Source organism: Rosa chinensis, chromosome 7 (genome assembly GCF_002994745.2).
Source record: "Rosa chinensis cultivar Old Blush chromosome 7, RchiOBHm-V2, whole genome shotgun sequence".
NCBI lineage: Eukaryota > Viridiplantae > Streptophyta > Magnoliopsida > Rosales > Rosaceae > Rosa > Rosa chinensis.
The window spans coordinates 68,204,138-68,269,902 of NC_037094.1; the positions used below are offsets into that span (position 1 = coordinate 68,204,138).

General features: G+C 41.0%; 2 protein-coding genes, 1 long non-coding RNA gene and 1 pseudogene across 5 annotated transcripts; 3 read left to right on the forward strand and 1 right to left on the reverse strand.

Moving 5' to 3' along the window:
- Nucleotides 1-22,048: 22,048 nt before the first annotated feature.
- On the forward strand, nucleotides 22,049-23,029 carry LOC112180720 ((+)-cis,trans-nepetalactol synthase NEPS1). The gene has a single exon (XM_024319280.2). The coding sequence runs from the start codon at nucleotides 22,064-22,066 to the stop codon at nucleotides 22,877-22,879; it is 816 nt and encodes a 271-aa protein (XP_024175048.1). The 5' UTR covers nucleotides 22,049-22,063; the 3' UTR covers nucleotides 22,880-23,029.
- Nucleotides 23,030-24,769: 1,740 nt separating this feature from the next.
- On the reverse strand, nucleotides 24,770-26,951 carry LOC112180771. Of its 3 annotated transcripts, XR_002928475.2 has the most exons (5): nucleotides 26,810-26,951; nucleotides 26,615-26,652; nucleotides 25,903-26,111; nucleotides 25,743-25,804; nucleotides 24,770-25,131 (listed from the first exon to the last, which is right to left on the reverse strand). It is a non-coding gene; the product is annotated as an uncharacterized LOC112180771 (long non-coding RNA). The 3 variants fall into 3 exon arrangements; XR_002928472.2 differs by having other exon boundaries at nucleotides 24,770-26,111; XR_005804080.1 differs by having other exon boundaries at nucleotides 24,770-26,405.
- Nucleotides 26,952-32,763: 5,812 nt separating this feature from the next.
- LOC112178462 ((+)-cis,trans-nepetalactol synthase NEPS1) lies at nucleotides 32,764-33,276 on the forward strand. Its single transcript, XM_024316604.1, has one exon. The coding sequence runs from the start codon at nucleotides 32,764-32,766 to the stop codon at nucleotides 33,274-33,276; it is 513 nt and encodes a 170-aa protein (XP_024172372.1).
- Nucleotides 33,277-41,717: 8,441 nt separating this feature from the next.
- On the forward strand, nucleotides 41,718-49,000 carry LOC112175141 (annotated as a pseudogene).
- The last annotated feature ends 16,765 nt before the right edge of the window (nucleotides 49,001-65,765 follow it).

Sequence of the window (65,765 nt, forward strand, 5' to 3'; positions counted from 1 at the left end):
TCCAGACTGATATCCCATTGGAAGAACCCAAGATTGGTCTGGATGTCAACATGGAGGGGACTGAACCAGATAATGTCTTGCAACATGGTTTATGTGCTCCCCGCGAGATATGCCTTGCCGGTCGCTGCCCAGTGTTGCGTGGAGGAGACAGAAGAAGAGGGTGCGCAACCATTGCAGGTCACGTCCGCAGCCGCAACTCCGGTAGAAGACGGAGCCTTACCAGAACCAGCGGGGGTTCCAGGCAAAAGGTTGCTCATGCATTTCTCTAAGCCAACACCAGCCATGGTCCAACACATGCGGCCGCTATACATTACGGCAGATATCGGTGGTGTCAAAGTCAGCAAAATCATGATTGACACTGGAGCGGCCGTTAATGTTGTCACTACTCGGACCATGCACTTGCTTGGAATCAAGCGGGAGAAAATCCAATCCACATCTCTGGCGCTCAAAAACTTTGCAGGAACTGTCACCAAACCCTAGGGCTATTGTTCTTGCGTATTAAAGTCGGCCCAGCAGAGGGAGTTTATGCTTTCTTTGTGACGGATTGTTATGCGGCCTACAGCGCCATTTTGGGCAGGGATTGGATCCATCGGAGTCGCTGCGTTCCGTCGACACTTCACCAAGAGTTGGTTATGTGGAACAGAGAGACAGACACGGCAGAAGTGGTCCCAGCAGATCCCCGTCCGTTTCCAGTCTCCGCAAATTACGTAGATGCCAGATACTATTTGGAACCTATCACTCCATTGCAGGTTAGTGGCATCGACGATAAGGGCCGCCCCACAGGGGTGACGGCCTCTGAACTAGCACAGTGGGGTCTCACGCTCGCAAAAGAAGGCTTGGAGCGGCCCAGCCATGCTGTGCCCAAACCATTAACTGATTAATGGATTACGACCTCACTGAGGAGGGAATGGAAGCCTTCCACTCGATACACGAACGGCTGTCATCATACATGGTGGAAAAAGAGGCTTACAATTGCATCGCGACCTTAGAGGTCGTCAATGAAGAACTTGCTGATCCGGAGGATGACGAGGACGTCCACATTCAGCTCGCTCCGGCAGCGCTGGACGATACACCTCCAAAGGTTAAAGACCCTACAGAGAAAGTCAACCTGGGTACGGTAAGCGAGCCTATGGAAGTATCCATCAGTGCTTACCTAAAGCCTAACGAGAAACAGAGGCTCATCGAATTGTTGCTAGAGTTCAAAGATTGCTTTGCGGAGAAGTATGAGGACATGCCCGGCCTGTCACCAGACTTGGTTGTCATCAATTACCAACTCTTGCTGAAAAGAGGCCCGTCAAGCAGGAGCCTCGACGAATGAACTCCGAGACCCAGATCTTGGTAAAGGAAGAGGTAGAGAAAATGCACAAGTCAGGCATCATACGGGTGGCCAAGTATAACCAGTGGCTATCTAATATAGTGCCTGTCCGGAAGAAAAATGGCAAGATAAGAGTCTGCGTTGATTATAGAGACTTGAATCTCGCCACACCTAAAGACGTTTACCCCATGCCGGTCGCGGATATGTTGGTGGACGCGGTGGCGGCCATGAGCTGTTATCCTTCATGGACGGCACTGCAGGATATCACCAGATTCCGGTCGCTGAAGAAGACAGACACAAGACTGCTTTCCGCTGCCCTGGCTTCGCGGGAGTGTTTGAATATGTAGTCATGCCTTTTGGCCTGAAGAACGCCGGCGCGACGTATCAAAGAGCCATGAACCTGATCTTCCACGACATACTGGGAAAGGTGTTAGAGGTATACATTGATGACGTAGTCGTCAAGTCTCAGAAGCGAGGGGGTCACATCGCAGATCTCAGGAAAGTGTTTGAGCGCATGCGCCAACATAAACTCAAAATGAACCCGGCCAAGTGTGTGTTTGGAGTTTTAGCCGGAGACTTTCTGGGGTTTATAGTCCACCAGCGAGGAATTGAGGTCCCCGAGGACAAGGCAAGCGCAGTTATTCATGCATCTCCCCCACGGACGAAGAAGGAATTACAGCGTCTTTTGGGTAAGATCAATTTTCTACGGCGTTTCATCTCTAATTCTGCAGGGAAAATCCAGCCTTTCTCACCTTTGCTGAGACTACAAGGACAGAATGACTTTGTGTGGGAATCCAAGCATCAGGAGGCTTTCGATAGTATCAAGGCCTATTTAGCAAACCCACCAGTCTTGGTTCCCCCTAGACCCGGAGTCCCGTTAAAACTGTATATCTCAGCAGCCGCCGCCTCCATTGGTAGCCTGCTCGCTCAGGACGATGAGGACGGCATCGAGCACGCTGTGTTTTATCTCAGCCGTGTATTGACAGATTGCGAGACAAGGTATACCCCCATGGAAAAGCTGTGCTTAACCCTATACTTTTCGGCGTGCAAGTTGCGACATTACATGTTATCCTTTACTACTTGCATCATCGCTCAGACCGATTTGGTCAAATATATGTTGTCCCGGCCTATCTTGAGAGGCCGCATTGGCAAATGGGTATTGGCACTTTCAGAGTTTTCGCTCCAGTATGTACCCCAGAAGGCGGTCAAAGGGCAAGCTATCGCAGATTTCTGGCACATCATCCCCAGCTAGAAATACCCGTACTGAAAGAGCTAGAAATTGCCTGCAACGCCACGACTCGACCAGATAAAGCATACATTCCTGAATACGAGGTCTGGTATCAGGCTACTATTTTTCTACAACCCTGGGTGTTATTCTTTGATGGCTCACGAACAGATGCTCTGGCCGGCGCAGGGATTGTTTTGGAGAATCCTGCCGGTGACCGTTTCTCTTATTCTTTCCAGCTCACGTTCCAATGTACTAATAATCAGGCTGAATATGAAGCTCTCATCATTGGACTCGAAGTCCTGTTGGAAATGGGCGTCCGGGACGTTCAGATTCGCGGAGATTCTCAGCTCGTGATCAATCAGCTTCTGGAAAAATATCGCTGTACGAGTTGGCTGCTCATCCCCTACTTGAGTCGCGCCATTGAGCTTCTGGACCAATTTACAGATGTTGGTATGGAACATATACCACGTGAACGTAACTTTGCTGCCAATGAGCTCGCTCAGCTGGCTACAGGCATTAGCTTGAAATACGGAGTGCGCGAGCGCATTCTGAAGGTTGAGCGCCGTACACTACCTTCGTGGCTTGCTCGCCCTGATCCTCCAGATGATCCTGTGGTTGCGGTACTCGAGCCCATTGATGTTGATTGGCGGATCCCACTGATTGAATACCTCAAACGACCAGACTCCAGCGCTGATAGGAAATTCGTTTCCTCGCATTGAATTACTTCCTTAGAGGTGAGGAACTACGCAGACGTGGCGAAGATGGTATAGATTTTCGATGCGTCTACGGTCGCGAAGCCAAAAGATTGATGCGCGAGGTGCACACGGGGATATGTGGATCCCATCAAGCCGGACCTAAGATGCGTTGGCTCCTCCGACGTCATGGTTATTATTGGCCCAGCATTTTGAAGGATTGTATTGCATTCGCCAAAGGCTGTGCGGATTGTCAAGCACACGGTCCTGTCCAGCATGTTCCTAACATCCCTATGCAACCTATCATTAAACCTTGGCCTGCGCGAGGCTGGGCGCTGGACTTGATTGGGATGATCCATCCTCATTCTTCCCTACAGCACAAGTTTATCATTGTCGCCACTGATTACTTCACGAAATGGGTTGAAGCAGAACCTCTAAAGGAGGCCTCCGGCACTACCATTCGCCAGTTTATTTTCTGTAATATTCTCTGCAGGTTTGGCATACCTGAAGTACTGGTGTCGGACAGGGGGGCAGCGTTCATGGGAGGCCCCGTTGAAGAGCTGGTGAATGACTTTGGCATTCAGTTCACACATAGTACTCCGTACTATGCTCAATCTAATGGTCAGGCGGAGGCGAGTAACAAGATAATCATCACCTTACTGAAGAAGATGTTGGTGGAGAATCCTCGACAGTGGCATGATACTTTGTACGAGACACTTTGGGCCTATCGCACTTCGAAGCGCAACCCTACCGCCACGACGCCGTACGCGCTTATGTTTGGACATGACGCTGTCTTACCATTGGAAATTAATGTGCATTCCTTACGAGTCCAAGAACAGCATCATTTGATTGGTGAGGACTATGTTCAAGCAATGTGGCAGGAGCACGAAGACTTAAGCGAGCAGCGCTTGGCCGCTTTGGACAATTTGGTGATGGACAAGCAGCGTATCGCCCGCGCCTATGACAAGAGGACGCGGGGTCGCAGTTTCAAAGAAGGTGACCTCGTTTGGAAGGCCATTTTACCCCTGGGTGAAAAGGTCACCGGTCGCGGTAAATGGACGCCGCGATGGAGGGACCCTTTGTTATCCACCGAATATTGGAGCGCGGTGCTTTTCACCTCACAGACATCGACGGCGCTATCCATCGCAACCCTATTAACGGTCGGTTTTTGAAAAAATATTATCCCAGTGTTTGGGAGTTTGATGATCCTCCCGACTCTGTTTTACTCCGACTGGGGGCAACCTTAATCTTCATCGGCTCGCAGCGTTATGGTTATTCGGCCTTTTCTCTGTGGCCTTTCTGTTTTGTTTCTGCTCCCCGCTGAACATTGGGGGGCAACATCTCAATATCTATTAGAGCCTACACAAGAGGCTTCATTTTAAGAACCTATACAAGAGGTTTTGTTTATGATTATAGTCCATGTTATCAGTTACTAGGTTGTTATTCATGATCTTGACAAAACGTGTTAAGAATAAATACAAAGGCCTATACAAGAGGCTTTCATTTTGGATTATTTTTGCTTTTGCGTTTGTACAGATTTTTGAGTAAATCGAGCATTTTTATTCATAAAGTGGCTTTGCGGCCAGAAGCATACAACAGAATAGAGCAATACAGGTTCACATGCGAGCTACAGACATGAAAGTTTAAAGTGTTCGCCGTGGCCGTGTGGAGAAGGATCTAGACGCTACCACCTCAGAGCATTCTCCCCCCTATGATCGGATCCTCCTCCCATCTAAGTCGCCGCTGCTGTCATCGATGCTGGAGGAAGAAGGAAAAAGAGGGCCTTCACTCCCCTACTGGGGCCTCTCCTCCAGGCAAGAGTTGGTCTCCAGAGCAGGCGTGACTCACAACCACATCTACCTCCTGGGGTAAATCAGAAAGTGCGTGCCCAGGCCCCAGAGATAGACCGCGGAGGCAGAAAGGAAAGCCTCAAAGTGGCCTTCCTCCCCTCCTCCGTTTGCTCCGCGCAGGCAATCTGAAAAGTTGGACTCCTCAGAATTTGGTTCTGCCGCGTTAGGAGCGCGGCGTGTTCTTCGGTTTAACTGAGACTGGCAAGTTCATCCAGATTTTCAGTAACCAAAGACATGCCGCTGGACCTGAGATTAGGCCATGAAGCCTAACCAGGTCTTGAGATTAAGCCATGAAGCCTAAGAATCTGTGGCTAAGGGTGAGATTACGGTGGGAAGATTTTAGAAAATGGAGGAAAAGCAACAGGGCTGGCGAGTTCATCTTTGGAAGAAACATGGTGGTTGGGTTATCGCTCTTCTCTGGCAGCTGGTATTTATAGGGTTGATCTCACACCGTGCGGTAGGCAGTTGAGACGATTTCAACGCCATCAATAAGAGAATCAATGCGGTTGAATGCGATTATCTCGGAAATGGAAGATATTGAAAACGCGTGGGAAGCAGGACGGTCTCCAAGAAAGCAACCGCCCGAATTAGGATTATCTTTTCAACGGTCTTGCTGTTCATTAATTGGCAAACCTTAAATGATATTTGGGCCGAACAAAGCAGGCTGAATATTGTATATATTAAACATGTCCTTATACAAAGTAAAATGGGCCTAAAACAGGAGGCCTAAAGTTTTCGACCCGCATGGGTCAAGCGAAGTAAGTGCTCATCCAGACGAAAGCTAGCGTCGGCAGCAGCGTGCTCTGCTTGTCGAACTGCTTCGCGCGCTTGAGCCAAGTTCTGAGACATTGCTTCTAGCGCCGTTAGGGGCTGTTCTATCTGAGGCTCCTCCTGCGCCAGTTGGGCCGTGACCGTCACTAGTTGGGCCTGGGCTTCGATTAGTTGGGTTTGGAGATCCTGAATGTGGGTCCGAAGGTGGTTCTGTGAGATTCTCAGATCCCTAACGCGAATCGCTTGATCGCTTAGAGAGTCGCGAGATACTTCTGCTTGTTGTGCAAGGCCGTGATAGTGAACCTGAACCTGCCTGGCCTGCGCGGCCGCGGTCGTCCTATCTTTGATCCTTGCAGGAAGATTTTACGAGAGCTCATATATTTCAAGGAATTCATCTTCAGCGATGGCGCATTCGCGGCGAAGTACCATCAGATACTCTTGAGCTCTGGCAGCTGCGCCCGGCAGTAAAATGTCAGGACCCAGGAGTCGCTGCAGATTGTCCCTCGCTTCATCCGCAACCCTCGGGGGAGCCACTTCGAGTACGCGAACAAGTCTTTCCAGCCTATTAGGAGGCTCAGGAGGAGGAACTTCAGCGATGATGTCTGCGTCAGCGGTAGCAGCAGCAGGGCCTACTTGAGGTTCGATGGTCGGGGCCGCAACTTGTTCTGGTACTGCATCCATATCAGCGACTATCTCTGGAATCTGGGGGGCAGGTTCTTGATTCGCCATGCCGTCATCAGCGGACTCAGCAGGGTCAGGGACAGCGACCTCCTCAACAAGGACGTCACTCTGCAATGAGGAAAGACGGTTAGGTGTACAAGAAGAGTAGGAACTAAGGCACCAATTTTCAATTAAGAATACCTCTGCCACAGGACCCTCGCATGAGACGTTTACTGGCGCGGATTCCTGAGCTTCCTCATCAGGATTGCGATCAGGTGATGCGAGTGCTGGTGGTTGTGTAGCGAGCAGTTCCTCAGTTGATGCGTCCGGAAGGGGCGCATTCTCTTCCGTTTCATCGGAACTATCTTCTATGATCTGTACAGGGATAGAGGCTGAGCCGCCATCAGTGCTGACGGGAGGTGGAAGATTTTCAGGTCCCACGGATGTTGGCGCTCACGAAGCGTTTGTCCCTTGAGCGGCGGCTGAAGAGCCTTCCCCGGCATGGTTGGATGGTCTGCGACGAACCTGTAAAGGAGAAGGGTGTGAAACATGGGCAGAGACAGGGATAATTTCTAACATAGGCTCTTTGTTTCTTACCAGCCGGTCGGCCATCGGTTCATCTTCTTCCCAGGTGCCAGTATGAGCATCTGAGCGACTACGCTTGCGGGCTATAGCAGCCACGACCTGGGAGAAGCAAGAGATTAGCATTCAAATCACAAAGTTGGTCCTGAAGACAAAGGGTGCTTACAATTTGTAGATCGTCGTCATCAGAAGAGGAAGAAGAGCCCTCAGCTGTAGCTTTAGCAAGTACTGCTTTTTGTTTTCCAGTCTGTCCAGCGGCCGGTGAAGCATAGTTTGTGCGGCGGCCAGGGCGCGGCGCACTCCTCTAATACAAATAAGAATGAGTAAATGAAACAAAGAAGGAGTCTGCAGAAATTAGAGTTGCAGTACTTACTTCTGGAGGTGGTTCACGAATTATGATGCCAGCCTGGGCCGGGCGAGGAACTCGCGTAGGCCTGACCACTTGGAGGGGTCGAGGCCGGTTGGCGTCTTCAGAAAAGCGAGCGAGCACTTCAATATCAGTGGGGTATGGGTTCCTGAGCTCGCCAAAGAGAGTAGCGAAGAGTTCGTCATCTGGTTGAGTCCAGCAGTTAACAAAGACTTCTCTCCACCAAATCTCATACCCTTCTTCGGTTCCGTCGACAGCCTCTAGGTTTTGGGCCCAATCGGGAAGGTCGACCAGCACGAGCATACTTTGTGCCGGTGGGGGCCCGGAAGGTGGACCGAATCTTCTCCAGGAAGTGTTGTAGTTCCAGGCATCATACGGAGGGATTGGTACCAATTGGACAAGGCCAAATTGGCGGGCGAAATGGTTAGGAGCGTAGAGCTCATAGCTGAGTTCCTCGGTAGCGAGCCGAATGTCTGAACAAGAGATGGCGCGGCGGAACGCCAGGCGAGAGCGGTCGGGATAACAAGGATCGCCAGGGAAGAATCCATATTGTAACACAGAAGGGAATCGTCTCCCCAGAATTAAATCACAGTATGGCATGTCGTCTAGCAAGTACAGATAAGAAAAGCACTCAGAGTAGGGGGAGATGAGTACTTGTCCTCGCAACAAAACCATCGACCTAACAGTTGATCGACCGGCGGAGATAGCAGGATATCTTCGCGGCGGAAGAATGGGAAGTAGGTCTGGATCCAGAAGTCCAAGATCCAGAAGGGTCCGGAAATGTTGGTCTCAAAGGGATGCATCGTCGCTTGGTACAGCATGCGATAAATGGAGCCCAAGACCGGTTGTCCGAGCCCGATGTTGCGGCCGTTGTAGAGGGCCGTTGCTAAATAGGTCCAGGTACCAGTGGGCTTGCAGGAGGAGGTGCAGAATACGAATTTACAGAGCCAATATTCAAGGAAAGCGATTCCTCCGGTCGCATTGTGTTCCCGGCTGTAATATGCCAGCCATCTTGGGTATGAACCACTATGAGCGCTGCGGCCTTGCTGGGCCATGGTCAAAGTGAAATCGGTCGAGTCAAATTGACCATGCACATACGGCTCGCCATCGATGGGAAGGCCAGTGATGGCAAGGATGTCCAACAGGGTAATGCTCATTTGACCAAATCTGAAGTCAAATGTGTTGGTAGAGGTATTCCAGAAACAGAGGAAAGCAGCGAGTGGCGAGCGATTACCACCGCGAGGAAGGTGGAAGCACAAATCAATAGCATGGGTGATACCCGCAGCATTCCAGCGACCTAGATCTCGCGCCCGCGCCTCGCGATACCAAGAGGTTTCCTGTGCACTAATGGAGGATGGCCAATTCCCTATCTTGGCTCGATGGTTTTGGACACCCCAACCGCTAAAGTCTCCGGGAGTCCTTCGGAGGACTAGAATGGGCCGTCGGACAGGAAGACCGTACATAGCGATGGCATCATTTGGGATAACACCTTGCGGTGCTGGGCCTAATCCGGTGTGGTGATTGGAAAAACGAAGGAGTAGGGGTCGGTGAATAGTGGTCTCTAGATGAATGCGAGCCCCGATACTGGTGCCCTAGGTCCGAGCAGCCGTTTCGTTCAATTCTTCTTCCTGATCGACGACAATTTTCTTAGGGGGAGCCATTTCTGGATCGTTTGCAAAGAAGATGGAGCAGAGATGAGTGCGGCTGTGAGTTTAAATAAAGAATTTTGTGAGGGAAACGATGCGACAGAAAGCGTTTCACAAATGAGGGGACGCGACCCTTATTAATGGCATCGTTTCAAGCGACCGACGCTTCTTTCTAAGTCCCCTTCAATCAGTTGCATTTTAGCAGGCCTGATTTCGGGGCCTGGGGGGCAATGTTTGAGCCCAAAAGTAACATTTTGGAAATCCTTTAGTGGGTCTGAGCCAGTGGGCCGATACTTGCGGCCCAAAATGGGATTACATGGGCTTGGGTCGTGATGCTGCTTATCCCGTGTCTCATAAGGAGATATCATCATTAATTGCATGAAGATTTGAGCGCTCAGAAGGGCGTGAAGATATATTTGCAATTAATACGTGCGTATCCTACTGCTCGCATCCAGCGATCACGTCTAGGATTCTAAGAGGCAATTAATCTTTGCCTATATTCTAGCGACGACAGAGGCGGATAACATTAATTATCGCTTACGATAGATATCAAAACTATTAAGAGTTTTGATTTGATTCAAGGCCAATAACTGTGGCCTAAAATATAGTATTTCATTCCTATTTAGACAATGAATCTGCAATAGCCTATATATAGAGACTAAAGACAATACAGAAAGGATCTCTCTCTCAAATCAATCAATCCCAGCGATTACAAAGCCTCCCCGGAGCAAACCCTCAACCTTGTTGAAACCCGGTGACCGCCCACCAGTCCTAGTCTCCTCGCGAGCCGACTGTCAGCCTCACCAGTTCAACCCGACGACCGTACTTCCAGTCCCAGTCTCCCCAGGAGCCGACTGCGAGCACAACCGCCACTGTTACTTCCAGCGAAGCAAGGGTAACGCCCTCGCACCCAGCGAAGCTAAAGTCACGCTTTAGCAAACCCGTGTTCCTCTCAAACTTCCTAGTGATTGCTCTGCTCGGCTTTCAAGTTGAGTATCGATTCAGTGAACGCAAAGAGACCACAACCAAAGCCCTTACCCGCGTAAGGCAAGAAGTCCTTCTCCGGAAGGCAAGAAAAGAACCCTGTGACGAGGTTGGTGCTCTCCTCGTCCACAGCGCTTGAAAAGAAGTCAGGTCACGGGACTACCCCAACGACTGCACCCCGCGGTGCTGGCACGCCTCCGCAACCACTCGCCCAAAAGAGACTGTTTGCACACCAGCTGGTTTTGGAGCCAAACAGGGTGAAATTGTTATCAATGGATAATGATCTGGGAAAGTCGAAACCTTGTGTATTATTTGTTTTAGAGAGCGAGGTTAACCAATTGAAGTTGGTTATAGGAAACAATATATTTTTCCTTGGTTGAAATTTATTAGTGGGTGTCCATAGTAGTTAAAATGAATTGCATGCTTACTGTTGGTATTGGTGGGTTGCAATTGGTTCATGTACTTTGAGATTGATTAAGCTTATCAGTGGACTAACGCACCAGATTGTGATTCTAGAATATGTTGGTTTCCAATTAAACTTGTTTACCATTCATGATGGGTATTGGATACAAGTTTCTAAGTATATACCCACACCCATAGTGAATTTGATTATGATTTCCCCACTGTGGTGGAATCGGTGAATAGTTGGGTAATATAGTTGCCAAGAAACTGGTCAAGGTGATATTGTTGGTGTCCATAGTAATTCAGGTATGATTACTATGCGCTATGAATTTTGTTTGGAATTTTCAATCAAAGAGTTGTGGAAAAATTATTGGGTGTACTTAGCAAAAAAAAAATTATGGATTATGACTTATGTGTAAAGTATCATCGTTCGGAAATAGTAGTCGGATTTGCTGGGATCTGTTGAGTGTTTTTTAATTTTGGATTTTCGTAACACTCAAAAATATTGTCGGATTTAGGGACTCCAGTTACCCAGATTACGAAACGTGGTGGTGTTGGCCGAAAGCAAATGGAGTCAAAGCTGCAATATTCCAGGTAGGGGATTTTGGACTTGCCTCAGTTAGTGGTTTTCTGTTTTATAATGTGTATGTATGAGTCGTTTTATTTTAAGTTGAAAGACACTTTAGTTCACCTAACTATGCTAGCAAATGAGTATGTTTTGATGGCTTGAGAGCAAAGGGTGGCACTGACTTCCTTGGGTTCGATCCCCTTAACCTCCGGAGAGTTAGTTACGGTGGTCGTTCGGGTATTTCGATTGTAATGACGGACTCAGTACGTGTGTGTAGCTAGGTAGCGGACGCTCTTGCTACACTTACCTGGTGATTTCTTGATATGAGGTAAGATCTTGTAGTTGGTCTATGAGACCGGCCATCAAGTTTGTCTTTCGGATCTTGGTGCACTAGTTTTATATTTTATAAAGAAAAGTTTTCTTATAAATGATTTTCACTACTCGCTGGCACCTATGTTTAAGTTAGTTTTCAAACCTAGCTGGGTAGAGTTTTAATGAGCAGTGAGGACGAAAACTCACCCCTACAATAATTTGTGGATGCAGGTACTGTGTGCGGAGACGGGACAGTTGGACGAACGCTGAGTGTGGCCTGGTCACTTGATTCCAAATTGTGTCATTGTTGGAATTTGTTCCGCGTGACAGGTTTTCCGATTTTCCCTAGTTTTGCATAACTCAGTTGAAGAGTTCTGAATTGTGCGTAAGTTGTATCTCTTCTGAAATCTTGGACTTTCGACTATGAACCGGACCAATATTCGACTATTCGTGTATTGCTATTTCCGATTTTGAATGTCTGGTGCTTGTTTTATTAGAACTTTCAACATTTCAAAAAGGATTTTCACCTCATTTGAAGTAAAAGCTTCCGCTATCTAAAATTTGGTAATTCAATTATCAAAATATCCAAATTTTATTTCTTTTGCCTTGTGGCTTTTAGGATCTAATTTAAGAATATCTTAGCTTGGGTTTTAAGAGTTCACGACACTGTAATGACTTCGATTTGATGAGGTACAAATCAAGGCGTTACATGTATTCTAACATGCACCAACTAGCAAAGAGTACTCTACTGGCTACTCTATTTGCTTTGACATAGCGGTGACATAACGGAAATATAACTTGATTACAACAAAGCATAATTACCGATATCACAGCTTTCCTACTATGTTGCCGCCGGAAGATAAATCCGACAACACTTAGTTTTATCCTGCGACTAGGAGGTTGCGCCCATTTAACAATGGATCGTCGGCTCTATAGGTCAGACAAGGCACTTAGAGTGCACACACAGGCATTGAGCCCAACTAACCCTACAAGATACATGTAGGGACTTATTACACGCCAAAGGCAAGACAAGATTAAAATACTAAAGTAAATAAAACTGATAACAAAAATAAAAATGCCGACAGCCCAGGTTGGGCCCAAAAGTAAGTAGAACAATTTGGTGTTACATATTCGATAAGTGCCCAATTAGCACTCAAATTTCTGCTGCACCTCCCTTTAATTTAAGAAGTGCTCTATTACCCTCTATCATGTCTAAAGAATGGATGTTGGAAAGAGCTTTGAGCCTTCAACCTGAGACTTTTGCCAAGTTGCTAATGATCATATATATGGGCACTCTGGAAGAAAAGAAATAATGCTCTGTGGTCTGGAACTCAACAACCAATGCATGACAATATTATAACTGAGTAGCTTCAGTGGCGGAGTCAGAAAATGATCTCAACTGGGGCACTTAAAAGTTATTAAAAAAAAAAAAAAACTTAAACTTAAAATATATCAAAATTGTAATAAAAATAATTATTATAATAAGGTTAGGGAAAGATCAATATCTATTTTTGTACTAAAAAAGATCAATAGTTTTTTTTCAATTACATATTTTATTAATAAAACTTATAGTTTTTTAGATTTTAGACAATTTTTCATAATGGAAATATAATTTATATTTGACCTTTGAAACTATATGAAAGAATACTATTAATGTTATGTTTTTTTTTTCCTGAGAAGAAATACTAGTATTAATGTTAGAAAAAAGAAAGAAATAAAAAAAAATAGCAGATTGCTGCTACCAACAGTCAAACCAGGGACCAGCCTAACATATGTATGTGCCTCAACCACTACGACAAGGCAGCACTCAGTCCTTATATTGAACCAGATTATATATATACAAAAAATCTCACTGGGGCACAATGGATCCGGTGCCCCAACGTGGCTCCACCCCTGAGTAGCTTCACATGGCTGGAAGAGTTTCAGAAAGCTCGACCGACACCAAATAGAACTTTGAAGCATAACCAGCAGAGATGGCAACCAGCAAACAATGGGAGCATTAAACTTAAAGTTGATGTAATGTTCTTACCCAATCAAAACAATGGTGGGATTGGAAGAATGTTGTGCAACTCAAATGGGCAGTTTGTTGCAGCATTCGCTAGACCTATGCAATGCACAGCTTCTCCTAAGCAATGCGAACTGTTGGCAATAAGGGAGGGCTTCGATCTGCTTTACTCGCTTCAAGTCAAAGATGTCACAATAGAAAGTGACTGTACAGAGGCTATTCAAGAGGTTCAAAGGCCTGGACATGAACTCCTAACTAATGGAGGTATCATTGATGACATACAACAAGCTTGGAAGAAGTAAGATGGCGTGTCACTGATCTATACTTCTAGAACTTGTAACTATGTGGCTCATTACCTAGCTAGTGTTGGATTTGAAGCAGAACAGGGTGTTTTCTGGTCAAGTCAAGCACCAAAGTGTATACTTGATGTGCTTGAAAATGCTTGTACATAGCTCACTTGAGCTCTTTCTCAATGAAAGTTATTTCTTTGAAAAAAAAAAGGTAACTAGCAAGGTGAATAATTTATGAGCTACAGTATCTGTTTCACAATAACAAAAAAAAAAAAAAATTACATTATTTAGAAAAGGCAAAATTACATAACTATCCCTATATCAAATTCGAGAGACCTAGTATTTTGAGTTATGATGGGCAGGGGCAGATTGAGAGAGGGGTCGAGTGTTGGTAGCTGCCTTACCTCGAAACTTAAGATAAGCTATGGAATTCTCTTTGGTCTTAGGGTTCTGCAGAACCCTTTTCTAAAGGAGAGGGCAAGACGGTTGGGGATGATACCCTGCACATGCTTTCTGTTTCTTCTCTCCAATAAAGATGCCGCCTGCTAGTTTAAAATCTTTAATTAGGTATTAGAATCATAACTAGATTTAAATACAATTAATTATAAATAACACTAATTATAAATAACACTAGAACTGTTCACACCGTATGGGTGTGGAGAAGTGGTGGTCACCCCTTTAGAAGTGGGTAGTTAGTTTATGAAAATAATAAATTTTCTTATTAATTATTTATTTAAGTTTTGACTTCTTTATCCATGACAATTAGAAAGATATATAAAGTTATTTAATATTTTAGGGTTATAAAGTAAAAGATTTCAGCTATGGTGAGCAAACCCTCTTCTCTTAAATGTATTATCAAAGATACAACATAGCACACATAACATCAGCATCACTATTCTATACTAGGTTTAGAGAATTGTGTATTTCTTTAAATATTTTTTGTTTAAAACATAAGTATATAAATTACAAACTATACTTCTCTCTTCGCCCCTTGATAATTTTTCTTTGGGTGAGGCTATTTCCACCATACCAAATGTTTTGTTCACCCTACAATTAAACTTTTACCCTGAAACTTCCAATTTCACCCTCAAATAATTTAGAAAAAAAAATATATATATATATATATATATCACTATTACAAATGTAAAACCGGAAAAAAAAAATAAGCACACGATCGTGGTGCAACCCCATACCTTCTAGTTTTTTTTTTTTTTTTTTTTTTTACTTTTTCATTTTTTTTCCTCTTCTCTATCTCTATCTTCTCCCTTCATCAACTACTGTGACGTAGAATCAAACACGAGTCACATGAAGTAGAACAAAATAATACTAACCAACAATTCTTTTCACTTGCTACTATAGCTTGAAAATTTCTTCTAACTAATTGTTTGGTAGACTAGCGATGAAGAAGCTGAGATGATAATTTTTTTTTTGGTACAGAAAGTGAGATGATAATTGGGATGTCTGTTGGATAAAATTGTTCTTAACTATAAATATTTTTTCTGTTAATAATTGTATTTGAGGACTATTTTGGAATTTTAAAGAAAAAATTTGATTGTAGGGTGAATTAGTAGGGTAGAAATGGACTCAGCTTCTCTGCTAGAATATGACTTGCTATAATGTGCTTGGATTTTACTCACAGCCGTCAAATATAGATTTAAGGGCAAGATGTTGCCACATCAAGAAGCATCAAGAAGTCACTTCAAGTTCATCCCTTGTAGTTTTTTTCCTAGCAAATTATAGTTCTAGCAGAGAAGCCAAATCCGGTGGAAATAGTCGCACCCTTTTTCTTTTTGTTTTTCATAATTTTGTTTTAGTAAGTGATATCTATTAGTTCTCCAATTTTCATGTATGTAATTGCTTCATATTTAAGAGTTTATAACTCCAATTAAAATATAAGAAAATTTTCTTTAAAAACAAATTGTAAGAAGTCTATTAATAATCTTGCCTTATTTGAGAAAAATTTCTAGATCTGCCACTAATTGATGGTTATTAGGTTATGGGCTACAATGCTTTACGTAGGGGAATTAAATTTGTTATAAAATAAAAGCAGTTTTTTTTTTTTGTTATTTTTTTTTTTTAAAGGAGGGTTGTTGATCTATTAAGAGTAGGAGTAGGTAACAACATTCATGACTCACCATCTGCGGACAACGTCAAATTGGAGCCATGTAAGGCTACCATAAATTAACCTAAATGCGATTACATTAGCGTCAATCATAGATAACCAAGAAGACAATGTTAGGGTTTAAGAACGTAGTTCGCCATAACTGATTCGAAAAATTTTAGGACCTCTTTACCCAGAAAGGATGTCCTCGGAGTCAATTAAGAAATAGCTAGAAAAAAAAGAGCTCAAAGCTTTATACAAAGCCCTACACCCAAAAGAAACATCTGCAACTCCAACAAGACCGAAAGATGAGCCTAAACCTAGAGGAGAGCAGTCCAAGCCCAAACCCAGCAAGCCTAGCCTAAAGATAAAAGCCTAAAACAAACTGCACCTCCTGCAGCGACCTCACTGCAGTTGGCGATCGCACCCCTGTTTTGCCGCCATAGCTGACATCATCCAAAGTGATGATTCCTCGCGACGTCGAGGATTGTACCTAGTTTGATGTATCAATCAACACCAGCACACAAGCCACTGCCACTGCCACTGCCACAAATGTTGCTGCCAACACTAAAGCCACCACCATATTGGAAAAATCAATCCGCACCCTTGAGAGGAACAGAGGGGAAAGGAATTTGTGTAGGAACTTTGTTGCTAAACACCGCTCATCCCTACTCTGAAAAAACCCTCATCAATTCCTCGCCACACTTAGTTTCACCCTGCCACTAGGAGGCAGTGACCATTTGACCAAGTAAGGAACTCGCCGTCTACCTAGAGCAGATACATTACTGCCACTAGGAGGTTGCGACCATTTGCTAATTCAAGGAACTCGCCGCCTACCTAGGGCAGAGCACACAAAAGGTGCTGTCCGGGACTAAGCCCACGTCGCCCTACCACAACTCGATAGAGACTTATTATAGGCATAAAGTCACATTCTACTAAAAGTAAGAAACAAACAACAATAAACACATTACCAGCCCAATCTGAGCCCAAAGTATGATTCTAGGTCCACAAACCATCTGCCATAGTGAGGAGAGACCAGCCCACTGGCCCAATCCTATCCTTTGTTCTCGCTGCTGCCATCGCAAACCACCATCGTCGTCTTCAAGCAACCACCGCCAGCGCACCCCCACCAAACCCGCCTCCCCAACCATCAACACCAACATGTTCCCATCACCAAACCAGATCGAAAATGCCATCACTTCGGCTATCACACTCTATCGTCGCCATCTTCGAGCAACCACAACCAACGAATGATCACCCACGTTGCCCCTTCCATCCAAAACCATCATCATATGTCCACCACCGGACCCGATCGATACTGTCACCAGTTTGATACTGAACCCAGATCGGACCGGCCACCCTCTCAAGACCACACCCCCCCCGGCGATCCAAACACGTCGGCCGTGGCAACTCCAGAGGGTAACAAGCCCAATGCATAGGTATCACTGCCGTCGCCACACGGAACCGCCATTGCGGCTGTCGAGCAAACACCTCCATCGAAAAAACACATGCATCGCCCACCCAGTCTGATCCGGAGTCCCCCCCGATGCGTTTCCACCTCCAAGACCAATCAGATCCGCAACTAGCCTCAAAATTGGCAACCAAGGTAGAACGATTCCAACCCACCAACCACCATCCTCCACCGCGAAACAGTCTCTCCGGGCTGCCAGTGAAAGGCTCCACACCATGAGTCAATCCATGAACCTAGAAACCAAATCCCGAACACCACACAAGGTCAACAATGCGGCGAACAGACAACAGTTCGTTCGATGACGACATCTAAGGGATGCACCGCCGGAGGGACAAAGGGGAGAAGTTGATTTCCTTAGGCGCGTTCTTGGGTTTAGTCTCTCTATTTGACAATCTTAAATTTTTTGTCTGGTTCCTCTTGGGTGAAAATCTTAGCTATGCCAGAAAAGAATGAAGAAGCCAAATCATTAAGAACCCTAACAAGAATTGGTGCCAGACACGAAAACCCAAGAGGCCGGCGATCCCAAATCTATGCTCAATTAGTTTTGCGACTAGGCAAAAAGTTGCATATACTCATGTTTGTTATTGAGATTGATAGTTCAATAGAAGTGCAAGTCCTATTAGTATAAATGAAAATGGGATAAAATCTGTTTAGTCCCTGTACTTTGCCTCTCTCATCGTTTCAGTCCCTGACATTCTAATTTAATTTAAAAACTCCCTAATTTCACAATTTCCCTCTAATAGATCCATTCTGCGTCAAATTAGGAGTTGACATTAGGTGAAATGTCAAATACACCCCTCTGTTATTTCTTTTTCCTCTTTTTCCTTTTTAATTTCTTTTTTTCCTTTTTTTTTCTTTTTCCTTTTTAATTTATTATTTTCTTTTCTTTTTTCCTTTTAATTTTTTTTTTTTTGCTTTTTTTTTCTTTCTTTTTTTCCTTTTTCCTTTTTAATGACCATCATATCCTGCTGCATCAGTAGCGCCACGTCGACGAACCAATCTAGATCGACCCGAAACCCTAATTATTGTTCTCCACGCCGGCGACCATTTTTCTTTTCCATCACTATTCTTCTTCTTCACTTCTGGTTTTGGTCAACTTGGCCATCAAAAACCAACATTTCAACCAAGCCCAAAATTCAAGTCACCATTTTGAGTAAGATCCAAAAACCTCAAAGTCTGAAAAAATGGTAGTTTTCAATGAAAAGTTTCCAAATTGAGGCCTGATGTGGAGAGAGAAAGTGGGATTTGAGTGGGAGAGAGAGAAGTAGGTTGTGAAAACAAGAGGGGAGTGGTTTAGCGGCGAATTTCTGAGTTGATTGGGATCTGCTTGTGTTTGAGAGATGACGTGGGCGACGATGGAGACGAGGGCGGATCCGCTAAGGGACAACAGAGGGAGATGACTTCAGAGAAGGTGAAGAAGTGATCGATCAGCTCCTAGCCTCTTGCCTTTGCTCGATGTCCATCTATACACCGCCAAGCTAGGTCTTTGCTGGGTTTGGTTTCAATTTGGGGAGAGAAACAGATGGGTTGTGGAGTTTGATCGGAATGGGATTGGTGGGTTGAGGAAGGAGAAAGTAGGCAGAACGAAAAGGAAAAAAAAAGGAAAAAAAAAATTTTAAAGGAAAAAAATTAAAAGGAACAAGAAAAAAAGAAGAAACAGCAAAAAATAAATTAAAAAGGAAAAAGAAAAAAAAGAAATTAAAAAGGAAAAAAAAAGAAAAAAAAGAAATTAAAAAGGAAAAAAAAAGAAAAAAAGAAATTAAAAAGGAAAAAGAAATAACAGATCTTGGACATTTCACCAAATGCCGACTCCTAATTTGACGCGGAATGAACCTATTGGAGAGAAATTGTGAAGTCAGGGAGTTTTTAGATTAAATTAGAATGTCAGGGACTGAAACGATGAGAGAGGCAAAGTATAGAGACTAAACAGATTTTATCCCAATGAAAATAATAAAAAGTGGGAGGGAGAGAACTAGATTACTTGCTTTGTTAGCTATGGTTTTGTAGCTTTGGTGGGTACATCGTCTTTTTTTTTTTCCTTGAAAGAATAAATTGTATTCATTAATGCTATGGCTAGAATTGTATAATAGGGTAGTTAGATTAAAGTCTGAGTGTAAGTGAACCACTCAGATTGAATATCGAAATCAAAACCATGACTAGTTAATCTATGTGCCTATATTAGTGGTTTTAGGAGCATGCTGTATCACAAAATGAGTGGAGGTCCGAAGTAGTATTTTGATGTCCTCAACCAAGCTATCCAAAGAAGAATATTAATTCCTCCTTCTTTGAAGTTGTTTGGCTCCAAAACCAGTTGGCATGCAAACTGTCTCTTTTGAGCGTGTGCGCAGGCGTGCCAGCACCGTAGGATGCAGTCGTCGGGGGAGTCCCTTGACCTGACTTCTTCTTCAAGCGTTGTGGACGAGGAGAGCACCAACCTCGCCACAAGGTTCTTCTCTAGCCTTCTGAGAAAGGACTTCTTGCCTTACGGATAAGGACTTTAGGTGTGATCTCTTCGCGTCACCGAATCGATACTCAACGTTGTAGGCTGAGCAGAGCAATCACTGGGAAGTTTGGGAGAAAGCACGGGTTTTGCTAAAGCGTGACTTTAGCTTCACTGGGTTGCGAGGGCGTTACCCTTACTTCGCTGGTTGAGAGAGTCTCGGTGGCAGTGGTACTGGCAGTCGGCTCTTGGAGAGACTAGGACTGGAAGCACGGTCGCCGGGTTGATCTGGTAATGCTGACAATCGGCTCTTGGAGAGACTAGGATTGGCGCGCGGTCACCGGGTTTCAACAAGGTTGAAGGTTTGCTCCGGAGAGGCTTTGTAATCGCTGGGATTGATTGATTTGAGAGAGGTCCCTTGTTGTGTCGTCTTTAGCCTCTATATATAGGCTGCTCGTAGATTCTCCTTCCAAATAGGAATAAAATACTATATTTTAGGCCAAAATTATTGGTCTTGAATCAAATCAAAACTCTTAATAGTTTTGATACCTATCGTATCGTAGGCAATAATTAATAATTATTCGCCTCTGTCGTAGCTAGAATGTCGGCAAAGGTTACTTACCTTTTTAGAGACCTGGACATAATCTTCCTCTTAGCAACGTAATTGCCTCAAGGACTGATTCTTGGATATTGCCTTCGCGAGCACTACGTAGCTCGTGGCATGCAATCATGTATCCTTTGTTTGTTGCAATTAAGGATAATTGCATCCTTTCATATACTGACTATTTGCATGGCTCACGTCTATTATATATAGTTAATGGCTGCTACCTTGATTCTTTGCATATGTCGCTGCGCCTTGTTCCACATAACCTTGCATGGGAAAGCATTGGCTGGTGGCCCACCTTAATTGCATATATATATATATATATATATATATATATATATATATATATATTCTGTTGATTGCCAACTAGAATGATTATGCCCCTCCTTAATTGCTCCACCACAAGACATTGCATAGGCAATTATATTATATATATCTCTCTTGATATTTGCGATTAAGGTGGTTGATCCCTTCCCAAACGTGTTCGTGTCCTCGCACAGTCTTGACAATCAAGCAAACAAATTACCATTAATTAATAATAAATCAATGAATATCCAGATTTGCTTCAGGATTGCTTGGCCTTCAAGTAGGCTTTATTTAGCCTCCAAACGATATATTCCGAACTTGTCGAAAATATATAACTTGGGCCACCGATATTGGCCCGGTTTTCTTTGAGTCCCCTTTATCGGGAAAAAAATGTTATTTTGGGTTCAAACAGAAGCAATTTCTTGCACTACAACAAGGAAGTCACTATGAATGATAGCCTTCGAAATTTGCATAGTCTGAAGTAGCTCCAATACCCCATCTTAATAGCTAGCAGCTCAATATGCCGGAGAGAATAAAAAAAAAATTCAAGCATAAAAGGCAGCAACACAATTCCCCCCTCTACTAGCTCCTCCATAGTTGAAAGAATTGGAAAAAGATCCGTCCACATATAGTTTCACAAAATCATCCTCAGGATGAGTCCAAAACCTCACTCGTTTGTTAACCACTTCTGTTATACCGCTAGCACCAACATTGGCCTGCAAATACTCTTCATACAAAGCCATAGCAACTGAAATTATTACATGAGCATGTATCTCTTTATTGTCCCATAATTTCTTATTTTTATTTTTCTAAATACTCTACTTACAAGAGCACCAACAATCGTGCAAAGTTACTTAAAGACAAGAATGAACCTATTTTTGTGAGTCATTCTTTGAATATAAAGGCACGAGTAATTGGAACATCTAGAAAAAAAGGGTGGTCCACCAGAACAGTCCTTGCCGTAGGCCGTTGGGAAGTCACATAATTAAAACATGCTCCAAAGTTTCATAAGCATTTCTTTGCCAAAAAAAAAAAGAAAGTTTCATAAGCATTTGTAAAAAGATGAGTTTTAATATTGTGCTTCTGGGACTGGTAGGTTAGTCGTCTTGCTCCAACAACTCCAACAATTTTTTTTTTGAGAAGTCCAAACCACTGCAACAATTAATAGTGGTAATAGTAAAAAAATGATTTTAAAATTGTTCAGCAAACAAAAATGAAAAATTGAATTTAAAACATGGAGTTGACTGTGGTAATAGTGAAAAAGTGACTTTTAAAGGAGACAGGGATCGTGTTCCCTCCTTTTCCATGCAAAATCATTGTCAAATTACAAAACAGTCCACTTTCTCTAACTGCAAGTCATCGAAGTCAAAAGGGTGGATGTGTAATTGTAATAATTCCAAACTTTATAAATTATAACACCACACTCTGCCAACCACAGTCACGTAGCTCTACTACTACTATAGCTCAACATGATGACACAGGCCATACCATTACCACTGCAGAAGCTCCACGGCAAGGTAGCCATCATCACCGGCGCCGCCAGCGGTATCGGAGCAGTCACGGCGCGTCACTTTGCAGACCACGGCGCTCTGGCCGTCGTGATTGCTGACATCCAAGACGCCAAGGGCCGAGAAGTGGCTGCATCCATCGGCTCCCACCGCTGCACCTACGTCCACTGCGACGTCACCGACGAGGATCAGGTCAAAACCCTGGTCGAGTTCACGGTCAAGCACTACGGCAGCCTCGACGTCATGTACAGCCACGTGGGGATAACCAGCGCATCGGCGCAGACGGTGCTGGAGCTCGACCTGTCCGGGTACGACAGGGTGATGGCAGTGAACGTGCGAGGGATGGCGGCTTGTGTGAAGCACGCGGCGCGTGCGATGGTGGAGAAGGGGGTGAAGGGGAGCATAGTGTGCGCGACTAGCATCTCGGCGACCTGCGGGGCGGTGAGCATGACGGACTACACGATGTCGAAGCACGCGGTGCTGGGGCTGGTGAGGTCGGCGAGCGTGCAGCTGGCGCCGCGTGGTGTGCGTGTGAACTGTGTGTCGGCGGGCTTGGTGGCGACGCCGATGGTGTGCGACGCATTGAAGATTAGTGCGGAAGAGCTGCGGGAGAAAATGGCAGCGATTTATTCGGGAAGGGATGAACCGCTGATGGAGAAAAACGTGGCGGATGCGGTGGTGTTTTTGGCTTGTGAGGACTCGGCGTTCGTCACCGGCCATAATTTGGTGGTTGATGGTGGACTCGGCACCAAGTCCATAGCAGTATTGGAACAATGATGATGCAGAACTCTGATTTGTCGCAACAGTAGCAAAGTACTAATGTTATAAGCTGATCTGAGCTCAATAAGTCAAATAGTGAATAAACATTGTTCTGGGTTCTTAATTTCCTATGATTCTCTCTCCAACTCCCTTTTTTTTTTTTTTTTGGTGAGCTGTTTCTTTTTCTCTTCCAACCCTAAATACTCTGTAGACCCTAATTCTAATACAATTTTTCATTCAGCACGTAAGCTATACTATTTTGTAGTAAAAATGACATATGGTCACTTGGTTGTCGTTTACTTAGTTAACCGTATTACACTTGTTTGGGAGACTCTCCTGGGGGCATTCTTCTTAGATTACTTTCAGCAGCAGCTGTTCCTCGATCGTCACTGAAGCGTGATGCATTTCCACTCAATGTCTTGATCAACTGAAATTCCATTACTCGTATACAACCACATTCAAAACAATTTCAATCATCAATTCAACCTACTCTAAAAGCATTTCCAAAAGCAATGCCTACTACACGAACCACTAAAATCACAAAATAGATAATAGATCCAGAACAAAAAACAATAGTAATTTCTTACAGTTACGTTGATTTTGCAAAGATATTAATCTTGTGCTGTTGAAATCATAAAATGATAAAGGAAGTAGAACAAAATTTGTTGTTTCATATTCAGTAAGTGTCCAATTGCCACTCAATTTCCTGCTGCACCTCCCTCTAATTTAAGTAGAGCTCTATTACCCTCTATCATGTTTAAAGAGTGGATGATGGAAAGAGCTTTGAGCCTTCAACCTAAGACTTTTGCCAAGCTGCTAATGATCATATGGGCACTACAGGAAAATAGGTCATTTACGGCGCGCAAAAAGGGTAAATGACATTTTACGGCACGCAAAAAACACCGTAAATGACATTTTACAGTGCGCGAAGAGCTCTTGTAGACAACGTCGTAAAATTGAACTCAAATTTTCACTTTTGCGGTGTGCAATTTATACACCATAAATGTACTAAAAGGACGCTGTGAATGTGCTCATAAGAACGCCGTAAATGTCTTTTGCACGCTGTAAATTTTCAATGCACACCGTAAATGTGCTCAGAAGCATGCCTTAAATTTTCATTTACGACGCGCATTGCACGTCGTAAATGTCTTTTGCAAAATAAAAAAAAATTAAAAAAATCAATTTATTTTCAGTTGTTCCAGGATCATCCCAACATTTTAGCCATTAGCCATATCATGTTCAGGCACTTATTGAAACAAAATAGAAGTACAACATACCCAATGTAAAAGAAACTCTTCATCAAAATTATCTCAATCAATCTTGTACAATATTCTAAATAGATAACGGTTACGCACCGTTGTCTGCAAAAATATATATTCGTTGTCTAGGTGAGTGTTGTCTTTTTATGTTTCACTCCACAACGATACTTAACTGATGTCTAACATAATAAAACACAACAGTTTTTAGTTAGAAATCGTTGTAGTTATACACAGCAAATACCGTTAGCACTAAATACACCGTTGTGTATTTAATTATTCAATAATGGTTTTTACTTAGAAATCGATGTGGTAATATAATTTATACATTACCTTTGGCCTTCAACAATTTTAAAACACAACGGTTCTTAACAAAAAAAATGTTGGCTTGAAGGATTCTATACATCAATTTTTAGTTAAAAAATATTTTCCAACTTCATTACACAACAGTTTCGAGTCAAAAACATTGGTTTTGAGGAGGTATTGCATCAGTTTCTAAATTGACAACATTATAGGTGACAAGGGAGATAGTAAATTTTACAATGATTTCTAGGATAAATTCATTATCTACTAGCCAGACAGACGACGATTTTTTTCAACCATAATCTAGTGCATCAATTTAGGAAATTGAAATAAAATTGCAATATATTAATAGAGAAATACTTTAAGTAATCACATTTACAATGCTTTCACAGTTGAAATTTATTGAGTGAATAACTTTGCAAATATTCTGCCATAAAAATTCTCATGCAGTTCTAGTAACAAAAAGAAATAAAAAAACTATTCCCAATCATATCAGACCTAAGCCACAAGAGTGCTGGTGGTGGTACATACATATTCCCAAACAGGGAGCGTTGAAGAGTCTCTCCTTGCAATTGGAAATTCTGAACCGACACAAAAAATAGAGTGAATCATGAATTGGCTTGTTTGACATGGATATGTCATGCCTTGCTTGATATTGCTAATTCACACACAACATCCATAGATCTGCCGTATGTAAGAAAATACAGTTACCTGCAATGAGAGTGATGCAACCGGGTTAACTTTTCTATACAACCTATCCCCACAGATTACGGACTACATGGCTAGCCTCTGAATGATCCACCGGTCTCTCGGTCTAGCGTAGGGAGTGGTAACAAATAATAGCATAAAGACGAGCTCTTATTACATATAGATTAGAGCCATCTGTTTGCCCTGCAATTCTGGAAATGTTGCTTCCAACCAAGAAATAGCCAGATTTGAATTACTAACAGCCGTTGAGTTAAGCGACTTTAGGCCAAAAGTCTGGGCATCATTATATATATCTACTATCGATTCCTAGTTATAGACACTGTTGCCAAAATAAAACACTCCAATATAAATATCAGTTAACATGTGATTCGGAACCTCATAAATTACAACAAAACATCAAAACATCTTACTCACACAGACAAAAGATATAGGTGTCTAGGTGAAGAGAAAATTAGCCAAATTGTTTTGATTGATCTGTTTATAAGACCATCTAATCTGTCAAATATATATATTCACACACACAGAGGCAGATTTAGAGGGACAAAATCCAAAAACTAAAAAATAAATAACTTAGGACTAGAATGCAAAAGGGCCTGACATGAGGAATAAATTACCTTTCAAATGAAACAATTGGACAAAGGATGTACATTGAACTATCGCTGAATAAAATGAAAACCTGAGCAGCATAAGCCATAAGCATTGAGTAAATGATAAAACATTTAAAAGGTGAAAGAAAAAATCCAAATTGACTAATAAAATGAAATGGAAACATACTAGAAGATGAACAGGCATCATAAATGGGCATCACTGACAAGTCAGTTGAACTGATGCATCTTAGTTTAGTAACAAAATAACTACCAGCTTGCAATTTGCAAATGGAGCTCTTCTGGTCCAAGTAGAGGATACTGTTGGCTGGCCTCTGGAACATCTATCTATGTTGGAGTCAGCTCCTCTCCAGCAAAGAAATACCGAGTGCAACAAACCTGGTGTGAGAATCAGAGGCATAATGCTTGTCTGCTTTAACAAATCATGTAGCTTTTCTGGTGAGAAACAGTTACCCCTGATATCTTTGTTGGGTGTGCAATAATATAAACTCAAAAGAAATCTAGCCTTCAACAACACCACCACCTAAAACCTGATGTAAAGATTGCAACTTTCACACCCAAAATGCTCAATTTCCAGCACCCAATTAAACAGAAAGCTGAAAGATACTGCTTTCCCACCCAATTAAAATTTGAAGGGTTCTATGAGGCATTTCATCGAACAGGTGGTGTGCACTAGAAAAAAAAAAAAAAAAAACCGTCAAGTACAGTTCTTTCTAGATTATGCATTTAAGCCAAGATCAATTCTAGTTTGCTAACAAAGATACCATTCCTCGACACACACATAGATATGACCCAATTTATATGTAATTTAATTCTAGAAACTGCAAATTTCCAAATGAATCAAAATTCAATTAATCAAGCCATATGAAAATGATTATTACCAGATATGACCCAAATCCAATGAGACTAAGCTGCAATACTGTAACCAGAAAACAAAAATTAGCAGATCAAAACTGAAAAAATAGACTGAAATTCTACCAACATGAAAAACCCTAATTCGAGATTTAGGGTACTAAACGAGGATAAGGGAAACTAAGAGAGGAGAGATGGATGAGAGGGATTAATGACAGAGATACCGCTGCTGGGAGGTAATGGTGTTCGGAGTTTCTTATGGGGAAGTCGCATTGCTGTGAGTCGAATATTGTTGAAGAACTGAAACCGAGAGCTTTTTTTTCCCTTAAGAGGCTAGTTATATGTGAGATCTATCTCAATTGTTCTGCTTTGTTCCCGCTGTGCAATTTTTTTGGCCAAATCGCATACAAATAAAAACTTTAAAAAAAAAAAGCGCCAAAAAAATTGGTAAATTTCGCGGTACTTCTTTTCGTTCAAAATTGGAATTCAGCGTAACCGCTTATACTTTTATCAATTATTTGCAAAGTCCAAAATAGGAGATCAAATTAAATTTATTCTATCCCCAACATTTTTAATTTTTAATATTTGTAGATCGATAACGGTTTTGACTATACCGTTGTATAAGTTAAATTTACAAATTTGTAACCAAAGGACCAACACTTTGTTAGTATCTATAGATAACGGTTTCAACCACACCGTTGTACAAGTTAAATGAGAAAATTTCTAACCAAGGGACCAACACTTTTTTAATATCTATAGATAACGGTTTCAACTATACTGTTGTAAAAAAAAAAACCACAACGTTTTTTATTGAACCGTTATCTAGGTAACGTTGTCTATTTTCGATTTTCGCAACCACAATAATCATATTACAACAAATGTAATAATGATATACTAAACCTCATTACATCATTTATTCCTTTGACTAATAAAATCGATAAGTTAGCGAATGATATCTATCACAATATTTCACATTCCACATGGTGTCACAATATATCACATTCCACATGGTGTCTCTGAAGTCTGAACTCAATGGTGCACAGGAACAAGTAGATGATTGCCATTGAAATAGTTTCATGGTTATTGGTCAAAGCATTAAGTTTTGTAGATAGTCAGCAGGTTCTCAATCATACTCCCCTACAATGCGGTAGATGATGGGGTTATAGGCCTCCATATATATGCTAGGCATGAGGTAATCATCATAATACAAGGCTGCCTCCTGTTTCTTGAATCTGATTGCACAGATTGCATGCACATAAGGGATCCACTAAGCTACCTCTTTCATGTGAAAGTTTGGAGTCTCAAATCCACAGCATGCTTGCTGCGTCCCTCACCAGTTTCGGTTATTTGAAAAATAAACTCCCCACTCTATGTGTTATGTATTGTGTAGCTCTCTGCCCTATCTTATCAATTATCTTCTTTGACCAACTAAGTCCTTCCACTTCTCACAAGCCACCCTTCTTTTTGCATTCCTAACCATCATGTCCATTCTAATCTTCTCCAACATAGCCAATATAGGCTCATCCCTAGCAGGTAGAATAGCTGAATTAAAAGACTCACACATATTGTTCAGCAAAATGACACACTTAGCTTCATTACTGAAACATGCCCTTAACCACTGTGCTGGATGCTTGTCTTGAAACCATAGCTAGACATCCTCATCCTGCTCCCTCAAGGCATCCATGTGTTTGTTATACCAAATTTGGAGCTTGTAGAGATTTCTAAACTTAGAGTTTGTTGAGAATATACAATCGACCATATACACATTATTGTTTTGATCTAATCCAATACCTCTTGGAATCGGATTTCTTGGGAGCGATTACGCTCAGAAATTTCTTTTCTTTTCGTGGTAGCCTTTTTTCTCTGAAACTAACCTTTATTTTTTTATTCTCTTTCAGGATGAGTAACTTGAACAAGCTCCATTGGGAACAGTTGGCACTAGATATCACAGGTGGGTTCGTGATGTCCGCCAGCATCTCAAGGCCCAAGGAATCTTGGATACTATTCTTGAGCCTAGCCAAGACGTGCTAACTTTTGAGCAAGCTCAAGCTTTGGAAGTAAATAGAGCAACCTTGGAGACAAATAAGGCGAAAGTCGTCATCCTAATGACTCTTCATATGGATGATTTGAGATGACTCTCTCTACCATCCCCTCACTTCTTTGATGATTGCTAAGAACTATTGAATCGATGTTACTGTAGGACGGATCACAAGGCTTCATGAGCTCATTGGAGCCATGAATGTTGCTAAAAAGCATGACAACATCCTTGTAAAGAACTATAATTCGAGACCTGACTATTTCGGAGTCCAATTATAGTCGCGCCCCAAAGAGAGGGCGCTAAGAGCAAAACCGTAATATTAAAGATACTTCTAGACATTCTGGTCCATATAATCACTCTACTTGGGAAGGTAACCACCAAAATAGGCGGACACAGAACCGAAGGAGGTCAATGTGGAAAGAGAGAAGGATGCGACGCCTCTGGCCATGTTGGTAGCGCCATCAACACTAAGAGCTATCCTAATGATGCTTTCACAGCGCCTTAATCAAGGGAGCCGTGAGCACAAAGATGAATGTTCTCGATGTAGAGCATCCGGTCATTGGGCACACATTTGTAGAGCTCGTGAGAATATTGTTAACACTTACAAAGCGTATTGTGAAGCAAGAGAAGCTCACTATATGGAACAAGAAGATCAAGAAGGTGATCTCAAACTAAGGGTTGTAGACTTCAAATAAGGCCAAGATCAAGAGACTTGTGATTTTGAATAGTTTTTTTTTTCCCAAGAGATGTAGTAGGCAATTGCCATATATTTTGTTCTAAATGACATTGATTTAGTTTTGGGCTAAATACTGTTTAGTACCCTGTGGTATAGGCCCAACATCGATTCAGTCCCTCGACTTTCAATTTCATCAAAAACACCCCCGCAATATCATCTTCTCATCCAATAGGTCCCTCCGCCTCAATTCCGTCAATTTCAGACGTTCAGTGCTGACATGACATTTCCAACTCAGCAAAACTAGGGCCCACACGGAAGTGAAATTCCCAAAATAACACTGGCCCTATTCTAACTCAAAACTGAACCCCCAATTCTTCACAATTTTTTATTAATTCAAATTATTAAATTACAGTCCTCGCTGTATGTCCCAACCTCTTGTCTCTTCCTCCTTTCTTCTTCTTCTTCTTCTTCTGCTTCACTCTCACTCCTCCACACTTTGAGCTCAGAGTTTGAGACAAGCAACCAACAACCGTGGGTTGCATTTCTTCCGATCTCTTCAACCACGACGACGACTTCTCCCAGCTCGGCAGCTCTGCCTTGATCCATAACATCATCTCCCTCACCTCCTCCACCTACGGCCTCCTCACCCTCAACCCCCCACCCCTACCCGAACCCACCACCCCACCTTCTTGATTCACATTGGGTTCCATCTTTCCCACCTCCCTCTTAGAGCCCAGATCGCTCTGGTCCGACCCGAAGTCACCAACTCTTGGGAGCTCATGGCCAGCTTCGACGCCAACATCTTCCGGTTCTCGCCACTCCCGCCGCCGAAGCCCTTCTCGATTTGAACCCCGAAAACCACATACCACATGTCTACATTCATCTGCTAGAGCACAAACCCACCTGACTCTTCACATCTAGATGCGTTTATGCAAATCTAAACCAGAATATAGTATATCTTGAAAGAGAAAAGTAAAAAGAATCTAACCCATTTCTGTAAAATAAATCCAAACCCCCATTCTTGTAATGTTGCCACAGTTCAAATTTGGTCCATAGTAGTAGTAAAAACAAACCCAATACAAAAACAGAATGCATGAAACCAAAATTTTCAACCCAAATCAAACCCAACCCCTATTCTAACTCAGATCACAACCCCAAAATTTTCCAGAGATTGGCATGACTTCAAGAACACCGAAACCAACCCTCCAAGAGCACTCATACCAGTCCTCCCCTTACCTCCTCATCCATCTCTAGAAGTGGAGAACAGAAGTGGGGTCTGATTACCAATCTGAGTCGGAGTCGTTTGGGAAATTGGGAGGGCGAGGTCGGCGTCGATGTTTAGGGATTTGAGGATCAGAGGCAGAGCAAATGAGGATGAATTGGGTGGCTTTGCAGACGAGGTCGCGCTGCGAACTGTCGGTGGGGAGCAGCGGAGGTGGGCTGAGCAGCCATCTCCGAGCCTGAGCAGAAACGAAGAAGAAGAAGAGAAGAAAAGAAGGGAGAGATGGTCGTGAGGGAGTGAGAATAAGATATTAAAGAGCCAGGGTTATTTTGGGAATTTCACTTCCGTGTGGGCCCCACTTTTGATGAGTTGGAAATGTCATGTCAGCACTTAACGTCTAAAATTGACGGAATTGAGTCGGAGGGACGTATTGGACAAGAAGATAATACTGCGGAGGTGTTTTTGATGAAATTGAAAGTCGAGGGACTGAATCGATGTTTGACCTATATCACAGGATACTAAATAGTATTTAGCCCTTTAGTTTTGAGATAAGTGGTACTTAAGTCAGTTTTGCTCCACCAACATCTCTCTACTCACCAGATCATATTTATTTTGGAGTTATCGAAAGAAGTTATACAACTACTTTTATTTTGCATTAGCTAGTATTCGAATTATATTTTCTTTTGGTCAAAGAAACAATGATACACACTGTTGGCTTATGAATAAAATTTCGAGTTCATTTCATTATAACTCCATTTTAATTATGAACGTATTCCTCTGTAACTACGATGGTTGGGCCATCATGCTTAGTTCAAGGACATGGAATGACCCAAATTCTTGCCAAATGGCACCTTGATTACTATCACAAAAACTTTATACGCTCCTAAAGCAAATCGAACCCTATTGAGCTATTCGAGCTAATGGATTCCATGCGGAAACATATGTAGAGAACAGAAAAGAGTTCTTTTGCAATACCTCTAAATGATTGCTAATAAAGGCACATCTTAGAGAAACTTATGTGTCTCTCTAGAGATTTTTATGCACCACTACACATTTGAGCAAAAGCCACATCACTTGCGCGTGCCTTTTGACCCCAATAGCAACTAATTACCCATGAATAAACGTGCCTATCTATAAAAGCAACGCTGCAGCCACTTATGTTTGAGTCAGTGCGCTGTAAGCCGGTTGCTATGGCAAAAAAAAAGTCACTTGTGTTTAGTTTGTGACTTGGTTTCACTTTCTGACTTGGTGGGCCCATGTAATTGAAATTGCCATCAACATATTCAATTAGCCACCAACATATTCAATTAATCTATTATAATATATGTAAAAGCCACCTTTGTTCATTGTGTGTGTCTTCGTCGATAAAAATTATTTAAAAAAAAATTATTTGTTGAAACAATCACAGAAAATAATAAAAATATCAAATTCTCAAATTTGATAAATAAAAATACTTCAGTAGTCTCTTAATATTAAAATATGGGTACATGCCTTGAACTAATAAGAATTTATCCTCCTATACTAATTGAAATACATCAGTACATCTATACTTGTCTACATTAAGCCCTAGTTGAACTAAATGGCTTATGACTATAACATCACGTTAAGGCTCCAAGAACTCCAACTCCTGTAAAATCTGTCTATAAACATAAGGCATGAAGATGATACATGAACAAAGCTGTTAGTCAAATATTAAATAACACTTACAATAAGAGATGTGAGCTTACCCAAATTCCAATTGCAAACATATGGGGGCTGGCACAAATTCAATACAAATCTTTCTACTTCTTAGTTAATTCTCTATATGGATCATTGACATGTTTTAGCATGAGAATATACCACAGTTCTATAACTTAACTGCAATCAATAAAGTTGTCTCAGAATGCTAGGTCATTCATAATTCATGACCAAAAGTAGCATCCAATAAACTTACTAAAACATGTAGGCAATATCATACAGTTGCAAGTTTACTCAGTCATCTGTTATCTTTTACATTCACATATATGATTATATTAGTAAGTTTCTGAGAAGCTTTTTGTACACTAATGTAGTTCATATTGTCCTACAAAATTACCCAGTGGAACTAATTAATGAAGAAAGAAGCTCTTATTACTAAAACTAATCATGTGAAGACCATAGCAAGAACAAGCATATAACATCGAAAAGTATAGTATAGTACAGTGATTCTACGTATTCCAACTTGCCCCTAGAGGTATATATTCATGCGTCCGCCACTGACATCATGTATAGCAACGCGGGGATAACCAGCTCGTCTGCGCAGACAGTGCTGGAGCTCGACCTGTCCGGGTACAACAGCGTGATGGCAGCGTGTGTGAAGCACCCAACACTTGCGATGGTGGGGAAGGAGGTGAAGGGAAGCATAGTGTGCACAGCGAGCTTCATGGAGGACTACAGGACGGAGAACATGACTGACTGCACGATGTCGAAGCACACGATGCTGGGGCTGGTGAGGTCAGCGAACATGCAGCTAGTGCGGCGTGGTGTGTGCGTGAACTGCGTGTCGCCGGGTATGGTGGCGACGCCGCTGATGTGCGACATATTAAAGATTAGTGAGGAAGAGCTGTGGGAGACGATGGCGGTGGTTTATTCGGGAAGGGATGAACAGCTGATGGAGAAGCACGTGGCGGATGCGGTGGTGTTTTTGGCTTGTGAGGACTCGGCGTTCGTCACCGATCATAATTTGGTTGTTAATGGTGGACTCGGCACCAAGTCCATAGCTATATTGAAACAATGATGATGATGCAGAACTCTGATTTATCGCAACAGTAGCAAAGTACTAATGTTATGAGCTGATCTGAGCTCAATGTCTTTTTTTTTTTTTTTTGTCTGACTCAATAAGTCAAATAGTGAATAAACATTGTTCTGGGTTCTTAATTTCTTATGCTGTTTGTTTTTCTTATTCTCTTCCAACCCTAAATACTCTGTAGAACCTAATTCTAATACAATTTTTTTATTTACTTGGTTTTCGTTTACTTAGTTACTCAATAGTATTACACTTGTTTGGGAGACTCTCCTAGGGCCATTCTTCTTTGATTACTTTCAGCAGCAACTGTTTCTCGATCGTCGCTGAAGCGTGATGCATTTCCACTCAATATCATGATCAACTGAAATTCCATTACTAGTTTACAACTACATTCAAAAGAAATTCCAATCATCAATTCGACTTACTCTAAAAGCCTTTCCAAAATAAATGCGTAATACACGAACACTAAAATCACAAAACAGATAACAGATCCAGAACAAAAAACAATAGTAATATCTTATGGTTATGTTGATTTTGTAAAGATATTGATCTTGAGCTGTTGAAATCATAAAATGATAAAGGAAGTAGAACAATTTGGTGTTACATATTCAGAAAGTGCCCAATTACCACTCAAATTTCTGTTGCACCTCCCTTTAATTTAAGAAGTGCTCTATTACCCTCTATCATGTCTAAAGAGTGGATGTTGGAAAGAGATTTGGGCCTTCAACCTCAGACAAGTTGCTAATGATCATATATATGGGCACTCTGGAAGAATAGAAATAATGCTCTATGGTCTGTAACTCAACAACCAATGCATGATAATATTATAACTGAGTAGCTTTAGTGGTGGAGCCTAAAAATGATTTCAACTGGGGCACTTAAAAGTAAAAAAATAAAAATAAAAATAAAACTTAAACTTAAGCTTAAAATATATCAAAATTGTAATAAAAATAATTATTATAATAAGGTTAGGGAAAGATCAATATCTATTTTTGTACTAAAAAAGATCAATAGTTTTTTTCAATTACATATTTTATTAATAAAACTTATAGTTTTTAAATTTTAGACAATTTTTCATAATGGAAATATAATTTATATTTGAACTTTGAAACTATATGAAAGAATACTATTAATGTTTTTTTTTTTCTGAGAAGAAATACAAGTATTAATGATCCTTTTCAAAAAAAAAAAAACTAGTATTAATGTTAGAAAAAGAAAGAAATAAAAAAAATATTAGCACATTGCTGAGAGGAAATAATAGTATTAATGTTAAAAAAAAAAAAAAAAATAGCAGATTAGTGCTACTAGCAATTGAACCATGGACCAGCCTAACATATGTATGTGCCTCAACCACTACGACAAGGTAGCACTCAGTCCTTATATTGAACCAGATTATATATATACAAAAAATCTCACTAGGGCACGGTGGGTCCCGTGCCCCAATGTGGCTCCGCCCTTAAGTAGCTTCACATGGCTAGAAGAGTTTCAGAAAGCTCGACCGGCACCAAATAGAACTTTGAAGCATAACCGGCAGAGATGGCAGCCAGCAGACAATGGGAGCATTAAACTTAATGTTGATGCAACGTTCTTACCTAATCAAAACAATGGTGGGATTGGAAGAATGCTACGCAACTCAAATGGGCAGTTTGTTGCAGCGTTCGCTAGACCTGTGCCATGCACAGCTTCTCCTAAGCAATGCGAACTGTTGGCAATAAGGGAGGGCTTCGATCTGCTTTACTCGCTTCAAGTCAAAGATGTCACAATAGAAAGTGACTATATAGAGGCTATTCAAGAGGTTCAGAAGCCTAGACATCAACTCCTAACTAATAATGGAGGTATCACTGATGACATACAACAAGCTTGGAAGAAGTTAGATGGGGTGTCACTTATCTATACTCCCAGAGCTTGTAACTATGTGGCTCATTGCCTAGCTAGTGTTGGATTGAAGCAGAACAGGGTGTTTTCTGGTCAAGTCAAGCACGTAAGTGTATACTTGATGTGTTTGAAAATGCTTGTAAATATCACTTGAGCTCTTTCTCAATGAAAGTTATTTCTTTGCAAAAAAAAAAAAATATATATATATATCTGTTTCATAATAACAAAAAAATATTTACATTAACAAGAAAAGGAAAAATTACATAACTATCCCTATATCGAATTCGAGAGACCTAGTATTATGAGTTATGATGGTCAGGGGGCAGATTGAGAGAGGGGTTGAGTGTAGGCAGCTGCCTAACCTCGAAACTTAAGATAAGCAATGGAAGTCTCTTTGGTCATAGGGTTATGCATAACTCTTTTCTAAAGGAGTGGGCAAGACGGCTAGGGATGATACCCTACACATCCTTTCTGTTTCTTCTCTCCAATAAAGACGCTGCCTGCTAGTTTAAAATCTTTAATTAGGTATTAGAATCATAACTAGATTTAAATACAATTAATTATAAATAACACTAGGAACTGTTCATACCCTATGGGTGTGAAGAAGTGGTGGTCACCCCTTTAGAAGTGGGTAGTTAGTTTCTGAAAATAATAAATTTTCTTATTAATTATTTATTTAAGTTTTGACTTCTTTATCCATGACAATTAGAAAGATATATAAAGTTATTTAATATTTTAGGGGTATAAAGTAAAAGATTTCAGCTATGGTGAGCAAACCTTCTTCTCTTAAATGTATTATCAAAGATACAACATAGTACACATAACATCAGCATCACTATTCTCTACTAGGTTTAGAGAATTGTGTATTTCTTTAAATATTTTTTGTTTAAAATATAAGTATATAAACTACAAACTATACTTCTCTCTTCCCCCCTTGATAATTTTTCTTTTTGTTTTTCATAATTTTGCTTTAGTAAGTGATATCTATTTGTTCTCCAATTTTCATGTATGTAATTGATTCATATTTAAGAGTTTATAACTCCAATTAAAATATAAGAAAATTTTCTTTAAAAATAAATTGTAAGAAGTCTCTTAATAATCTTGCCTTATTTGAGAAAAAATTCTAGATCTGCTACTAATTGATGGTTATTAGGTTATGGGCTACAATGCTTTACGTAGGGGAATTAAATTCATTATAAAATAAAAGCGGGATTTTTTTTTAAATTTTGTTAATTAAATTTTTTTTTTAAAAGAGGGTTGTCGATCTGTTAAGAGTAGAAGTAGGTAACAGCATTCATGATTCACCATCTACGGACTACGTCAAATTGGAGCCATGTAAGGCTTCCATAAATTAACCTAGATGTGATTACATTAGCGTCAATCATAGGTAACCAAGAAGACAATGTTAGGGTTTAAGAACGTAGTTCTCCATAACTGATTCGAAAAATCTTAGGACCACTTTACGCAGAGAGGATGTCCTCCGAGTCAATTAAGAAATAGCTAGAAAAAAAAAAAAGAAGCTCAAAGCTTTATACAAAGCCCTACACCCAAAAGAAACATATGCAACTCCAATAAGACCGAAAGACAAGCCTAAACCTAAAGGAGAGCAGTCCAAGCCCAAACCCAGCAAGCCTGAAGATAAAAGCCTAAAACAAACTGCACTTCCTACAGCAACCTTGCCGCAGTTGGTGATCACACCCCCGTTTTGCCGCCATAGCTGACATCATCCAAAGTGATGATTCCTCGCGACGCCGAGGATCGTACCTAGCTTGATTTATTAATCAACACCAGCACACAAGCTACTGCCACAAATGTTGCTGCCAACACCAAAGCCACCACCATATTGGAAAAATCAATCCGCACCCCCGAGAGGAACATATGCGAAAGGAATCTGTGTACGAACTTTGTTGCTAAACACCGCTCATCCTTGCTCTAAAAAAAACCCTCATCAATTCCTCGCCACACTTAGTTTCACCCTGGCACAGGCAGCGACCATTTGACCAAGTAAAGAACTCGCCGTCTACCTAGAGCAGATACGTTACTGCCACTAGGAGGTTGTGACTATTTGCTAATGCAAGAAACTCACCGCTTACCTAGAGCAGACCAGGCACATAAAAGGTGCATTCTGGGACTAAGCCCACGTCGCCCTACCATAACTCGGTAGGGACTTACTACCGGCATAAAGCCACATTCTACTAAAAGTAAGAAACAAACAATAGTAAACACATTACCAACCCAATCTGAGCCCAAAGTATGATTCTAGGTCCACAAGTCCACAAACCATGCGCCATAATGAGGAGAGACTAGCCCACTGGCCCAATCCAATACATTGTTCTCGCTGCTGTCATCGCAAACCACCATCGTTGTCTTCAAGCAACCACCGCCAGCGCACCCCTACCAAACCCCCCCCCCCCCCAACCATCAACACCAACATGTGCCCATCACCAAACCATATCGAAAACACCATAACTGCGGCCATCACACTCTGCCGTCGCCGTCTTCGAGCAGTTAAGAAGCCCAACACTTAAGTATCACAGCCGCCGCCACAGGTGGTACGCCTGAATTAAGCGCACAAAATTACCCTGCAAAAGAGAATTGTTAGTATAGGATAAGCAGGGATCGTTCAGTCCGGGGATTGAGGGTACTTTCACAAATTGCACTAATTGAACAAAACTATCAAAAACTAAAGAAAGAAAAGGGAAATAAAGTTGACACAAAAACTAAATGAAAGGGGGTTTAGGTTTTGAAAATGCAAGCAATAATAAAGGAAAGAAAATGTTGCAATTTTTAGGGATTCTAAATCAGATGTATGGACGTTGAGAACTTCGTAATCCACCTCTAGTTATGATCAGAGAAAGACAATTTAACCTAATCTTCAATTACAAAGGCATGTGAATGAAACCAATCAAGAACTTTAGGATCGCCGCTAAAGCCTTATTTTTCCCAAAATTACTTAGAACCGTGAACGCACTGCATCCTAAGCTTGCTTATATGCAATCAAGGTGTAGAACGCTACCCTATCAAATTAACTCATTAAGCACACATAAACACATTAAGCTCTTTGGAAAGATTGATTTTAGAGTACAAAACTAGTGAGGAACGCCATTCTAGCATGTATTCTATTTGTTTGATTTCACCTAACATGTAGGCTTTACTACTTTAGTGTTTTAAGACCGTGAACGCACTGCACCTTAAAACTAGCTCCAAATTACATGCTCATATTTTAGGTGATCAATCTAAGACATAAACATATAAAAGATTTTATAAAACAAAATCAAACAAAGCATTCACAAAACCTTGTAATCGAAAAAGAGATTCAAAAGCTAAAAATCCATCATATAACTAGGATTTCATACTAGTTCTCAACAAGAAAATTACTCACTCATAGTTTGGAAATCCAAAAACATATACATATTGAATTCGAAAAGTACAAAAGGAATAAACCGTAGAGGGTAGTAGATATCACGATCTCACTTTGATTATTCTTCAAGAAAGCTTGAGGCGTCTTCAAAGTAGGAGTACGACAAGATGATGGAAGATGAATTGATGGAAGATGGAGGCTACGGCTTCTCCTTGGAGTAGGGATCTCATGAGCTATGATGAGGGGAGAGTATGGAGGCGTGGTTTCTGATTTAGGGCAGTGGATGGTGTGTATATGTGATGGAAGAGATGTGTGAGAGAATGAGAAGAGAGGAAGTGATAACTAAGGAAAATGGAGAGGAAATGGTGAGACAAGGAGATGAAATGGATCAAGGAATGTGTGTGTTAGAATGAGAGGAGAAGGTGTTTATATAGGGAAGAAAAGAAGAGTGAAATGATGAGTGGAAGAAAAATAATGAAAGTGGAGTATGAAAGTGATTTGTAAAATATGGAAAAGATAGAGAAATGATGAAATGAAAGCAAAGCATGAAGGTGCAGAAACATGGAAGTGATGATGATCTATTAAAGAGATTGTAGTAGAAAAATAATCCAAGAAAAGCATTAGCTTTCTTCATGTGGGTAGGAAACATGAACATGTGAATATTGAGCTGGTTTTAGGTCAGTTTCTGCCCCTTTATTCCTTCAATTATTTCTCCAACAAGACTTCAGAATGAGCCTTCGACTTCTTCATATGAAATTATCCACCATGAGTGTAGATTACTGTGGCAAAATTTTAGAATTTATTTCCATGTGGTTGGGCCGGAAATGCTGCTGGACCTCTTACAGGTCCAGTTTTCCAGTTTTGCTTCTGCAGAAAATTGGACTGACTGTTTGAAGGCCTTCCACTCAAAACTAGCTCTGGCACTCTTCATAAGAAATGATCCTTGGGATTTCTAGATTGAATCTGGAAAGTTTCAACTCATTTGAAGTTCGGATGGTTAGTCTGCCACCCCTCATTTCTTGTCTAGCTCGCTTTCTCATTGGCTCAATTTCTCCAAGACACGCTTTGTCAGGCCAAAATGCTCATTTTTGGTCCAAACAGCTCATTTCATCATCATCTACTCCAATGTACCTAAAAAAATAGAAATTGAGTTAAAAATCGATTCGTTAAGGAATTAACTAAGCAAAATGTGAGGAATTAACTATTAAAATACCACATTAAAATGCTCCTATCAACAGGGAACCACCACCTCGACTGTCGAGCAAACACTGCCATCGAAAAAACATATGCATTGCCCATCTAGTCTGATGTGTAGTCCCCCCCACCAACCAGAACCCCCGACTTGTTTCCACCTCTAAGACCAATCAGATCCACGACTAGCCTCAAAATTGGTAACCATGGTAGAACGATTCGAACCCACCAACCACCATCCTTCAATGCGAAACAGTCTCTCCGGGCCGCTAGTGAAAATCTCCACACCATGAGTCAATCCATGAACCTAGAAACAAAATCCCGAATACAACACAAGGCCAACAATGCGGCGAACAGACAACTGCCTGTCTGACTATGACATCCAAGGGATGCACCACATGACAGACAAAGGGGAGAAGTTGATTTCCTTAGGCGCGTTCTTGGGTTTAGTCTCTATGTTTGACAATCTTAAATTTTTTTGTCTGGTTCCCCTTGGGTGAAAATCTTAACTATGCCTGAAAAGAATGAAGAAGCCAAATAATTAAGAACCCTAAGAAGAGCTGGTGCCAGACATGAAGACCCAAGAGGCCGGCGATCCCAAATCTATGCTCAATTAGTTTTGCGACTAGGCAAAAAGTTGCATATACTCATGTTTGTTGTTGAGATTGATAGTTCAATTAAGTGCAAGTTCTATTAGTATAAATAAAAATAATAAAAAGAGGGAGAGAGGGAACTAGATTACTAGCTTTGTTAGCTATAGTTTTGTAGCTTTAGTGTGTACATCGTCTTTTTTTTTCTTTTTCTTTTTTCCCCTTGAAAGAATAAAGATAAGTTTTAAATACACATCCCTAACTACTTAATACACACTCCCTACTCAATACACCACCCATTTAATTTTCCATTCTAATATTTTACTAAATACACAGCTCAAAGTATCTAAAATATTCTTAATCTTAAAAACCATGAAATATGATATTATTTGACTATATTAAGACTACTATTTAATACTATTAGTATATATTAGTATATTGTCGTTTTTTAAATGTCCATATTGATAACTTGTATTAGTTATTTGAAAATATATAAAGATTTATTGTTCCCTTCAAATAGATGCCTAGAAATAGGTTCTGTATCATTTGAGTTCTCATCCACCAAACACCCTATTGATCAAGTATAAAATTTTGAGTTGAACATTCAACAAAAAAGTATACCAGTATTTTCTCCACAGTGGTGGAACTACGAAGCTGTCATTCGAGGGGACAAACAAGTTGACTAATCATAATTTTATAACAAAAAAAAAACAAAAAATAAGTAAAGCGATCTGTTTTAAAAACACTTAATGCTTATGAAATTCTAAATTATATGGTTTCTCACCCCCATTTAATTACAATTTATTTAAGAAAAAAATAAATTAAATGGTTCCTAACTTTATTCTTGTATCAAATGGGGAGGCCATGTATAGAAATTTGATGTGTTTATCTATTCATTTATACACAATGATAGACCAATATAAGGAAAATATGACTATCTTTTTTTCTTATCCTAATATATAAATGTCTGTTTTGGTCATTTAAACTACCTGTAAAATCTAATTTGAAATATAAAATAATAGGGATGTGTATTAAGTAGTTAAGAGTGTGTATTTAAAATTTCTCAAGAATAAATTGTATTCATTAATGATATGGCTAGAATTGTATAATAGGGCATTTAGATTAAAGTCTGAGTGTAAGTGAATCACTCAGATTGAATATCGAAATCAAAACCATGACTAGCTAATCTATGTGCCTATATTGGTGGTTTTAGGAGCATGTGTATCACAAAATGAGTGGAGGTCCGAAGTAGTATTTTGATGTCCCCAACTATGCTATCCAAAGAAGAATATTAATTCCTCCTCCTTTGAAGTAATTTCTTGCACTACAACAAGGAAGTGACTATGAATGATAGCCTTCGAAATTTGAATTGTCTGAAGTAGCTCCAATCCCTTCTTAATAGCTAGCAGCTCAATATGCAGGAGAGAATAAAAAAAAATTCAAGCATAAAAGGCAGCAACACAATTCCCCCCTCGACTAGCTCCTCCATGGTTGAAAGAATTGGAAAAAGATCCGTCCACATATAGTTTCACAAAATCATCCTCAGGATGAGTCCAAAACCTCACTCGTTTGTTAACCAGTTCTGTTATACCGCTAGCACCAACATTGGCCTGCAAATACTCTTCATACAAAGCCATAGCAACTGAGATTATTACATGAGCATGTATCTCTTTATTGTCCCATAATTTCTTATTTTTATTTTTCTAAATACTCTACGTACAAGAGCACCAACAATCGTGTAAAGTTACTTAAAGACAAGAATGAACCTATTTTTGTCAGTCATTCTTTGAATATAAAGGCACGAGTAATTGGAACATCTAGAAAAAAAAGGTGGTCCACCAGAACAGTCCTTGCCATAGGCCGTTGGGAGTCACATAATTAAAACATGCTCCAAAGTTTCATAAGCATTTGTAAAAATATGAATTCTTTAGGGGAAATGATCATTTACCCAATTTCAGCTTAAAAATTACCCACTTGCTCTACTAACAGGTTTTTAATCCCATTTACCCAAAACACTCTAAGAGATTATTTCCCTAATACCCAATTAATTCTTTTTTTTAATTCTTTTTATTTATTTTTGGGACTTTTTTGCCCTCTCCTTTCTCACTTAGAGAGAAAAGTCATCCTCCACCTTGCAGTGCTCCGGTGACCAGTGGCCGGCTGCGGACTCCGGCGACCGGTGACCGGAGTCCGGCATCCAGCTACCGGAATCTGATAATCAGTCACCGGAATCCATAATCCGACTGCCAGACTGGTGACCAGATTCCGGCGTCTGATTTTATTGCCCCTAATAATACCCAGTAATCATATTATTGCCCCCTAATAAACATATTATTGCCTCCCAGTAACAAGTTTATTAGGGATCAATATTAATGAAAAATGAAAATGTTTATAATTTTGAAAGTTTTTATAGGTTTATCCAAATAAATAATCTTATTATTGTCCCGAAATAATCTAATTATTGCCCCCCAATAATCATATTATTATCCGCAATAATGATATCATTGACCCGCAATAGACATGTATAACTCCTCAATAAAACTTTTTTTAAAACTATTTTTCATTCTTCTTTCTTCTTTCCTTATAAGCCTTCTGCCAAATTTACCAAAAAAAAAAAAAAAAAACGACGCAGCTTCGACCTGGAGCTTCTGCCCCTCAAGAGCTCCAGGTTATACAAGGACCTCCTCCTTCGCTGCTGTCCAGTCCCGACGTCCAACTCCAGCTACGAGATCACCATCCCCAATCTCCTAGTCAATCGCTGTCCGGTGGAGATAATAGTGAACTCGAGATCTGGAGTCCATGATCAGAATCCCTTAGCTACAGTCCAAAACCTCAATCGACTCCAAGGATTCGAGGATGGCTTCGTTCATTGAAGCCTCGTCCCAGATCTGGGACTTGATTGTTCGGAGAGTGGATCGATGATGGAGTAGGCGGCGGCGATGGCCGAGAAACGCCCATTGGTAGCCGGCGGTGATAGAAGCTACGAGGCCTAAGGCTTGACGACGATGGGTCTGGGTGAGGGGAGAGAGAGAGAGAGAGAGAGAGAGAGAGAGAGAGAGAGAGAGAGAGAGAGAGAGAGAGAGAGAGAGAGAGAGAGAGAGAGAGAGAGAGAGAGAGAGAGAGAAAGAGGGTATTTTATTAATTGAAATAAGGTTAAAACTGTCAGTAAATATTAGATTGGGTAAATGAGACAAAAAACTCTTAGTAGAATAAGTGGGCAATTTTTAGGTTTAAATTAGGTAGGTGGTCACGGCCCCTTTTAATATTGTGCTTCTGGGACTGGTAGGTTAGTCGTCTTGCTCCAACTACTCCAACATTTTTTTTTTTTGTTAAGAAGTCCAAACCACTCCAACGATTAATAGTGGTAATAATAAAAAAATGATTTTAAAATTGTTCAGAAAACAAAATGAAAATTTGAATATAAACGTGGAGTTACCACAGTAATAGTAAAAAAGTTTTTTACTTTTTAAAGGAGACAGGGATCGTGTTCCCTCCTTTTCCATGCAAAATCATTGTCAAATTACAAAACAGTCCATTTTCTCTAACTGCAAGTCATCGAGGTCAAAAGGGTAGATGTGTAATTGTAATAATTCCAATCTTTATAAATTATAACACCACAACCTGCCAACCACAGTCACGTATAGGCCTGGGAATTGCATACCGAAAAACCGAAACCGAATCCGACCGATCCGGGCCGATACCGATCGAGTCGGTCTGCAACTTCAATTCCACACAATACCGACCCGACCAGAACCGAATAGCATGAAAACGGGTCGGCCTCGGTATGGGTCAAATACATACCGTTTTGACCTGACCGACCCGACCCGATTTTCTAATAGGACGCACGACTTGTCGTTGATTTCAGCCCTAAACTGCTAAACCTAAACGCGTTACTTCTGCCGTTCTCATTTCTCAAACTCACCCAAACCCAAAATCGAGCCTCTCTCCTCCATCGAAGACTCCCAGGCCCCAGCCTCTCAACCTCTCACTCCTCTCTGCTCTCCTCCATCGAAGACTCTCAGCCTCTCACTCTCACAGTCTCACTCCTCTTTGCTTACCTCCATCGAAGACTCTCAGCCTCTCGAAGAACCGAGACCGAAACAACAGCTCTACCTACTCGATCCAAGTCTCCTCCATCAAAGACTCGAAGACTCGAAGGCTCTCGCTCTTCTCTCACTCCTCTACTCCATTGAAGATCGGAAGCTGTCGCTCTTCACTCACTCCTCTCTGCCCTCCTCGAAGATTCGAAGGCTCTCACTCCTCTCTGCCCTCCATCGAGGAATCGATTCTTCAACTCATTTCTTCAACTCGATTCTTCAAGCCTCCCACTCTGAATCGATGGGAAAACTGGGAGTAAGTCTCTCACTTTCTCAGATTTTTCTGTTTTCATGATTGTGTAGCAGCATGATTGTGTAGCTTGATTTGAATTTGGGATTGTGTAGCAGCATGATTGTGTAGCTTGATTTGAATTTGGGATTCTGTTGATTTGAAATTGACAATGATAAGATGGTCTTAGTTATTGATTATGCCTCATTTGTGGTTGTCTGCGGGTCACAAGGTCACAAATGGTTTGTAGAAAAAGCCAAAGTCTTTGAGGCTCTGTACTTTCTATTTTCGTGTTCATAACTTCATAAGCTGCATTGCATTGCATTGCATTTGCATGTTTATATGTAATCGAGTAACCTGACTGTTGTGTAATTTACTTGTTTCAGTTTAAAAGCGGTAAGAAGAAAGCTCAAGGACAGAAAGAAGGAGATTCTAGTCTAGTTTTTTCTTCAACTGGTACCTCTCCCTCAATCCCTGACAGAGCTGAAGAAGATGTCACGGATGGAGGAGCTCTAGCTTCCTCATCTGACAAGGTTAGTAACAATCCTCGAGCTGATAGAAAACGTAGTTGGGTGTGGGAGCACTTTAAGGAATATAAGGATGCAAAAGTCACTAAAGTAAAGGGTCAAGCAGATATTGTAGAAGAATTTAGGAGGGCTAAGTGTATATATTTTCCTAAGGGTCCTCTAGGAGACTATGCTTGTGATCCCTACAAAAATGGGACTCAAGGGATGATTAGGCACATAAACAAATCATGTAAGTATTATCCCGGAAGGAGAGCGATAGATAAAAATCAGAAAGTGCTTGCTGGTGATAAAAGTAAGGGTAATTCTATGAAAATGGTAGCATTTAATCCTCTTGAAGTTATGAAAGCATGTGTTGAAATGGTTGTAGTTGATGAGCTTCCTTTTAGCTTCGTTGAAAGCAAGGGTTTAGGCATTTTTGTCATGTTGCAGTGCCAATGTTTAAGGTCCCTTGTAGGAAAACTTTGGTTAAAAATTTTCTTACATTGTATGATAAGACAAAGAAGAAGTTGAAAACTGATTTAGCACACTATAGGGTCTGCCTAACCACTGACACTTGGACAAGTGTTCAAAATTTCAACTACATGGTGCTAACTGCACACTTTATTGATGATAAGTGGGAAATGCATAAGAGGATAATCAATTTTTGCACTATTTGTAATCATAGTGGGAATTCCATAGGTCTTTTGATTGAGTCATGTTTGCTTTAGTGGGGGATTAGCAAGGTTTTAACCATCACAGTAGATAATGCAGCAACCAATAAGTGTGCTATTGAGTTTGTTAGGTCCAAACTTAACAAAAGAGAAAAACCAGAATCAATCTTAGAGGGTAAGTACATGCATGTAAGGTGTACTGCCCATATTTGTAATTTGATTGTTGGTAGTGGGTTGAAGAGACTAAATAGATCAGTGTTGGCCATTAGAAATGCGGTGAAGTTTGTTAGGTCTTCACCAGCAAGGTTAGATAGTTTTAAGGCATGTGTAGAACTGGAACAGATCCCTTGCAGAGGATTGGTTGTTATGGATGTTCCCACGAGGTGGAATTCAACATTCTTAATGTTGGAAGCTGCCTTGAAGTTCAAAGCAGCCTTTGCAAGGATGGAAGAGCAACCGGACAGCGGCTTTTCAGCCTATTTCAAAGAGCTTGACGAAGAGTATGATGAGGATGGGAATTTGGTTCCAAGTAAAAGCAAGAGGCCTAGAGTGGGGCCTCCATCCGAGGATGAATGGGATAAGGCGGAAGTGTTTGTGCAGTTTCTTAGGGTATTTTATGAAGTAACTCTAAGAGTTAGTGCAAGTAATAGGCCCACAATCCATACCACTTTTCATGATGTGTTGTCAATCGAATCGGAGATTAGCAAGCTCTTCATAGAACCTGAAATTGCACCAGGTTTGGACACCCAGAAGGTTTTGAGTGATATGGCAGAAAATATGAGGTCCAAATTCATCAAGTATTATGGTGGCTTTCGGGATTTGAATCCCTTGGTGTTTATGGGGCTGATCCTTGATCCTAGATTCAAGCTAAGGCATGTAACTCATCTTTTGACAAATGAAGGGTTTGAATTGGAAGATGTGCGGACTAAAACGACGGAGTTACGTGATGTGTTGATGTCCTTGTATGAAAAGTATGCACCAAAGGAGGCCCCTGCAAAGAAGAGAGGTCAAATAGAGGTTGAAAGCTCATCTTCACAAAGCACTGTAACAAGCACCGGCAGCAGAGGAAGACAATCTTACATCAATGATTGGAGGAAAGTAGTTTCTGAGCTTGATGTGGCTGTGGTTTCACATGAAGTAGACAAATACTTGTTGGACCCTCTTGAATTCACAAATGAGAAGGAAGGGTTCGAGTTCCCGATTCTGTTATGGTGGAAGATCAATGGAGCCAAGTACCCTATACTTCAAGCAATAGCCAAAGATGTGTTGGCTGTTCAAGTTTCGACAGTTGCATCGGAGTCCGCTTTTAGCACCGGAGGGAGAGTAATCGACAACTTTAGGAGTTCATTGACTCCTAAATCTGTCGAAGCATTGATTTGTCTACAAAGTTGGTTGAGGGGGAATGATATTAGCTGCATAGAAGATGAACCATGCATCAAAGATTATGAGTTCTATGAAAAGTGTGAGAAAGGTGCATATTTTTAACTTTGTGTGTTTGTTTTTTTAGTTTTCAGTTTTCGCTTTTTAGTTTTTACATTTCAGTTTCTGCATTTATTTTTTACATTCTTACTATAGTTTCTTGTGTTTTGTACTTTGGTATGTAGATCATGTAACCTCAGCCTCTTCAACCTCTTGTCCTCCTCCAAAAGCTAAGGGAAAGAATGGTATTGGAACTAATGATGAAGTTGTTCAACTCAGTGAAGATGACTCCGAGGATGAAATGGTGTCTGATGATTTATAAAACAGTTGATGCCTATTGCCTTGATGTGATCAGTTTCTGACTTTCTGGTTTATGCTGCAAGGATGGACTCTTTCATATTTTCATGAACTTATTTCAATTGCTAGTTTGCTACTGTGGTTAACTGGTTTCTGAACATTTCCATGTAATATTAAGCTGATAGGCTTAGAACATGTAATATTAAGTTCTATATTAAGCAGAACTTGCTATTGTGGTTTAACTTGTAGTTCCAAGTTCTGCTTTGATTTGCATTTTGGACAGAAATGTGCATGAAGTTCATTGGAGAACTAATTAGAGATGTTTGCAAATTTACAATGCTGCATTTTATCAGGTTTCTGGAAATTTTGCTATTCAAAGCAGGTGGTACCGATTGGTACCGAACCGATTGGATTCGGGCCTAATCGGTATGGCAGCTGAGTTTCCGGCGTCCCAAACCGAACCGAGCCGACTATAAACTCGGTATCGGTATCGGTATAGGCATGTTACCGAGCCGAGCCAAACCGATCCCAGGCCTAGTCACGTAGCTCTACTACTACTATAGCTCAACACGATGACACAGCCCATACCATTACCACTGCAGAAGCTCCACGGCAAGGTGGCCATCGTCACCGGCGCCGCTAGCGGTATCGGAGCAGTCACGGCGCGTCACTTTGCAGACCACGGCGCTCTCACCGTCGTGATAGCTGACATCCAAGACGCCAAGGGCCGAGAAGTGGCTGCATCCATCGGCCCCCACCGCTGCACCTACGTTCACTGCGACTTCACCGACGAGGATCAGGTCAAAACCCTGGTCGAGTTCACGGTCAAGCACTACGGCAGCCTCGACGTCATGTACAGCCATGTGGGGATAACCAGCGCGTCGGCGCAGACGGTGCTGGAGCTCGACCTGTCCGGGTACGACAGGGTGATGGCGGTGAACGCGTGCGGGATGGCGGCTTGTGTGAAGCACGCGGCCCGTGCGATGGTGGAGAAGGGGGTGAAGGGGAGCATAGTGTGCGCGACTAGCATCTCGGCGACCTGCGGGGCGGTGAGCATGACGGACTACACGATGTCGAAGCACGCGGTGCTGGGCTGGTGAGGTCGGCGAGCGTGCAGCTGGCGCCGCGTGGTGTGCGTGTGAACTGTGTGTCGGCGGGCTTGGTGGCGACGCCGATGGTGTGCGACACATTGAAGATTAGTGCGGAACAGCTGCGAGAGAAAATGGCAGCGATTTATTCGGGAAGGGATGAACCGCTGATGGAGAAAAACGTGGCGGATGCGGTGGTGTTTTTGGCTTGTGAGGACTCGGCGTTCGTCACCGGCCATAATTTGGTGGTTGATGGTGGACTTGGCACCAAGACCATAGCTATATTGGAACAATGATGATACAGGACACTCTGATTTGTTGCTAAAGTATCAAAGTAATAATGTTATGAGCTGACCTGAGCTCAATAAGTCAAATAGTGAATAAACATTGTTCTGGGTTCTTAATTTCTCATGATTCTCTCTCCAACTCCCTTTTTTTTTTTTTGTGAGCTGTTTGCTTTTCTTTTTCTCTTCCAACCCTAAATACTCTATAGAACCTAATTCTGATACAATTTTTCATTCAGCACGTAAGCTATACTATTTTATAGTAAAAAAATGACAAATGGTCACTTGGTTTTCGTTTACTTAATTACTCAACGGTATTACACTTGTTTGGGAGACTATCCTAGGGGCATTCTTCTTTGATTACTTTCAGCAGCAGCTGTTCCTCGATCGTCACTGAAGCGTGATGCATTTCCACTCAATATCTTGATCAACTGAAATTCCATACTAGTTTACAACCACATTCAAAACTATTCCAATCAACAATTCGACCTACTCTAAAAACCTTTCCAAAATCAATGCGTGCTACACGAACCACTAAAATCACAAAATAGATAATACCTCCAGAACAAAAAAAAAAATTGTAATTTCTTACAGTTACGTTGATTTTGTAAATATATTAATCTTGTGTTGTTGAAATCATAAAATGATAAAGGAAGTAGAACAAGATTTGTTGTTACATATTCGATAAGTGTCCCATTGCCACTCAGTTTCCTGCTGCACCTCCCTGCTGCACAAGAAGAGCTCTATTACCCTCTATCATGTTTAAAGAGTGGATGATGGAAAGAGCTTTGAGCCTTCAACCTAAGACTTTTGCCAAGCTGCTAATGATCATATGGGCACTATAGGAAAATAGGTCATTTACGGCGTGCAAAAAGGGCCGTAAATGGCATTTTTGCAGTGCGCGAAGAGCTCTTGTAGACAGCATCATAAAATAGAACCCAAATTTTCACTTTTACATAATAAAAATTTACACACCATAAATGTACTCAAAAGGACGCTGTAAATGTGCTCATAAGCACGCTGTAAATTTTCAATGCACACCGTAAATGTGCTCAGAAGCATGCCTTAAATTGTCATTTACGACGCGCATTGCACGCCGTAAATGTCTTTTGCAAAATAAAAAAAATAAAAAAATCAATTTATTTTCAGTTGTTCCAGGATCACCCCAACATTGCAGCCATTAGCCATACCATGTTCAGGCACTTATTGAAACAAAATAGAAGTACAACATACCCAATGTAAAAGAAACTCTTCATCAAAATTATCTCAATCAATCACAATAATCATATTACAACAAGTGTAATAATGATATACTAAACCTCATTACATCATTTATTCCTTTGAATAATAAAATCGATAAGTTAGCGAATGATATCTATCACAATATTTTACATTGCACATGGTATCACAATATATCACATTCCACATGGTGTCTCTGAAGTCTGAACTCAGTGGTGCACAGGAACAAGTAGACGATTGCCATTGAAATAGTTTCATGGTTATAGGCCAAAACATCAAGTTCTGTAGATAGTCAACATGTTCTCAATCATCCTTCCCTACAATGCGGTAGATGATGGGGTTATAGGCCTCCATATATATGCTAGGCATGAGGTAATCATCACAATACAAGGTTGCCTCCTGTTTCTTGAATCTGATTGCATGGATTGCATGCACACAAGGGATCCACTAAGCTAACTCTTTCATGTGAAAGTATGGAGTCTCAAATCCACAGCATGCTTGCTGCCTCCCTCACCAGTTCCAGTTATTTGAAAAATAGACTCCCCACTCTATGTGCTATGTATTGTGTAGCTCTCTGCCCTATCTTATCAATTATCTTCTTTGACCAACCAAGTCCTTCCACTTCTCACAAGCCACCCTTCTATTTGCATTCCTAGCCATCATGTCCATTCTAATCTTCTCCAACATAGCCAATATAGGCTCATCCCTAGCAGGTAGAATAGCTGAATTAAAAGATTCAAAATTGTTCAGCAAAATGACACACTTAGCTTCTTTACTGAAACATGCCCTTGACCACTCTGCTCTGTGGTGGATTCTTGTCTTGAAACCACAGCCAGGCATCCTCATCCTGCTCCCTTAAGGCATCCATGTGTTTGTTATACCAAACTTGGAGGTTGTTGAGATCTCCAAACTTAGAGTATGTTGAGAATATATGATCGACCATATACACATTATTGTTTCGATCTAATCCAATACCTCTTGGAATCGGATTTCTTGGGAGCCACTACGCTAAGAAATTACTAATTTCTTGGGAGAGATTACGCTAAGAAATTTCTTTTCTTTTCGTGGTAGCCTTTTTGCTCCGAAACTAACCTTTATTTTTTTTTATTCTCTTTCAGGATGAGTAACCTGAACAAGCTCCATTAGGAACAGTTGGCATTAGATATCACAGGTGGGTTCGTGATGTCCGCCAGCATCTCAAGGCCCAAGGAATCCTGGATACTATTCTTGAGTCTAGCCAGGACGTGCTAACTGTTGAGCAAGGTCAAGTTTTGGAAGTAAATAGAGCAGCCTTGGAGGCAAATAAGGCGAACGCCGTCATCCTAATGACTCTTCATATGGATGATTTGAGATGACTCTCTCCACCTTCCCTGTATCTGCTTTGATGGTTGCTAAGAACTATCGAATCGATGTTACTGCAGGACGGATCACAAGGCTTCATGAGCTCATTGGAACCATGAATGTTGCTGAAAAATATGACAACATCCTTGTGAAAAACTATAATTCGAGACTTGTGGGAACAGAGACTATTCCGAAGTCCAATTATAGTCGCGCCCTCTGATATTAAGGATACTTCTAGACATTCTTGTGCGTATAATCACTCTACTTGGGAAGGTAACAGCCAAAATAGGCTGACACGGAACCGAAGAGGTCAACGTGGAAAGAGAGAAGGATGCGACACCTCTGACCATGTTGGTAGTGCCATCAACACTAAGAGCTATCCTAATGATGCTTTCAAAGCGTCTCAATCAGGGGAGCCGTGAGCACAAAGATGAATGTTCTCGATGTGGAGCATCCGGTCATTGGGCACACATTTGTAGAGCTCATGAGAATATTGTTAACGCTTACAAAGCATATTGTGAAGCAACAGAAGCTCACTATATGGAACAAGAAGATCAAGAAGGTGATCTCGAACTAAGGGTTGTAGACTTCAAATTAGGCCAAGATCAAGAGACTTGTGATTTTGAATAGTCTTCATTTTTCCAAGAGATATAGTAGGCAATTGCCATATATTCTGTTCTAAATGCCATTAATTTAGTTTTTCTTCAACTACGATTATCCAAAGTGAGTATGATGTTTAGGAAGGTTTTCAGATAAGTGGTACTTAAGTAAGTTTTGCTCCGCCAACATCTCTCTACTCACCAGATCATATTTATTTTGGAGTTACCGAAAGAAGTTAAATGACTACGTACTTTTATTTTGCATTAGCTAGTATTCAGATTATATTTGTTAGTGTGAGTCATCGTTCCCTATTAGGAATAGACTACATGGGAATATATTGTTGTAATTACTTACCTTGTATATGTTGTGTAGTATGGTGTACACAATAGGTGTAGTACGTTGTAGTACGATTGTAATATGTTTATATACACCACAGAATGGGTGTAATAATATCATCAGAAAATTGATTCTCTCAATATTGTCTTATTTGACTTGGTATCAGAGCAAAGATCCGAGAGGACTTTGTCTTTTTTCTTTTTTAGTGTGAGGAATTAATTCAAAAAACCATTGTTAGGGTTATTTCGTCCAAGAACGATCGATAGCATCTTCTTCTTGGGCGTCACTCAGACCGGCCTTGCCTTCAGCTAAAGGCGGCCCTCGTCTTCTCTCCTTCAGATCGACGTCGTCATTTGTTCAAAGACCGGTCGTCCTTTTCTTCCAAACCCATCTGCACCAGCTGCTGTCTTCATCTTCCTGTTCCATCGCACAACAGCTCCATCGAGCCAAACCGGCGTCGCTTGTTCATATCAGCGTCGCCTATCCAGACTGACGTCTCACGCCCAGATCCGGCTTCGTCTCCGACAACCCAGACCGCCGTTGCTTCCATTCCTCACCCAAGTCGGCCGGATTCTTCAGTTGGCAGCCCAAGTCCGACCAGGTCTGACCTGATTCCCCACCTCGTCGCAACCTAGATCGATCAGACCCGACTCGGTCAACTCACCTCTCAACTCGGTCAACTCAACCCAGTCAACTCAACTCTCAACTCGGTCAACTTAACCCAGTCCACTTCAACAGGTTCCAAAAAAAAAAAAAAAAAAAAAAATCTGTTATTATTTTTTTGGAGCCTTCTGTTCTTATTATTTCCGCTGCATACATTGGGATTTGTGTGTTTTTTGCTATTGTACTATTGCAATGGGTGGTGATGATAGTCAAAGTTCTAAGGCCAATGAGGTCCAGAAGGTTGAGGTCTCTGTCAAGAGCTCAGAAGGTGGTTCTTTCGGGGGTACTAAACTCACTGGTACCAATTTCCGAACATGGAAGAAGATTATGTCTGTTTATCTCCGTGGAATACACAAGATGGGGCATGTGACTGGAACAATCAAGGCTCCTAGTGCAGATGATCTGGAGGCCTATGCTAAGTGGGAAGATGACGATGGTTTTGTAATGTCAATTCTATTTCGAGCCATGATTGATGATGTGCTACAGATGGTGGAGGAATGTGAAACTGCTGAGGCGATCTGGAAGACATTGGGGGATTTGTATACCAATGAGTCTGATTTTATATAGGTTCATGAATTGATGTGTAAAGATGCTAGTATGCAACAGAATGGGCAACCAGTAGCTGTGTATTTCACCAAGCTGAAGAATGTATGGGCTGAAATTGATCAGAAGCGTCCTTGCAAGATCAAGAATCAAGAAGATCTTATGTGGTACCAGAAGGAGAAGGAGCTAGAACGGGTCCATGTATTTCTGAGAGGGCTTGATGAGAAGCATAGCAGTGCCAAGGGAGAATTGCTCAGAATGACAGACCCTCCTAGTTTGAACACAGCTTTTACATACATCCGTAAGGATGAGTCTCAACAGGAGAGTGTCAAACATGCACAGATTGAAGTATCTAGCTTAGCCATTGAGGCCAAGTCACCGGCACCTTTCCTTCAGCAGCAGAGTTCAGCCCCATTTCATCCGCAAGGTTCACCACAAGGCTTTACCAATCGCTGATACGCCCAAAATAGGCGCTCAACTTAACCCTGCAAGATGTAGTCGTTAGCAATATAGAGTAAGCAGGGATCGTTCAAGCCGGGGATTGAGGGTAACTTTATAATTCACACAAAAGAAAACTAAACTAAACTAAACTAACACATAAAAAGAATAACAAAAATCTGAACTAAACTAAAGAAAATGTCAAACACTAGAAAAGAAGAAAGAAAGACGGAGGGTCAGAGAGGGGATAGAAGAGTGCGTTGCAATCCTAAGTTGAAACAGATTTGGGGTTTTTATGTTCCTACGAAAATAAAAGAGAAAACAAAAGGAAAACAAATTTGATTTTTGATTTTGAGAAAATAAGATGGAGAATATGTTAGAGACTCGGAAATCCACCACCAATTACTTTCGAACAATGTTAAGTTAACCTAGTTTCAATTACTAAGGTGTGAACAGAAATCAACCAAGAAACAAGTCGGAGCAGATCATGCCCCTTATTAATGTTTCCCTAATTACTTAGTCTACGTGAACGCACAATAGCTAAGCCTATCAAACATGCAATCAAGGTATAGAACGCTATCCTATCAACAACACATATAGTGTCAACATATTTGAAGCATTAAGATCTCATGGAAACGATTGATTATAGAGTTGCAGTCTAGTGTGGAACGCCTACCTAGCATGCTCTTCTAGTTGTTTAAAACATCAACTTTTGTTCAAAGCCTTGCATACTTGTGGATTAGAAAACAAGACGATTAGGTGAATTATTTTCTAAACCTAGCTCCAATTACATGCATAAATCCTATGTTGGCCACCATAAAACAAACACATGTAAAAGTTTTCAATCAATCAGAGATAAACAACCAATCAACACCAAAGATCATGAAACTAAATTTAAACAAACATATGTTCTACATAATTGGGGCTTCAAACCTTGCCCCTAACAAAAAGATAGTTAGTTACACATTGTTTTAAAAACCAAAATAAAACAAATAGAAAAAAAGAAGAAAAAGATGATGGCGGATGAATGAGAAAGAGAGATAGAAGAGAAGGTGAAAGGCGTGGTCCTCTTCAACGTGTGCAGAAGCTCAATATATATAGGAGAAATTCAGCCCTAGTTTCCTTCTTCAACAATGCTTTTAAAACCTTCCCTTGTTGCTTGAGGATTCCTTTAATTGGTGCACAATTAAATGATTTTCAAGCCTTGGTAATCTTGTTGTAATCTTGTAGAATTATTCTAGGACTCTCCTTAATATTTGCAGCAGCAATAACCTTCCAAAAATGCCCTAGAAATCCGTCCAAAGAAGAATCTCGGCCAAAATGCCCTGTTTTGACTAGGATTCAATTTCTGTCTCTGAAGCTTCCTTCTTGGACAAGGAACAACTTAGTCTCGCCACTTTTCTGGATGGTTCTTGACTCCTACGTGTTTTATGACATCATATATTCTAGATTGATCAACAGCCTTCTAGAAAAACTCCAAGAAAATCGCCGGAAAAGATCTCCCAAAAAGCTTCGTGAAAAGCTGACAGTTTCTGCCTTATCGGGAAGCATACTTCGACTTAGATTTCCCACTGCCTCGTTGATACTTCTGACCAGTTCTTTGGCTCTTGTTGAAGTATAACATCATGTCTTCAAGGATCGCTGGCCCTTTCTGCAAAGGTGCATCTGGAAGAGTGTAAGAATTGCTCTTCAAAACCGTTCCCAGAAAGCTGATTCTGAAACTGCAGTTTCTGCTTTGCAGCAACTGTTTTGCACATTGAATTCCGTGGACTTCCCTTGTAATTTCTGGCCAAATGGTTAATCAAACTTGGTCCTCTGCATCAGTAATTCATGATCTATGGCTCCATTGCTCCCTTTCAGCTCCTATTTCTCTTGAATCACTCCACGAACTACCTAAAAAGAAAACGAAGTTAAAACTGACTTTTTCAAGGAATTAGCTAAGAAAAGTATAAAGGTTTCACATTATATTTATCGCATTTTATGCTCCTATCAATCGCCCTCGTCCTCAATGTTCTTATTGCAACGACCTTGGGCATGTTCGGGAGACTTGTTGGAAGTTGAACCCACACCTTAAACCTAAAAAGCAGGGTTATCGTCCTAAGGCGAAAGCAGCTGCTGTTCAATTGGTCCAAGAACCGAATTTCTATGGAGTGGCTGGCCAAGATCATCATACAGCAGGTGGAGCTACCCCCACGACCTCTATAGCTGGTCGAGGTAAAATTGGTATGGCTTTTCAGATTTCTAACTTTGTTGGTTCTGATACATGGATTATTGATTCTGGTGCCTCCGATCATATGACTTATGACGAATCATATTTTACTGAATTGTCTTCCCCATCAGTGTCCTATGTAACCAATACCAATGGTGAGGCTTTTCCTGTGTTAGGGCCAGGGTCAGTGCGTCTTACTCCCACTTTAGAACTTCATAATGTGTTATATGTGCCTGACTTATCTCATCACTTGATATCTGTCCCACAATTGAACACTGAGTCTAAATGCTCTGTAACCTTTTATCCTATGTATGTGATTTTTCAGGATCTTCTCACCAGGGAGATAATTGGTCGGGGGTATATGAGGGGCAGGTTGTTCCATCTGGATCAGACATACGCAGGAGAGAAACCAGGAGCACAGTCCCGCGCCGCTTGGACTTCGAGTTCTGATAAGCTAAGTGAAATTTGGTTGTGGCATCGCCGTTTAGGGCATCCCTCTTTTCGTCTTATGAGAAAAACCATGCCTACTTTGTTTATTGGTGTGGATGAGTCTATTTTACATTGTGAAACATGTGTTTTGGCCAAGAGTCATCGTGCTACTTATTCTCCTAGTATTTCTAATAACAGTGTTGCTCCTTTTGAGTTGATTCATTCTGATGTTTGAGGGCCATCTAGAGAACCCACTGTGTTGGGTATGAGATACTTTGTGTTGTTTATTGATGATTGTACGAGATTGTCATGGGTTGCTCTGCTCAAAACCAAAGATGAAGTTTTTCCAGCTTTTCAAACTTTTCGTACTCTTGTTCAAACACAATACCATAGCACCATTAAAGTCCTTCGTTCTGACAATGGGGGGGGGGGGGGGGGAATACATTAATCATGTTTTCCAAGAGTTTTTTACAACCAATGGGATTGTTGTGGGAGTGGTCAAATTCTGCTGGGCATGCAATTAAGGCGATTAACTCCGCAGTTAGTATGGCGTTAAATTTCAGTCATGAATGCGGCGATTATTACGACAATAACTACGCACAATGATTATGTTTATAAGTGCGCAATGAATGACTGTCATAAATATACAATGAATGACGGTCGTAAGTACGCAATGATTAACTGTTATTAGTGCAGCAATAATTATCATTATAAGTGTGTAAATAAATGCAGCCATCAAAGCAGAAATAATGTCGGCTTGTTGCCGAAGTAAGTCATCACCTATATAAAGGAGGCTCGACGTCCAGGTAATCCATCTCATTCCGACTATCTCTACTCCACAATTAAGAAACGTACTGACTTAGGCATTGGAGAGTTTTCTGCAGGTACCCCCCCTTCTCCTCGAGCCAACGGTCAAACTCCAGGTCAACGCTTCGAGGGAAGCTTCTCGATTGTTCCCGGTCAGCTCCCGCTCCAGTCCGCATTAATTGTTGGGTCAAACTCCTCTACGGAATGTTTCACCTCCAACAAGTGGCGCCGTCTGTGGGAAACACTTTTCCCTAAAAAGTGATGGCGGGAGCTGCCTCTGACGGGATCCTATTTTTGTCACTAAGGACTGGGAGTGATGGAATACAAGTCCGAAGTGACAAAAGTTTGGGTAACGTAGACTAGCGTTCTTTCCTTTAATAATCATATTCTGACTTTTTCCTTTTATATTTGAAACATATTTGTGGTCAGTGTTGTTGAAATGTATGTGTAAGGCTGGTGGCCAGAGTAAATATCCAAGGCCGGTGGCCAAGGAGAATAAAATGTTGTTGATCAGATTCAAAGGGAAATGAGGGCAATTCCATGTCTCATGCTGAAAATGAATCTTCGCCTTGAGGAAAGAATCGAGGCGACTAGGGCCTGAGGAAAGAATCGAGGCGGCCAGGGCCCGAGGACAGATTCAGGACGGCCAGGGCCCGAGGAAAGAATCGGGGCGGCCAGGGCTAAGGAAAGAATCGGGGCGGCCAGGGCTCGAGGAAAGAATCGGGATGGCCAGGGCTCGAGGAAATATTCAAGGCAAGATTTGAAGCAGCTAGATAATGGAAATTTCCTCTTAGGACGAGTGTCCAAAGAGAAAATTTGGGGGCATTGTGAGAGTGGTCAAATTCTGCTGGGCATGCAATTAAGGCGATTAACTCCGCAGTTAGTATGGCGTTAAATTTCAGTCATGAATGCGGCAATTATTACGACAATAACTACGCACAATGATTATGATTATAAGTGCGCAATGAATGACTGTCATAAATATACAATGAATGACGGTCGTAAGCACGCAATGATTAACTGTTATTAGTGCAGCAATAATTATCATTATAAGTGTGTAAATAAATGCAGCCATCAAAGCAGAAATAATGGCGGCTTGTTCCCGAAGTAAGTCATCACCTATATAAAGGAGGCTCGACGTCCAGGTAATCCATCTCATTCCGACTATCTCTACTCCACAATTAAGAAACGTACTGACTTAGGCATCGGAGAGTTTTCTGCAAGTACCCCCCCTTCTCCTCGAGCCGACGGTCAAACTCCAGGTCAACGCTTCAAGAAAGCTTCTCGATTGTTCCCGGTCAGCTCCCGCTCCAGTCCGCATTAATTGTTGGGTCAAACTCCTCTACGGAATTTTTCACCTCCAACAATTGTTCACCAAACTACAAGTCCACAAACACCAGAACAAAATGGAGTGTCTGAAAGGAAAAACCGTCATTTACTTGATATGGCTCGTGCCATTCTCTTTAGTACTCATATGCCTAAGTATCTTTGGGGCGATGCTGTACAGGCTTCCTCCCATCTTATCAATCATGTTCCATCTAGCGTCCTTCAGGGAAAAATTCCATTTGAGGTTCTTGCATCTCATGTCTCCTTACCTTCCTTTCATAATCTTCCAGCTCGTGTCTTTGGTTGTGTTGCCTTTGTCCATGTTCCTAAAGACCAGAGGTCTAAGTTGGATGCCCGGGCACTTAAGTGTGTCTTTGTTGGCTATGGAGGGCATCAGAAGGGATACAAGTGCTATCATCCACCTACCAGGAAGTATTATGTCACTATGGACGTTACCTTCTTTGAGGACATGAGTTATTTTTCCTCTTCAGATACAGCTCTTCAGGGGGAGAATTCATATTTTGAAGAGCTGTATCATGGAGAGGGGGAGGAAACAGAAGGAGGAGAGGAAGAAGTCACACAGGCAGGAGGTATTTTGACGGATCCAGTTGAGACCATTAGCTCGCCACCTCTTGAAGCAATAGCTCCAAGCATCCAGGCACCAGTTTCTATGGCTGAAAATAAAGTTGAAGACACAACTGCCCCTCATGCCACCACTTCTACCCCTGACCCACAGCTTCCTGGTACAGAAGATCACTCATTTGAGGTATGTCCACCCACTAGTACTAGTAGTAGTGAGTCTAGTGTTGAGCAATATGTGTTACCAAATAGGACCACTCGGGGTCAATCAGCCAAAAGATATGAACCTATTCTTACTGCCAAATCAAAATACCCAGTAGCTAATTATATGTCCACTAGGAGATTGTCTAAGTCATATGAATCATTTGTGAATCAAATATCTGTTGTATCAGTACCTAACAAAGTGCAGGATGCATTGGGGGATCCAAAGTGGAGGAAGGCAATGGAGGAAGAGATGGAGGCGTTGCAGAAGAACAATACTTGGCAACTTGTGCCTCCACCACAAGGCAAGAAGGCTGTAGGTTGTCGTTGGGTGTTTACTGTGAAGCATAATGTAGATGGATCAGTGAATCGGTACAAAGCACGCCTTGTAGCAAAGGGGTTTACTCAGACATATGGTATAGACTATGATGAAACATTTGCCCCTGTTGCCAAGATGAACACTATTCAGGTTCTGCTCTCATTTGCTGCTAGTTTAAACTAGCCACTCCGACAGTTTCATGTCAAGAATGCATTTCTTCATGGAGAGTTATCCGAGGAAGTGTACATGAGCCTTCCACCTGGGTATGTAGTTGCTTCTCCTGGTGATTTTGTCTGTAGATTGAGAAAATCTCTGTATGGTCTCAAACAGTCACCACGTGCTTGGTTTGGAAGATTTTCACAGTTTATGCGGAAGGTTGGTTACAGGCAGAGCAACTCAGACCATACCTTGTTTCTCAAGCATCAACAAGAGAATGTAACAGCTCTAATTATTTATGTGGATGATATGGTAATCACTGGTAATGATACTGTTGAGATGGATAGACTGCAGAGACAGCTAGCCTCTGAGTTTGAGATGAAGGACTTGGGTGAGCTTAAGTACTTCTTAGGAATTGAGGTAGCCAGGGGGAGAGAAGGAATCTATCTGTGCCAGAGGAAGTATGTTCTTGACTTGCTGACAGAGACAGGTTTGTTGGATTGCAGACCTATTGACACTCCTATTGAGCAGAACCATTGTTTAGCTGAGTATCCAGATCAGGTACCTACTGATCGAGCTCGCTATCAGAGGTTAGTTGGGTGCTTGATTTATTTGGCTCATACTAGACCAGACGTTGCATATGCAGTGAGTGTAGTGAGTCAGTTCATGCATAATCCGAGTGAGAGTCACTTGGATGCGGTTATGCGGATTCTGAAGTACTTGAAGTCAGCTCCAAGAAGGGGATCACTGTTTTCTAAACACAACAACATTCTTGAGGTTTGTGGCTTCACAGATGCAGATTGGGCTGGAAATATCACAGACAGGAGGTCGACATCAGGCTACTTTACCTTTGTGGGAGGTAATCTGGTTACATGGAAGAGTAAGAAACAGAAAGTTGTGGCACGTTCTAGTGCTGAGGCCGAGTATAGAGGTATGGCTCACGGAGTGTGTGAATTGTTGTGGCTGAGAAATCTGTTACATGATCTGGGTTTCAAACTAAAAAATTCCATGCAGTTGTATTGTGATAACAAGGCAGCTATTGACATATCACAGAATCCAGTACAGCGTGATCGTACTAAACATGTGGAGGTTGATCGTCACTTTATAAAGGAGAAGCTAGATGCCAAAATTATTAGCTTTCCTTTTGTTCCAACTGAAGAGCAACTTGCAAATGTACTTACCAAAGGAGTTTCCAGGAAGGCGTTTTATGACTCACTTAGCAAGTTGGGCATGGTTGATGTATGTGCGCCAACTTGAAGGGGAGTGTTAGTGTGAGTCATCGTTCCCTATTGGGAATAGACTACATGGGAATATATTGTTGTAATTACTTACCTTGTATATGTTGTGTAGTACGGTTGTACACAATAGGTGTAGTACGTTGTAGTGCGATTGTAATCTGTTTATATACACCACAGAATGGGTGTAATAATATCATCAGAAAATTGATTCTCTCAATATTGTCTTATTTGACTATATTTTCTTTTGGTCAAAGAAACAATGATACACATTGTTGGTTTATGAATAAAATTTCGAGTTCATTTCATTATGACTCCATTTTAATTATGAAAGTATTCCTCTGTGACTACGATGGCTGGGCCATCATGTTTAGTTCAAGGACATGGAATGACCCAAATTCCGCTTGCCAAATGGCACATTGATTACTGTCACAAAACCTCTATACGCTCCTAGAGAAAATCGTACCCTATTGAGCTATTCGAGCTAACGGATTCCATGCGGAAACGTATGTAGAGAACGGAAGAGAGTTCATTTGCAATACCTCTAAATGATTGAGAATAAAGGCACATCTTAGAGAAACTTATGTCTCTCTCGAGTGATTTTTATGCACCACTACAAATTTGAGCAAAAGCCACATCACTTGTGCGTGCCTTTTGACCCCAATAGCAGCTAATTACCCATGAATAAATGTGACTATCTGTAAAAGCAACACTGCAGCCACTTATGTTTGAGTCAGTGAGCTGTAGGCCGGTTGCTATGGCAAAAAAAAGTCACTTGTGTTTAGTTTGTGACTTTGTTTCACTTTCTGACTTGGTGGGCCCATGTAATTGAAATTGCCACCAACATATTCAATTAATCTATTATAATATATGTACAAGCCACCTTTGTTCATTGTGTGTGTCTTCATCCATAAAAATTATTTTTAAAAAAAAAATTATTTGTTGAAACAATCACTAAAAATAATGAAAATATCAAATTCTCAAATTTGATAAATAAAAATACTTCAGTAGTCTCTTAATACTAAAATATGGGTACATGCCTTAAACTAATAAGAATTTATCCTCCTATACTAATTGAAATACATCAGTACATCTATACTTGTCTAAATTAAGCCTCAGTTGAACTAAATGGCTTATGACTATAACTTCACGTTAAGGCTCCAACAACTCCAACTCCTGTAAAATCTGTCTATAAACACAAGGTATGAAGATGATACATGAACAAAGCTGTTAGTCAAATATTAAATGACACTTACAATAAGAGATGTGAGCTTACCCAAATTCCAATTGCAAACATATGGGGACTGGCACAAATTCAATACAAATCTTTCTACTTCTTGGTTAATTCTCTATGGATCATTGACATGTTTTAGCATGAGAATATACCACAGTTCTCTAACTTAACAACAATCAATAATGTTGTCTCACAATGCTAGGTCATTCATAATTCCTGACCAAAAGTAGCATCCAATAAACTTACTAAAGCATGTAGGCAATATCATACAATTGCAAGTTTACTCAGTCATCTGTTATCTTTTACATTGACATATATGATTATATTAGTAAGTTTCTGAGAAGTTTTTTGTACACTAATGTAGTTCATATTGTCATACAAAATTACCCAGTGGAACTAATTAATGAAGAAAGAAGCTCTTATTACTAAAACTAATCATGTGAAGGCCATAGCAAGAACAAGCATATAACATCGAAAAGTATAGTATAGTACAAAACATCGCACATGATAAGATATAAAGTAATTTACTTGAAACTCTTCCAAATTGATTACTTTAGCTACGTACAGCTTCTTTAATAAGGACCTTGAGTCCTTGCTAAACCTGTAAATCGGGAAATGGATTAGGGGTCATAACACCTCAATAAAATGCTTCTAACCTGGCTAAGCAGAGTTATAAATTACGCATCTATATCCTCGAACTCACCCTCTAGCCCTCTTATGTGCTAAGAGAAAAATATTGAATTTAAATAAATTGTGGTTCATCATCTAATTGACATGCCCAGCCAACCAGCGAAAAGCAAACATATGTAAATGAGATTTTTTAACTCATAAATTATCAAATTGTCCAACCTTCTCTAATGTTGTGTAAGGTCCAATGACCCCTGGTTTTTGATGTCCTTACAACAAATCCTTTCTGCAACAATGTTCAGACTAGGCCTGGCAACGTGCGGGTATAGTGCGGGTATGGTGCGGGTTCTTAACGGGTCGACCCGGTAAGAACCCGTTAGCTTAACGAGTTTCGCGGGCCAAACCTGGCTGGTTTGCAGGTTTTCCGTTGGAACCCGTAAACATTTTTTTTTTTTTTAAACTTTTTATCAAAGCAATTAAAATCAATTAAGACTTATGTATATAACCCCTCATTTGCCATTTTCTCTATATGAACGTTTTTGGTTTTCTATTTTGAAATTTTTTATTTTCTATCTTTTTAGATTTTTTTTCCTTTCCTTTTTTGACAAAATATAATTCACAAATCACAATTATACGACGATCCAACAGTCGGACCCTTACAGATCACCTAGAGGATCATCTTTACCGTTTTATACGATGATCCAACGGTCGGATCCTCACGGATCTCCCTTAGGTTCATCCTCTCAAAATTATACGAAGATCCAACGGTCGGATCACCTAGAGGATCATCTTTCCCGATTTATACGATGATCCAACGGTCAGATACTCACGGATCACCTAGATGATCATCTTTACCTACTTATACGATGATCCAACGGTCAGATCCTCACGGATCGCCCTTAGGTTCATCCTTTCAAAATTATACGAAGATCCAACGGTCGGATCACCTAGAGGATCATCTTTACCGAGTTATACGATGATCCAACGGTCAGATTCTCACGGATCCCCCTTAGGTTCATCCTGTCAAAATTATACTAAGATCCAACGGTTGGATCATCCTGGATCGCCCTTAGAACCATCCTTACAAAATTATATGACGATCCAACGATCGGATCCTCATGGATCGCCTTTTGAATCATCTTTGCAAAATTATACGAAGATCCAACGGTTGGATCGTCCCAGATCGCCTTTAGAATCATCCTCACAAAATTATACTACGATCCAATGGTCGAATTCTCACGGATCTCCTTTTGAATCGTCTTTTCACAATTATACGAAGATCCAACTGTCGGATCCTCATGGGGAATAAGGAAAATTATAAAAATACCCTGGTTGAAAAAAAAAAAAAAATGGGGAACCCGTATGAGTAATGGGAAATGGGTTTTTGGGAAGGATTTTGAGTTAACGGGTTTCAATGGGCTCCAACGGGTTTAGCCCGCAAAACCCGTTAATTTGCAGGTTTTTTGCGTGCGGGCTTTTTTTAGTCCGGATTAATAAACGGGCGGGTTTGTGCGGGTTTTTAGCATGCGGGTTTGTGGGTTACAGGTTTAAATGCCAGGCCTAGTTCAGACCCAACAAGGCAACAACAACAAATTAGAAACCAACTAGCTATCTGGCTTAAACTCAATTACTATTTTACAATGCTAATAAAGTACATTGACAAAATATATAACTAGGAATGTACAACTTCTTTAGATCAACCAAAACCAATTAGGCTTTTCTTTTCTTTTTTAATTATCTGTCTTGCATCTATAGATAATAGCAACAACCAAAGTTAGTCTTAAAGAAACAAATATAAGTTGCTAATCATTTCAGCAAAAATCTATTGGAAAACAACAAGAAATGCCAAAGATCCAAACCAATATAGATAGATGAAACTGCAACAACAATATAGAGCCAAGGAATCTTATCCGAGTTTGAAATTTGAGATACAGTTTCTGAGATGCCAAAGCATTCAAATAAAGATTGCAGTTTACCTGGCATGGATTTTTTGGAAAAAAATTCACTAATCTAAGTTATCTCAACTTTGCCTAATCCAATGATCATAAAAAGAACCCTTCTTTTGTTGAAAATATGAAAAGTTTCATTCTAACCTTCGAAAGTTAACCCCAAAATTTAGATCTATCTTACAAAAAAGTGCATGCAAGAGTCTAAAAACAAGATCAAGAAACAATCAAACATAAGGAAAAGAATCAATTCCCTATTAAAAAAGAAAACCTATTTGTTGTACCTTTAGTGTAAGTGTAATTTCAGTCCATATGGGTATTGTATTCTCACCATTTAACTGAGACGAAGCCAAACACATATATAAACCACCCGTAATAGAAGATCATGGCCAGTACTCTTAAAGCCCTAATAATAAGCAGTTGATTGCTAATCTGATAGAGAGAGCAAGTGAAAAATACTGTGGTTGTTGCCATGGACTGGAGATGGCTGCGACATGAGAGAGAGAGAGAGAGAGAGCTGAGACGAAGGAGAAGAAGAAAAGTGAATTGATACCCACGTGACTTCAGAAAAAGTTTAGAAAAGATAAAGCAAAAGGAGAGTTTCTATTGGCACCTCCAAATCTGCTCACTTGACCTCACTCTGT

What these genes read in the sequence shown, in the direction of transcription:
- LOC112180720 (XM_024319280.2), top strand. Translation starts at nt 22,064, where the DNA reads ATGATGACACAGGCCATACCATTACCACTGCAGAAGCTCCACGGCAAG.
- LOC112178462 (XM_024316604.1), top strand. Translation starts at nt 32,764, where the DNA reads ATGTATAGCAACGCGGGGATAACCAGCTCGTCTGCGCAGACAGTGCTG.